At 42.5% G+C, this 70,724-nt stretch overlaps 6 protein-coding genes across 9 annotated transcripts; 3 read left to right on the top strand and 3 right to left on the bottom strand.

Annotated features, from left to right (window-relative positions):
• The first annotated feature begins 8,432 nt into the window (after nt 1-8,432).
• On the top strand, nt 8,433-11,739 carry LOC127781361 (uncharacterized). Its single transcript, XM_052308308.1, has 3 exons — nt 8,433-8,670; nt 8,755-8,951; nt 10,869-11,739. The coding sequence occupies exons 1-3, from the start codon at nt 8,557-8,559 to the stop codon at nt 11,155-11,157; spliced, it is 600 nt and encodes a 199-aa protein (XP_052164268.1). The 5' UTR covers nt 8,433-8,556; the 3' UTR covers nt 11,158-11,739.
• Nucleotides 11,740-12,689: 950 nt separating this feature from the next.
• On the bottom strand, nt 12,690-17,482 carry LOC127782703 (disease resistance protein RPM1-like). 2 transcript variants are annotated; one of them, XR_008019222.1, is made up of 3 exons: nt 16,863-17,482; nt 13,680-16,519; nt 12,690-12,887 (listed from the first exon to the last, which is right to left on the bottom strand). XR_008019222.1 is itself a non-coding variant. In XM_052309971.1 (2 exons), exon 2 carries the CDS (start codon nt 16,507-16,509, stop codon nt 13,741-13,743), a length of 2,769 nt encoding a protein of 922 aa, XP_052165931.1. In that variant the 5' UTR covers nt 16,510-16,519; nt 16,863-17,482; the 3' UTR covers nt 13,180-13,740. The 2 variants fall into 2 exon arrangements, 1 of the variants encoding a protein (XP_052165931.1); XM_052309971.1 differs by lacking the exon at nt 12,690-12,887 and having other exon boundaries at nt 13,180-16,519.
• Nucleotides 17,483-24,325: 6,843 nt separating this feature from the next.
• LOC127781550 (disease resistance protein RPM1-like) lies at nt 24,326-33,145 on the top strand. 3 transcript variants are annotated; one of them, XM_052308516.1, is made up of 5 exons: nt 24,326-24,559; nt 24,821-24,942; nt 26,782-26,875; nt 29,826-32,723; nt 32,817-33,145. In XM_052308516.1, exon 4 carries the CDS (start codon nt 29,904-29,906, stop codon nt 32,688-32,690), a length of 2,787 nt encoding a protein of 928 aa, XP_052164476.1. In that variant the 5' UTR covers nt 24,326-24,559; nt 24,821-24,942; nt 26,782-26,875; nt 29,826-29,903; the 3' UTR covers nt 32,691-32,723; nt 32,817-33,145. The 3 variants fall into 3 exon arrangements, with proteins under 3 accessions (XP_052164476.1, XP_052164477.1, XP_052164475.1); XM_052308517.1 differs by lacking the exon at nt 24,821-24,942; XM_052308515.1 differs by having other exon boundaries at nt 24,326-24,942.
• An 8,488-nt stretch (nt 33,146-41,633) lies between these two features.
• On the top strand, nt 41,634-44,356 carry LOC127782554 (tetraspanin-7-like). Its single transcript, XM_052309814.1, has 2 exons — nt 41,634-42,152; nt 43,718-44,356. Exons 1-2 carry the CDS (start codon nt 41,637-41,639, stop codon nt 44,021-44,023), a joined length of 822 nt encoding a protein of 273 aa, XP_052165774.1. The 5' UTR covers nt 41,634-41,636; the 3' UTR covers nt 44,024-44,356.
• Nucleotides 44,357-46,557: 2,201 nt separating this feature from the next.
• Nucleotides 46,558-48,706, bottom strand: LOC127781344 (transcription factor IBH1-like 1). The gene is made up of 2 exons (XM_052308286.1): nt 47,873-48,706; nt 46,558-46,976 (listed from the first exon to the last, which is right to left on the bottom strand). Exon 1 carries the CDS (start codon nt 48,488-48,490, stop codon nt 47,900-47,902), a length of 591 nt encoding a protein of 196 aa, XP_052164246.1. The 5' UTR covers nt 48,491-48,706; the 3' UTR covers nt 46,558-46,976; nt 47,873-47,899.
• A 17,666-nt stretch (nt 48,707-66,372) lies between these two features.
• On the bottom strand, nt 66,373-69,657 carry LOC127781525 (uncharacterized). Its single transcript, XM_052308488.1, has 5 exons — nt 69,246-69,657; nt 68,415-68,570; nt 67,421-67,516; nt 66,944-67,064; nt 66,373-66,666 (listed from the first exon to the last, which is right to left on the bottom strand). The coding sequence occupies exons 1-5, from the start codon at nt 69,579-69,581 to the stop codon at nt 66,497-66,499; spliced, it is 879 nt and encodes a 292-aa protein (XP_052164448.1). The 5' UTR covers nt 69,582-69,657; the 3' UTR covers nt 66,373-66,496.
• Nucleotides 69,658-70,724: the final 1,067 nt, after the last annotated feature.

The following is a 70,724-nucleotide window of genomic DNA, read 5'->3' as shown; positions in this document are numbered from 1 at the left end:
TTTGAAGCACAACCATGGCGGGAGGTTAAAGTTCGCAATGAGAACTGGCCAAGTGCTGTGAGAACTGCTCATGTCTCCGAAAGGATTCATGCCATCCGTACACAAACATATCCTCATGTTTCTGGGGTCGGCAGCAAAGTCTTTGTGCTTTCGATCGATATTACTCCATTGAATCGAATCCGCAGGGTGTCTTAGCAAACCGTCATTCCTTCTCTCTGTGGCATGCCAACGTACTAACTTTGCTTCATTGGGGTTGGCAAATATTCTCTTGAAACGATCAATGATTGGTAGATACCACACAACCTTCGCCGGACCACCCCACTTTGACTTCTTTCCCTCCCCCGCGCTCTTCTTTCGCTTGTATCGAGAAGCCTTGCAGACAAGACAAGCATCTAAGTCCGCGTATTGCTTGTCGTACAATATGCAATCATTTGGACACGCGTGAATTCTCCGGACCTCTAACCCTATGGGACACAGAACCTGTTTTGCTTCATATGTCGTCTCGGGCAATGTGTTCTCCAGAGGAAGCATGTCCTTCAGTATTCCCAAAAGTTCTATAAAACTCTTGTCTGGCCATCCACTACTAGCCTTCAACTTCATTAGGTCTAATGTTGCTGATAATTTGGTGTGCTTTGGCTTGTGTCCTGCGTATAGAGGAGTCTCCGAGTCACTGACCAACCTGCTGAACTTCATTGAATCTCTCTCGTTCATAGCTGGGTCATCAACGTCACGTAACATGTCTTGCAGCATATCAGGGTCCACATCAACCATTTCACCGCCAAATGGAGATGGGACAAACATGTCATGCTCTTCTTCATCTCCTTCTTCATGATTGTCTGCACCACTTCCATCCGCAGCTGCACCATTAGTACCCAGATCTTGCTCTCCATGCTTCACCCAGCATGTGTATCTCTTCATGAATCCCCAGCGTATCAAGTGAGCGTGTACTTCCTTTTCATCGTCCAACCAAATCTCATTCCTGCAATCGCTACATGGACAACACATGTACTTATCGTTTCTTCTTATCCTATCCTCCACTGCGGCTTTCATAAAACTTAATACGCCATCTCTATACTCCTTGTACTGATGCCTCAAGCCAGTCGTGTACATCCAACTTCGATCCATCGCTGAACAATGAACAAAATATTAGTTAACATCTCATAACATAAGTACTACTAAATTAATAGGAAATTATTAGTACCCTTTTACTTACTTTTATGATTTTCCTGCTTTTGTTTGCAAAAATATTACAAAAATTCGCCCTCTTCAACCTCCCACCAAAATAGTGAACAGTGGGATAACTACAGACAACAGACTGTTGGAGTATATATAGCGTGCAAAGTATATCTCAATCGGGCCAAAAAAAAAAGTCATCTCTAACGGGCGCACACTAATCTCTAACGGGTAGAAATAGAAGCCCGACACCGATAAGTGTCATCGGTGACGAGCATTCAGGCCATCTCAATCGAGCCTTCTTTGGAGCCCATCACCGATGACACTCATCTGTGACGGGCTCAGTATTTGGGCCGATTGAGATAGTGAAGGTCATCTCAATCGCGTCACAGATGAGTGTCATCGGTGACGGGCTATAGGAATATGCACCTGACGAGTACATCTACAACGGCAAAAATTTAGGCCCGATTGAGATGACTTCGTTCTGACGGCCCACGTTGCCCAGGCATGTGATGGGCCGTCACAGATGAGAGGATCTGTACTAGTGACAGTAGATTACAACATCCTAAAAAAGGTTAAAAGAAAAAAGAAAAGGCCTACCTCTTGCATCCTTCCTCCACTCCAACCAATGGATCTACCTTCCTTGTTTCTGTTGTTGGAGCCCTACCGCCGACTTGCCAACTCCTTCAAATACGGTCGCATTCGCTTGCCACCATCCCATCAAACTCTCCTCCATGGAGGGGGCCAGCAGCAAGGAAGAGGAGGATGGAGGCCGGGCTCCCACAACAACGGGGTCAAAACTCTCACCGGAGATTGCGGCGGCGGCAACAAACCTTGTGCTTGAATGTCGGGCAGAAGAAAATGGCGAGAGGGATAGGGGAGGGGCGAATTGAAGGGCGTGATATGTTTGATGGAAATCGACAGAGAGAGAGATGGGAGGAGGACGGTGGGCCTAGCACAAGTGCATCCGATATTTTGTTTGTGATCGAACGTTCTACGCGAAGTGTTTTCGAGATTATTTTGGGCCATTTTATTTCCTTTAGGTCCCTTTAGGTAGTCAAATCATGGAAAAAAATAAAGAGAAAAAAGAAGTGATCTACGATTCGATCGAGGAGTGCATTCATACTCGTTGGCTTCCCCCAATTTTCAATCAAAGGAGTTATAAAAAACTAATAACATGTATACAGTTGCCACCTACCGTCTTAAAAAACATATATATTTTTTTCTCTCTTAAAGTCGATAAGTGGTTTCCTGTTTTGTTAGGAGAAATAGAACCACTAAACATTCATTTTAAAAATAAATGACACTAAAATTTTAATTTGCCATAAATTTGTTAGAACCATTTTCATGTTTCGCAAGTAAGGTTGCACACACAGGTGTGCCGGCCAGTTAGTTTTTTTAGGCAATTTTTGTTGTGTGACATCGCCACCTGGACACGGTAAAGTCTTAAGTTTTACGAAAAGATACACTTAAAACGCGGATATTTATTAGATTTTTTGTTATAGCAGAGAGAAACAGTATAATATAAAAAGAAAATGGATCCACCTTCTTCCTCCCTTCTCTCGGTTCCTTCCAACCTGACAGGTTAACTGTTGTGCATGAGTTTTCATTTGTATGCAGAGTATCACTGATTGAGACGGTGTTTGGATCTAGAGACTAAACTTTAGTCCCTGTCGTATCGGATGTTTGAACATTAATTTGAAATATTAAACATAGACTACTTAATTACAAAACTAATTACGTAAATGAGAGCTAATTCGCGTGATAATTTTTTTAAACCTAATTAATCCATAATTAGCACATGTTTACTGTAGCATCACATATGCTAATTATGGATTAATTAGTCTCAATAGATTCGTCGCGCGAATTAGTCCTGCAGGGTTACGGAATGGATTTTATTAATAGTCTATGTTTAATACTTCTAATTAGTATCCAGACATTCAATATTCGATATGACAAAGACTAAAAATTTTTTTAGTCACATTCAAACAGCCCCTGAATGATGGTACTCCTACCATATGCATGTCTACTTGGAGGCCAGAGAAAGAAATGTCTACTTGACACCTGCACCACGTCTCCTGTATCTCGGCTGCTCAAGGTACTGTTTAGAGAAGCTTCTAGCTATTATATCTTCTTCTAAAAGCTCTATCTCTCCCAAACAGTCTATATTCTCACCCCGATTCTCGGAATCTATACTATAGAATTTAGAAAAATGAACTAGAGACCCAAAGCTGAAAAATCTAGCTTCTTCGGATTGTTAGAAGTTGGCTACCAACTAACTGTTTCTCAGAATTTTAAGCTCCTTAAACAGGGTCAACAGCTCTCCTCCACCGCCGCGCGCAGTCCTACGTGATATAGCAAGCAGAATATTGTGCCACCCATCGCGTGCAGGACACAAAATCCTCCATAGCTTATTTAGAGGAGCTGCTGACAGCTGCAGCTTCTTCCAGAATCAAAAGCTCCCCTGAAACAGTTCAACTTTTTATACGTCCAGATTCTGAAAAGCTATAGTTGTGTAGAATCCAGAAAATAAAATAGAAACCAGAAACAAAGAAACCCAGTTTTTCCAGATTCTCAGAAGCTGGCTACCAACTAGGTATTTCTCATAATCTTATGCTCCCAAACACGCCCACAATCTTTTTAAGGAAAAACACTATAGGGGAAGTCCCCACAGTAAATATATTAAATTGAAAGCAAGAGTACATTACAAACAGCTTAACCAGCAGGAAAGAGTTGATCTCTCGTCTATTCTTAAACGAAAAAAATGAAGGGATAAATCATTCTTGAAGAATGTCATCCTAGAGGGGACAGAGGAGGAACATTATCAGAAATAAGTGCATTTCACTTCTTCCAAATGTTCCAAGGTACATAAAGAACCTACTCTACAAAATGAGATAATCTGAATGTATTTCTTGTTTGCTACAACATATCATCAAAATTCGTGATAGTCTGGGATCTGTATTAAATTTTAGGGAAAATTTAAACCATGCCACATAAATTTTGCAAAATTTGTGATATGCCACCTGACCCACATATCATTGACTCACGTGGGTTCTACATGTCATTGAGATACGGGTGGCATATCTCAAATTTTGCAAAATTAGGGTGGCATGGTTCCAACAAACCCTAAATTTTATCCCTTCTTTTTTTTATCCTTTTATGTCATTCGGAGCTACAAACTAAGAGCGGTAGAAGAACAGGTGTAAAATAGTTTCTCTAGCTCTAGCAGAACATAACACACAAGTAAGATCACTTTGTTCAGGATCACAATGCTTTTTATCGAGCATATCTCGTGTATTTAATTGGGTGATCAATTAAAAGGAGCCAACCAAAAACCTTAACTTTCATACAGTGCACTTACTCTTCCAGACCCATATAAATAAAATTGATGGCATATATATTCCGAGATGATAAGGAACCATTACCCCAAACATAGATCCATGAATCATTGTAATCAGAAAGTTGATTCAAATGGTCATCAGCAGACATTGAAATGAACTCTTGATAAGCTTGCTCTGTAATGGGAAGATCAAAAATTTGTGTTAAGTCCAATGTAGATGTTATGTGAACTGAATCCTTGTGATTCTTTGCAAAGGAATAAGACCAAGGATAAAAAACTGATCTAAGTTTATCATTCAAAAAACCATCCCAGAAAAGGAGCAAGTCATACCATCACCCACTTTACAGATGAGGTGATGGCGCCATAGTCAACAAGTGGGAGTAGGAGCAGTTGTGGTTGGGTTGCAGTCGCCACTGCGTGGCCCTTGACCTCACATGCCCATGGATTGGCAAGTACAAGGACGCGCGCGTGGTGAAGAAGGGAGAATAGAAGGAAGAAAGAAGGATATGATAGTGGGAGCTAGGGGTATTTTTGATATTCTACAATGTTTTCTCTTCTATTCAACTAAAAATAAATATTTTAATATGTGTGGTGTCTAGCGGTAAATATCCATGTTTTAAGAGTATTTTCCTCTAAAACTTAATTTTTATCGTGCTCCATAACTAAAAACATAAATTCACGATGTCCTATAACAAAATTTGCCATTCAAAAATGGTTGGTCCGAACATATGCATGGCAATGACATCCCTGTATGCATTCGGAGCTTAATTTTTCTTCCAGGGATGGTCCAACTGGGGTGGAGGAGGAGAGGGCGGGGAGATTGGAGAGAAGGAGATGTGGGTTCCACTATATTTTTTTATTTTTACACGAACAATAATTTATATGTGCGACCCACGAATTTTTTCGATTATAAGTGCCACATCAACACTACGTAGGTGCCACATCATCCAAAACCACTATTCAAAATGCCTTGGGATATTATTTGCACTGGTTTTGAAAGCCGTGGGATGCGTTATAATAGTTCAGGGGTCATTTTCAGACTCGACAACAAATTGAGAGACCTAATGAACTTATTCCCCTCCACCAAATGAACAAAGATATCATCAAAATGTTCACATGTCGGCCTGCTCACGCATAATTTTGTTTCTTGGGCTGAACGAGCCCACTGCCCACGTATAGCCACGAAGAAAGAGTTATGGTGAATTTCTAACGCTCTCTGCCTTTCTCTCTGTCAAGAAAAATATCTGTGAAATTTCTAACTCGACCGGCTAGTGGAGCCAGGTGTCTGTTATGTCTTCCGTAGATGTAAAGTGATGCCACGGTACTGCCAAAGTGACAATATAACAAAGCAATGTTTCGCATATTGACAATATAACAAAGCAATGTTTCGTATATTCGATCTGTTCATAATTTACTGTCTAATTTACATGTGTAGATTGTATGTGATTAGGTTAGTTTACATATGCAATGTTATAATTTATTTATGAAATAAATTAAATCAATGTGTGCTTATATATTCAACACCAACCACAGCTCTTTCAAATTTGTTCTTATTTTATCCTTATAACCACATTTTCCCTCCCAACCATCCTAAAGCTGCGTTCATTACTTAGGGTTAGAAAAACAGAACGATGGATTAACACATTATTAATCAATCAAGTATTAGCTAAAACCATTAAAAATGGATTGATATGTTTTTTAAAGCAACTTTTCAATAGAAAATATTAAAATAAACGCATCGTTTAAAAGTTTAGAAAGTATGCGCCTGAAAACCAGACATCGCTCACTCTGAACTTTCAATACCGGACGAATTACCCCCTTGACCCAATCCAGGCAGTTTTGTCCTACGTGGCGTATGCGTGGCACTCCAGTCAGTATTTTATTTTTTTAATGGTAGGGCCCACCTGTCATATATACTCTCTCCCCTATTTCTCCTCTTCCCTTTTTTCTCTCTCTCGTGCGTTCTCGCCTTCTCCGTAAGCAAGCCAGCGCGTGGCAGCGGGCGATCGGTTGGGGGCGCGGCTGGGCGACCAGAGGCAGCTGCAGCTGCGAGCATAGGGCTGTGGGTACTGATTATGTTGGTCATCCTCGTCCTTGGGCGGCCGGACGACGATGAGCACCTCGGCGGCGGCCTCGCCGACGCCCTCCGCCGCCAGCTTCCTCCCCTTCTCCACCACCAGCCTCCCCTCCCTATCCACCACCACGTAGATGCCATCCTCGACCACCTCCCTCTGTCCACGGTTCGCCACCACTAGCACCTGCTCCGTCTCCTCTGACCGCCACGGCAGCGTGCGCCTATCGGTCCAAGCCAAGGTCCACGTCCTCCTTGGTCCGCCTTGGCGTGTGGGCGAGCGCCTCGCCACCGTCGCCCTCACGCCCCACCGGGAGCAGCACGGTGTCGACCACCTCCAGCGCGCGCTCCAGCTCCGCCACGGAGTCCTCGGCGTCGATGGCCTCACGCGACTAGCGAAACCGTGCGAAAGTGAGCTCCTCACGTCGCCCAGCCGCGCCCGTCGCCGCCGCCGCCGCCACCGCCGCTCGCCAAGCCGCCCCCTCTGCCGCCGCCGCTGCTCGCCCGAGAGAGAGAAAGGGGGGAAAGGAGAAAGAACAGGGGAGATAGTATATAGGTGGGCCCCACCATTAAAAAAATGTTGATTGGAGTGCCACGCGTACGCCACGTAGGACAAAACCGCCCTCGATTGGGTCGAGGGGGGTAATTCGTCTGGTATTGAAATTAGTTTAGGGTGAACGATGTCTGGTTTTCGGGTTTAGGGGGGTAATTTGGTCGACCGCAATAGTTCAAGAGGGGGGATAATTCGTACTTTTTCCTTGAAAGAACATAGCCTAATTTAACAAGGGTTGGCACTCTTGGGCACAGTCGTGTAAACAAATTGTATGACAAGATCACGACAATCGTCGTTAAAGGCTCCTTTAGAATAAAAGATTTATGGAGAAAATTTTATTGGGTTTAATTTCAATGGGAAGAATTCGTCTAGAACAAAGTAACAGTTTTCTTTAAGACTCCTTTGAAATTCTATTGGAACGTCTCAAATCATAAGAATTTGGACTTCCCACGTGAGGCCAAATCTCTTGGAAAGTTTTCTTCTAAGTCTATCCCTCTACTTTGATAATTTGATTCATCTGTTTTTCCTACTGTCTATCCAAACTATCATTTATTTTCTAATCAATTCATAAGATTTGAGGTATCAACGAATTTGAATCCTATGCTTTTTTTTTATTCTTGCACTTTGAAAATTCTACTGTTCCAAAGGACCTCTAAAATTAACCAGTGTAACGTTGACAAGGTTACGTAAGTGACGCAATTTCACATCCGGGAGAACCAAGAATAAATTGACAAGCTTATCTAATAACTAAGAATAATATAATTCACAAGCTTATCTAATACTCCCTGTTTATATCATATTATAAGTTGTATGACATTTTTTAATCATACTTTATTAAGTTTGACCAAACTCATAGAAAAATTTAGCAACATTTAAAATATCAAATTAGTTTTGTCAAAACTAAAATTTCATACATTTTGATAATATATTTGTTTTCTGCTAAAAATACTACAATGTTTTTTCATAAATTTGGTTAAACTTAAAAAAATTTGAATAGGAAAAAAAGTCAGACTTACGATATGAAACGGAGGGTATATATGCCTCTTTTTTAAGCATCTATCTTTAAGCAATTACACTGTAGATGTGCTAAGAAAGGAACCAATTATGCCAAACCCCAGTAATCCCCACCACCCACTGCAATACTACTACTAGTCAATAACAAAAGAAAAGAAAAGAGGAAGAAAGGACAAGTAAAAGAAAGGGAAAAAGAGAGCACCGCGACGGCTACCCGGAACCGCGGATTTATATCGACCCACCGACGAGTGGGCCCCACTTCCCCCACTCACTCACTCCTCCCTCCCACTCCCCACTTCACTCTCACAGCAACCGAGTACTAGTACAAAGTTCTTCGAATCCCACCGCCGCCGCCGGAGCTCGAGCGCGCCGCCGCCGCCGCCGCCGCCGCCGCAGCATTGCGCGATGGCCGGATTCGCGACCTCGCGCCCCGCATCCCTCGCCCTCGCGGCGCTGCTCGCGTTCCTCAACCTCTTCGCCTTCCTCCTCGCCGTCGGCGCCGAGCGCCGCCGGAGCACGGTACGCGCCCCACGCGCTGTCCTCTCTCTCTCTGTCTCTCTTCCGGTGTGGTGGTGGTGGTCTCTGAATAGCGCGGCGGCGCAGGGGAAGGTGGTGCCGGACGAGTACGACCTGCGGTCCTACTGCCTCTACGACACCGACGCCTCCACCGTCTACGGCGTCGCGGCCTTCTTCGTGCTCCTCCTCGCCCAGGCGCTCGTCACCGCCGCCACCCGCTGCCTCTGCCTCGGCCCCGCGCTCTCCTCCCGCGGCTGCGCCGTCGCCTCCTTCGTCCTCTCATGGTACGCGCGCGCGCGCTAGCTAAACCCTATTTATATTTGGTGATTTTGAGCTGATTCAGTATGTCAGATTCGGTTCAATTTGAGCTTTGTTCGTTGCGATTGCGAGTGCACGCTTTGCGGATTCGAGTGTACGGAAATCTGTGCGGCTTTGAGTTGGTGAGTGAGGCGATAAACCCACCATGGATGCTTAATGCTTTGTAGGAGCAAGATTTGGGGGTAAATCCGTTGGAATGATGACAAATGCATGGGGACACAAGAGTCTTGGATGCTTTCTCTAGTCCTTATTCTTGCTTCAGCAACTGACAGAACTGTTGTTTGGTATCAGATTGAGACAAAGCTCGAAACCGTTGCTGCTTTCGGTAATTTCTTGTGTCAGCACAAGCTTTTAGGGGACAATTTTTACAGCGAGTTTGTGAGGAAATAACTGCATAAATGGGCATTGATTCATTTACTTCGTTGGGCTCTTCATTTGGGACAAGTGTAGTGCAAGAGCAGTTTGCTCTTCTGCCTGGCCTCCATAAACTGAGGGAAAATTTCAGGACCACTGTCATCTGTGACTGTGATGTAGTTAAAATTAGATAATCCTGCTCTGAATCTAACAGGACTAGAGGCTTATCCATTCACACCATTTCATTCCAGGTGATATGTGAATCTATTTTATGGGAAAAATGTGAATTCCACCTGGCTAAATTTAATTGTATGAATAGATTCCCTGTTTGGACCGTTACATTGACAAAGTCATCCAACATTGACCTGCACAAATCAAATTTGTTCTTTCATTCATATTGCGAAGAGCATATTGGCATGGCTTGATCTAACACGGTACAGTATTTCTGAGAAAACTTGTGCTATGACGGCGAAGTAAGTTGTCACCACCACCAAATTGATGTTTAGTCAGCTGATGGGTGTGATTCCTGCTTGGTGCTGATTAATGAGTGCCTTTGTTGAGAAGTTTTTTATTAGCATATTTTGTTACACGGACACCATTCTTCACTAACGGGTTAAAGTATTTAATTGATAGTATTTGGTGACGGTTCCAACAGCTAACCAAAATGTGGAACTGTACAACAGTAGCTTATTGCAATAACAATCTTAGTTGCTCGAGCCATTTTGACTCGTTTGGTAGAACTTATGTTATGGGTTATTTGTGGTAGTCTTTTCAACAAAATCTTAAACCCCCCTGTTTTGTTTTAGTGCTACTGCCTGCTCCTTACAGATTAGTGATTGCTGTTCTTTATTTACTACCAGTTGGGGAATCAGACACCAAGGCAAAGAAAGAAGGGGAATGTTTCTTTGTAGTCGCTATTCTTGCTTCAGAAATACTGCATTCGGGACTAGGATTACTTGCAAATTGGCAGATCCAAAATAGCATTTGGCGATTTGTGACATTCTTTCCTGTGAATTAACCGACTTTGTAAATTGCACTCTTTCAAATTGGGTCAGAAATGGAACGATACACATGGACTTTCTGCTTCCATATGTAGTTTCACCAGGTTTCCATCATACTAGTATAAGCTAATTCTGGTAGTACTAGGCTATAATAAGGTACTCTTACTGTCCATCACCTTGAGAATCAACAACTGCTTTCCCAAACTGTAATTTCAGTGTTTTACTTTTATAAGTTGCTTTTAGCATATGATGTAGCAATGATTTATGTCCATTGTCTGCTACTACTGAACACAGTTGGAAAGCCTATGCTTGATCATTGTAAAGCCATTAGTAACTGATGTAAACTTGGGAGAACACTTATGTTTTTTTTTTTTAGCAAAAGAACGCTTATGTTAGATCAAACATAGTTGTTAAATTCCATTAGGATCCGATTTAGCTGGCATTTCAAGGTTTTCATTGTGATAACCATTGGCATTTAGATCATCTGAAGATCCCTTCTCATAATGTCCTGGCTTTTCTTGTTCGCAGGATAACATTTCTCACCGCAGAAGCCTGCCTAATTGGTGGATCTGTGAGGAATGCGTACCACACCAAGTATCTTGGTTACTACATGAAGCATGACTTGGTCACATGTGCCACGCTTCGCAAGGGAGTCTTTGCAGCAGCTGCTGCCTTGATGCTTATAAATCTCCTGGCATCTCTCATGTACTACTGGAGTTACTCGAGAGCTGCAACAGGTGGGTTCATCAAGCACCAGAACGAAGTTGGCATGAGCATGACGGATTACGGCCTTGACAAGGGTGGCTCTATGCCCTGAGTACTGGAGTAGCATCATGTTGCTCTTTGTTCATCTGGCGGCTATGACGAGTTACGAGATTTCTCAGCTTTCTGTGCCAGAAGGTATGTTCTTGCTGTGCACAGTGATGCAGTGGATGACACACAAATGCGGTTATGATATATAGTGGTAGTTTTATTGTATGTCTCTAAATTATTGCAACGTTAAAACTCTTTAGGTCCTGGTTGTTAATTGTTATATGGCATGTGCCTGCTTGCCATTGGGCATTGGCTATCAGCACTACTTTTAGTGCAAATACAGGTTTAGATTGTTTGTGCTGGACAATTGAGGCCAGTTCTTAACAGGGGTGGTTTACATCAGGAACAACTCAAATGCACCAAAAAAAGGAAAAAAAAATAGTGGCCAACCATTTCCTTTGACAGTTTGACTGAGCCGTACGAAAGATCACTCAGCACTACACTTTAATAGTACATAGCTACAAAAATGTTTCAAATATTAACAAGGAAGCATGCATAATGCATCAGATTTTATCTGGTCATTCTGCCATGCAACCTTTTCTTTTTAAGATGAGTTTACAACGGTGACACATTTTTCAGTGTACACGCTTCATTAGTCTTTTATAATTATAAATTATATTTAGATAAAAATATTTTTATTACAACTACTATTTTCAACTTCTGATATGATTTTTTTTTTTTACATTTGCTGACAACCTGCTTTTTGTATGTTTAACTAGACGCATTTTAAAAGCCATCTATTTGAGAACCGAGGTAGTGTTCGGGGTGTATTTTTCTTTGCCCGATTTATAACAATGGCTAATTCATATTTGAAATAGTCTATGCGCGCTTATGTTGCTGGATTGCGATGAATGAAGAATTTGTTGTTTCTTGTGCGTGATCCTTATGCATGGATTCCATATTGCGGAAAGCAAAACCATTTTGGGTCGATCAATAGAACTGAAACTTTAGAAAATTGGTTTCGTCAACTTTTCAAACATTGAGCAAATTGACTGAATTTAAACAAAATTTGCGAGGTAGAGGGGCGGGCAAAGGGATCAAAGGAACCAACGTTGCAGAAATTTTGAACCGAAATATAGAACGCTTCCATATGATCCATGTCATGGTGATCATCATCTCCGTATAAAAATGAATTTTCAACTTGTGCTTGAGATCTTCGGGACCTTTGAATTTTAGGAATGGAAAAATGAATAAATATGAAAACGTAAGATTCTAATAGGAATATAAGTGTAAAACAGACAATTGCAAAACACATGAATGACCGTCTGATTTGATCACAAGAAAAACATAGGAATTGGACGAGAGATACTCAAAGGAAAATTTGTAAAAGATTGGAGCTCCTACTAAATTTTCTTCAAAATTCCAGAATGTTAAAGGATAGGATATGATTGTTTCAAAAGTTTTCATATGAAATTGTTTCAAAGGTTTTCATATGAAATTTTTCTATACGATTTTAATCCTATAAAATTTTAATGTTTTGTTTTCTCAAAATCAAATGGGCCCAATGGCTTAACGTACTGACCCAACTGATCACTAGAGAAGATTGGCCCCAGTAACTACATTTCGGTAAGTTGGTAATAATGACTATTAATGAAGCACATAAATAGTCAAGGACAAGAACATAAATTGTCATAAAGTATCAGCACCACTTTTTTTTGAGGGAATCACCACCAAACTTTGATCCTGGTTTGTACAGCCTATGTGTGTTGTCTCCGTAGTACCGTGCGGCCATACCTGGTAGGATAGTATTAAACAACATTTTAGGCCATACATTTTAACTTCTTTCTCCAAAACGATTAATATTTAATAATTCTTGTCCTAAGTCTAAAGATGAAAAAAATGTCTACCAGTCCAAAACAATTTTTATATAGTAAATAGCAGAGAAGGATAAAAGTGTTTTTTATTCAAATTTTGAATCGATCAGAATACAAATTTGCCCCGTCGATTATTAACCCTTTTGCTTTAGGGCTCCTTTGGATGGAAGGATTTTTAAAGGAAAAAAATTGAAAGAATTCAATCTGCAGGAATAATTTTCATACGAATTATTTGGTTTATAGGAATATTTCAAAGGAACTTCATAGGATAGGATAAAAAATCCTCCACATTTTAGAGGAATTCTAACATGAGTTCCAACCTCATTTTTTTTAAAAAAAAATCCTTTAAATTTCACTTCCAACTTTTCTCTCTCCCCCTGTTCTCTCTACCAAATCAACAAATAATCTTAAATTTCCTGTATTTTTCTCCGTGATGCATCCAAACACATATGTTTCAAGTAATTCCTATGTTCTCATTTCCAGGAGGAATCAACCAGCCATGACATCTCAATATTGTGTTTTCCTATTTATGTATTTTAATAATCCCGTGTTCCAAAGGAGTCCTTAACATTTGTAAACTTTTTAAAAGCGACTGATGTATGAAAACCAACTACACTCCATAGGATTAATATAATGAAACACTGGTTCAAATTAAATTGAGAAAATTGTTCTCATTTTTAGTTGTGCAACTTGTGTGTCAGACATGCTTTACCTCATGCATATAGTAGGCAGAAGTGGTGGTTAACTGGTTATGGAGCTTTAATTGCCTTGTTTTACCGCAAGTTCATGGCTGATATATGATTTAGTCTTCCCATTCTAGCACTTTCTTGTAAATTTCCCCTGAAATGAGCATGTAAGGTCCAAAAATATACCTCCTTTAAGGATGAGAGAAACTCAATACCATCAGGAACATGGGCAAGTTGTTTGAGACCATCAAGTTTTAGATACTCAAGACTGATCAATGTTCCCTCATCCATGTAAATCTCTCTAACTTCTACCATGTCTTGCAAGGTCATCCCCTTCAACTTTGGGAACAAGGCTGCATGGAACCTTAGTTGATGCCCATTATATGTTCTCCGAAGATGTAAACTTGTTAAATTTGATAGCTTGGAGAGATATGGGATTGGGTCTTCTGTAAGATCGCACCAGCATAAACTCAGTCTGACAAGGGAATTTACATTAGCTGAGAACAATAATGGAGATTTCAGCACTCCTCCTGTCAACTTCCCTGTCAACTGAAGTGTTTGGAGTTCAGGAGGCAATTGCAAAGATTCCAGCCTGAGCAATTCATCTTGATTGCTTGCTTTCACATGTAATCTCAAGAGGTCTTGCATTTTTGATAGTGAAGAACAAAATTCTGAGCAATAGTTACTCCTTACGTCCGAAATGTAAAGGCTCCTTAGTTGGGCCAAATACCCTAGCCTACTGACAAATTTTTTATTTGCCCGAATTTCATCCAAAGTAAGCAATTCCTTCAAATTCCAAAGACCTTCAATTGTTCCCATACCCAAGGAGTTACTGAAACTTGAGTGCTCATTGTACAGTAATTTCCAGACAAGTACATGCCTCAGTTTCTTCAATTTTGCAAACCCCTGTGGAAAACTTGTTACCTGAGTCCTTTCAAGACTTAAGGTCTCTAAATTGTGAAGTCTGGTGATAGTTTTTGGGAGTGACTTCAGGTTAGTATCATTGAGGCACAAATATTTAAGATTGAACAATTCCCCAATCGAATTGCTGATAGCCTCAATGGGCAAGCCTGACAAGTCCAGCACTGCAAGATATTTAGATTTGGGTGGAACAAAACAAGACCATGAACATTGAAGCATGGTTGTGTCAAAAACCAAAAAAGTGTGAAGCCTCGATGAAGCTAGGTTTGATGTGATTTCGCTCTTGCATCGGATCAGCGACACACGACGAGAATCTGACACTACCTGTACAACTCCAGAAGTATCATCATGAAGTGAACTGAAACTCTCTTTTTCAGACATTTTAATGGCTAGTTCACGTACAAGATCATGCATCCGGAAACGTCGAATCCTGCCAAAACTGTTCCTCTCTACCACTTGAAGCATGCTCCGATGGACGAGTTCTATGAGATAACTTTCAGCAACCTCCTCTAAGCTGATTGATCCTCTTTGTTCAACAAATCCTTCTGCAATCCACAATCTGATCAGCTTCTTCCTCCGAAGGAGATGATCTTCCGGGAACATCGCACAGTATAAGAAACAGTTCTGCAAATGATTTGGCAGATGCCTGTAACTTAAATTCAAGATCCACTCCACATGACTTATGTCTGGATTGTTCTGCAACTCCCAAATTATTTGGCTATGGAAACATTTCCAAACTGCCTCTGTTTTATCTCTTAGTGATAGTAAGCTCCCCAATGCAACAATAGCTAATGGCAAACCTTCACATTTATTGACTATCTTTTCACCCCACTTCTGCAATTCCGGGGAGCAAGCATGATTTTCTGTTTTCCAGAATACCTTTCTGCAAAATAAAATCCATGCATCATACTTGCTTAGAGGCTCAAGCTTGATCTTGCAGGCATCTTCAGCAATTGCAGCTACTTCATCGATTCTAGTTGTAATGATTAATCTACTTCCCTTGCCACTATTAAAAAGGGTATCTCTAATTTCCAAAAGAACTGGAGCTCTCCATATATCATCTAATGCAATTATGTAACTCTTGTCCTCCAGAAATCTCTTCAACTCTTCTTTCAATACCTCAATGCCCATCCTTGATGTGTCGTAGTTTACTTCGCTGCTGTCGCCAAGTAGTTGATTCAACATATTTCTGAAGATATCATCCATTTTGCATGACTGTGGTACAGAAATCCATGAAGAGCAATCAAAATGAGATCGCTCTCTCTTGAAGACATTGTAAACAAGACAACTTTTGCCCAAGCCACCCATACCACAAACAGCAACAATGCGCAGAGAACAATGTTCAGAGTACAATAGCTTTGTGAGGGTTTCTCTGTATTCATCAACACCTACAAGCTCATTGTCGTCATAATCTGGTACTTGGCTAGGCCTGAATTGGTACACTCCTTGTTCATCGTCATAGTTTGGTATCTCAGCATCGGGTCTGCAAATCGTTGATTGTACCCAGCGGTCTCTCCTACTTGACTGTTCCTTGAGCTTCAGTTTTACCTTTTCAACCTCAGTAGCAACCCTATCCAATGAAAACAAAGACTCTGGTTTCTTGACAAATTTCTTTAAATTACCCCAGAATCCCTTACCCTGGTGTTCACCAACAACATATATGAACTGATCCACAATATCTTCAATGTCATATGCCAACCTCCTGACTTGGGTTATCCAAGTTTCCAAGACATTATCACGGCAATCCCGAGTTTTAACTTTCTTGAGAAATGCATTTATAATCTCAAGTTCATCCTTCACCAATTCCATGTTAGTCGGAAGTGCTACGACTAGTTCAGATTTTTTTGCAATAATGGGTCTTGACAGGCTTAACATTTCTCCTGCCACAGCTATACTTATCTTCTTTATGGCTAGAAGAATTGCAGTCTCTGCCATTCTCTTGTCACTGTTTTTCAGCAGTAGGTAGTTCAAAATCAGTTCCCTTGTAAGGGTCAATTATATACATAAACGAAGAAAGTTATAATGCAAATGGTCACATGTACATAAACAAAAAAAGAAGTTATAGATTGAATAAATGGGTGACTAAACCTCCACTGAATCTGTTGATGATATTCAAAAATCAGTAAGCAAAGCAATTTCTTTCCACTGAATCATTTCTTTTTTAAAAAAAAAATTATTCTACATAATCTAAGTCTTTCACCAACACATAGTCCATCCATCGACTCCAAAAGGTAAAATTATGCTGCTATCATACATCAAACGCAAGTGCGAATAAGAAAAGAAAATACCTCTACCTCCGTTGCTTGATCAAACTGGCAATCCTGCAAACTTTGGCTGGTTGATTTGGACTTTTGGATCGTTTTTTCCAGCAAGAAGGGAAAAGAGGATCCTTGTAACTTGCCAACTGCCAAGTGCTCATATAGATATGGAATTGCTAATAAGGAATTGCTCTCATCCAGATCCTACGCCAGTTCAGTTACAGTGAAGACAACTCATTGGGAGAATCGCACAAAAAAAATTATATATACTCAATGTTATTCAAAGACATTAAGAAAATGCAAAGGTTACTCAATCCCCCCCTACCCTCTCTTTCTGAAGCAATGCTAGATTACCTACCTCAGTGACGAGATGTATTGTTAGCCTGTGAGGAATATGCTATCAATTTCTCTGGATCAAGTTCTTCGAAAAAAAAAGAAAGAAAAAAAGAAGAGAAACTCTGAAGTCTGAACCAACCTGTCCCTCTTTTCTTCCGCCTTTCCTCTATGGTCGTCGATTTTACGGTGGTAGAGCCTGGGCGGTGCGCGGCGACTATGGTTATGCTGCAGATGCGCGCGGGCGCGGAGGAAGAGCTTTGCATTTGGCCGCCTCCGCCCGTGGTCGCTAGGGCGTGAACTGTCCACTGTGGACAGTGTGGAGGCGGCTACGGGCTACGGCATCGTTAGGTTCTGTTTGGCACGGCTCCAGCTCCAGCTCCACCCCTCCTAGAGCTGGAGCTCAGCCAAACAGTTTCAGCGCCACCAAAACTGGGAATGGAGTTGGGTGAAGCTCTCTCACAAAATGTACTAGAGTTGTGTAGCTGGGTTTAGGCAACTCCACAACTCCACTCCAGACTCAACTTCTGGAACAATATTTAGGAGTTGGAGCTGTACCAAACATGCCCTAGTTTGGGGCAACTGCCGTGTACCTTGGCGGACACGAGTCGCCTTGGTTAGAGGGACTGGAAGGATAAGAATTGGGTGTTTGAGTTCAGAGCATGTCTCTACTCTCTACAGCGTCTGTTTATTCTCTATTTCTTCCTGGCCTTTATATTGGGGCAGCAACGATTTGTTGCTGTGCTGAGGGGTGAGGGTCCTGAGACGAAGGCCGGAAGGGGTGAACTGATCATATATCCGTCAGTCCCGTGCCAACACGTCCTGGGCTTACGATTTTCGGAGTTCGGGTCTACAGCTCAAAATCGAATAAAAACTTATGCGCACCATCAATTTCTCTATTTGCTGACTTTTGATCTTGAGTGCTAATTGCTAAACATGTACTGGAGGCTGTATTTTGTTCACACCAAAATTGGAAGTTTGGTTGAAATTAGAACGATGTGATGGAAAAGTTGGAAGTTTGTGTGTAGGAAAGTTTTGATGTGATGGAAAAGTTAGAAGTTTGAAGAAAAACTTTGGAACTAAACACGGCCGAAGTATTGGTGTAATTTTTAGGGTTTTCCTCGATCAAACAGGGGAGATGTGAAAGAGGATACTCTGAGTCTCTGACTTACTTCCCTTTGATGATATGTTGACTCGCTGGTAAAGGACCCACATATTAGTGACGCAAATTAGAGGGAATGAGTCAAGTCAGAGGATCTCAATCCGGGAGATGTCCCCTCTAAGAGGATAATGCTTTTTTTAAGCAGAATTTAAGATAAAGCTAAGTGTTTGTAAACAATTGCCTCTTCTTGCATGATTGAAGTAATTCTTTATATTACAAAAAAATTGTTTCAGTAATATAATAAAGGGTGAATAGCTAAAGTGGTCCTCCAAGTTTCATCCGAGGCTTAGTTTAGTCCTTGATGTTTCAATCAATTTATATTTGTCCTTCAAGTTTCCATATTAGTTCAAACTTATCCTTGAACCCAGTTAGAAACCACATGGCTAAACATAACCAACAATTCTCTTGATAAATGACACTTATACCCTCTCACTTATATTGTATATCGAGTAGCTCCCCTTCACATTGATTCCATAGAACATTTAATTCGTAGAATTAATCGGCATTCAAGAACTCAAGAGTATCCAAGAACAAGTCGAACACTAAGAACGTCAACACTAACACAAATAACAGGTAGACATTGGGGAGGAAGCCGCTGCCACCGGGGTGGGAGGGGAGGGCACCACCCTTGCTACCGCCTCCCATCCCACTGAATTTGGCGGAGGGGAGGGCGCTGCCACCTCCCCGTGGGAGCCCGCTGCTCCTGCCACCGCCTCCCCTTTCGCTAGATCTAGCAGAGAAGAGGGCGTCGGCCCTACCCGCCGCCTCCCCTCTCGATGGATCTGACAGAGGGGAGGGTGGTACCGCTGCTGTCGGGCCACTGCTAGATCCGGCCGCCGCCGTTGGGATGAGAGAGAGAGAGATGAGCGCGCGCGGGGGAGAGAGAGGGGAGCGCGAGAGTAATTAGAGACCAGGGAGAGACCGAGCCCTCCTCCCGACCTTATCCGCTCGAGATTAAGAATGGTTGGCTTAAGCTTGGCTTGGTTTTTACAGGTGTCAGTAATTTTAAAATAACCGATACTTGTAATATATTACAGGTGACAGTTTTAATTAACTAGTACCTATGATAAATTAAAGATGCCGGTTTTGTAGAGGCGATTTTCAAATTGCCTCTAAAATCTGGACCTCTATAGTCGTGAGACACTTTTTAGAGGCACTTTCTAAATCGCCTAAAATACTTTTTGTCGACGTTTGATGTCGCGATTCCAGTAATTGCATAGTATGGGGATCGTTGGTACTAGGATATATGCGAGATTGTAATAAAAGAGATGGGGACGAGGATTTTTATACAGGTTCGAGCCCCTGAATTGTCAAGTAATAACCCTACTCCTGTTGGCCGAAGCCGGTCGTTGTTCTTATTCACCATAATCACACCAATACAATATTTAGGGTAGCCTATCTATCTGTTGTCGACTTGGCGGTCCGAATTGCTGACTCGTAGTCGACAACAGGGTAGTCTTCCTCCTCGAATCCGTGTCCGGCGAGATCAAAGATAGCGCTATGTCTCTCCTATCAGTATCTGTAGACACCGTAGGGGACTAGCCATGCTTATCTCTGAAGTCGATATCCGGCGTCTTGTCTTGGCGTATGTTGGCTTGTATGTTGATCTATTATTGCGTGTCCCCTCTCCTCCTAGGGGTCTTGTATTTATACCCATAGGTGTCCCTTTGTCCAAGTAGAACTAGGGAAACCAATATGGATACAATCCGAGTAGTCCTTATCGTTTCCATATAGAACTCTATTCATCCTTCCTTATGCGGAACTCCTCCTATATCCGAATATTGTTTCCGTATAAGACATGGTATGTGGTGGGTCCTGCCGAGATTTAGTCAACTACTATTAGGTATGTGGTATCCATAACCCTGACACTTTTACTCTAGAGACACTCTTAGCATATTTTGTTAAGTTTATCTTGTAGAGACATTTTTCCAACACTTTGAAATTTGCCTCATATGTAAAGGCATTTTCTTGAGGCATTTAAGCCTATGTAGAGGCACTTTTCCAAATATTAATATATACTAATATAAGTAACACGAAGCATATATTTGCTAGTAATTATATGAGGTTGAGATGGTTAGCGCATTGAAGATAAAAAAAACTCAAGAGGATTGGTAAGGGATAATATTTTTTATCTTTTTTCACATTGAGTTGCTAGAGTTGTCGCATAATATAATTTCTCTATAAAGTGCCTCTGCTTTGCATAGAGATGTTTTATAAAATGCCTAGTTTGTGGAGACAATTCACAAAAAACACTTATACCACATTCTTCAAAATGTCTATACGACACTGTAAAGGCATTTTAAATATGCCTCTACAATATTAAGAAAACAGAAAAACTAACTCTATTCATCCATCATCCTCATCCGCCTACATCCTTTTCTGCCCGACTCGATCCCCTAATCTCCTTTGTCGCTCTTCTCTTGCACCTACGCTTCGCATCCGCCACCGCTCTTCTCCTTCCTCTCATCTTCTTCCTTTCCTGGCTAGAAGCTTGAAATGGCTTGCGCTCCTTTCTCCTGCTGCACCTACCCTCCTGCTCCATCCCCCCTCACCATCAACGAGTCAAGGAGAAGGCTGCCGACACTAGATCTGGAGATACCTAGGGCCTCCCCGTCATTGGATCAGCCTAAGCCATGCAGTGATGAGGTGATGGATCGCACCGATCCCTGTGGCCTCCACCTCGGTGTCATGCCATCGAGGAGGATGCCGATTGATGCGAATCCTCCTCCCATGCAACTGTTAGTGGTGATGGAGGGGAGACAAATGAAGGTGCTAGATTTGGAGTTTCGATTGACAATCGATGTGGTGTTGCAAACACCGTGCTACTCGTCGACGTTGTGCGCAGGTATGTCGTGCGTGTGGCGTATCACCATGGCTCGGCTGGTACCTACAGGTACCAGGCATGGTACCAATGGTATCATGGTTGATACGTACAGATTGCAGGGCTGGTACATGTGGTATCATGGTTGATACCTACGGGTACCAGATCTGGTACTAGTGGTATCATGGTTGATACCCATAAGTTTCAGGCCTGGTACCTTTGGTATCATGGTTGATACCTATAGGTTTCAGGACTGGTACTTGTGGTATCATGGTTGATACCTTCAAGTAACAGACCTGGTACTAGTGGTATCATGGTTGATACCCACAAGTTTGAGACCTGGTACCTTTGGTATCATGGTTGATATCTACAAGTTTCAGGGCTGGTACTTGTGGTATCATGGTTGATACCTTTAGGTAACAGACCTAGTACTAGTGGTATCATGGTTGATACCCACAAGTTTCAAACCTGGTACGTTTGGTAGCATGGTTGATACCTATAGGTTTTAGACTTGGTATAGGTACCAACCAATATCACATAGGTACCAAGTACAAGGTATAACGTGTGTCGCTGCCGCTTGGGCGGGTGGTGACCTGTCGACCACCAGCGTTTTGTCTCGTCTTCTCCCTTCTATTCCTTTCCATATCTCCATGCCTTTTCTTCTCAATCTGGTGTTGGTACAAGGGTCACCAGGCTGGTACAGCTTGCAGGGACCAACTTTGCCACCTAAGCCACTATTGGTGCCGTGGCTTTCTAGCGCCTCGCGCGTGCTCCTCCGCCAGCTAGGGCGTGAGCGTGTAGGGCGGCGCTGAGTGGTGGACTCGTGAGTGGATAAAGTGGAGGCGGAGCTAACGTCATCAATATAAAGTATCCCGTTTGGACGGGATGCCTAGCAGCCCTCTTAAGACAAATAAAAAAACACGTACGTCACATTTTTTTAAAATATGTCTACAACACTACAAAAGCATTTTAAATATGCCTCTAAGAAAATGTCTGATGCAGCAATGGTAAGGACGGTGTAACGGCGCCGAAGCAAGCTATTGCGGACGATGGGTAATACAATGTGTAGAGCGTATGCTGCTAGAATAAAAAAATATAGAGAAGTCATCAGCAATATACTTAGAAAATGGAAAATCATCACTACATACACACGGAGCTGCATGAAAAAAAAAAACCGATAAGTTATGTGTTCCGGTCATTTCACATTTCTACAATTGGTATTTGGTGCCAACCAACAATATACCAGGACAACAATGAAAGGTCGTGTATGAACATCGATCACCGGCGATGACTCTCGTGGACGACCAGCGGCGGTGAAGCTCGCGGACGACCACCAGCAGTAGCGAAGAAGCAAATTAAGGCCCTGTTTGTTTCAGTTTAAGATTATTGTAATCTAGATTATAGAACTAGATTACTGTAAGCTGTATTATAATAAGCCGACATAGAATAAGCTGCTAGCTGTTTGTTTCTCTGGATTATTATCTGTTTGTTAGTTGCTAGTCACCCAATAATCTAAAATAAGCACCTTTAGAGTGGCTTACCAGATTATAGTAATCTGGCTTATAGATTACAATAATCTATCATAATAAGCTATATGTTTGTTTCAGCTTACTCATAATAATCTAAATTATAATAATCCTAAATTGAATCAAATAGGGCCTAAGAAAGAAAACACACATGCAATGTCAAATTATTTGTTGTATAAATATAGACAATTTGTAGTGTAAAAATAATTTGACTATATTTATGAAAAATATGGTGCCATAAGTTAATATAGAGATAGTCCTATACCAACACAAAGAAAAGGACAATTATTGAAATATACTATTACTACTATTACATCTGCACTATGTTTTCTTTTAATCATGCCATCGCCACTTTGGAGAAGCGCTATCTCAATAAATGTAACTCAAGAATCGTACAATAATTTATATATAATTTATTCTTCACAGAAGTCATGGTGGAAAAATATTCCAACGCATATTATTGTAACGGATAAGGATCAGTACCATTTTTTCTTATGAAGATGGCAGTGGGATGAAAGGGATACATATCTATATATACTTAATAGAAAAAATCTATAAGGCTTCTTGTTTTTTTTATCCATTTGTTTTTTTTTCGTCGCTAGTTTGTTTTGTTGTGCAAGCCTTTTTGTAAGCTTCCCGTTTTTCTTTCCATCGCCGTTTTTTCACGCCGCGGGTCGATTTTGTTATCTGCCCCTTTTTTTTCCTGGCCATTTTTCCGCCAGGCCAGACCCTAGCGCCACGACTACGTCGATCTGCCTTCCCCGATAATGGCAAGCATCCCGGCCATTTTATCACGAGTCTTGTGGATGTGCTCCGATTTTGGGGAAAACGGATAGATGAGATCAAGTTAATAAAAGATCTTAATCAATTTTGCGAGATCGAGAAAGATTCGGCTGTATTTGATCAGGAGGATCGACTTCAGCATCGTAAGGACATAGGACCAATTTTGCGGAGGTTGAAGACCACTGTGCGAGGTGATCCATTTGTGGGCTGGGACGAAAAGAGGCAAGACGAGCTGAGAGAGGTAGCGAATTGTGCTGGAACTAGAAAAAAATGGGTGTTCAATCCAAAATATATAGTGATAAAAACATATTACCCGTTGTAAACTTGTAATACACGGACTTTTTTTTTCTATGTAATAACCATAAACAAGACGAACACATGAAAAACTGTCGACGACGACGACTTCCGTCTTGTGTGGCCCAGACGCTGAGACACCCAGTCCGCCTGTGCAAATGCGTTGCCCGTCCGTGCCCAAACCTAGCTACTCGCAAGTGTCCCCGCCCGCTGGCCCGTGTCCTTCGCCACCGCTCCCGCAGGCAGGAAGAAATGTGCGTGCCGTCCTTGAAGACTAGAGCGCGCGGCCTCCACTGCCTCTCTGTCAATGCCGTCGGTCGCGTCGTGCAACCTCGTCGCGCGCTGCCTCCACTGCCTCTCCTACGCGTGCGCGTGGCCACGACGACCTACAAACAAAGCCAAGCCGATGATGCGACGACCAACTCCGGTCCCGTACGTGTGCTGTGCGGCGTCGTCGCTTCACAGGGATCGGTTACGTCACGCTCCCTCGCGCGTCGAAAGAATGACGAAACCCCAGTTGCCCACCTATAAAAAAAACGGCCTACTCGCCCAGCTGGACATGCCGCCGAGACGACGAGAAATCGTAACCAGAGAGGGCTCGCGTTTCGTTTCCGATCTGCTCGATCTGGCCTGATACGTTTACTTCCTAGCTTCCTCTCCCGCTCTCCCCCACCTCTTCTCCTGGCTACCGTCCATGGTCTCGTCGCCTCGGCCACCTGCATACCCGAAAGCAGCTACTGTCGTCACCGTATCGAGCCCATAGCCCGTTCCGTCGTGTCGTCAACCGATCGACTACCACCCCTCTACGGTGAGTTCCCGTTCTATTCCTTTCCTGATTGACCTTTTCCATGCCACTTTGGTCCTTCTCCAACATTCAATTTGAGGGTGTCTTTAGTTCACGCTAAAATTGAAAGTTTGGTTGAAATTGAAATGATGTGATGGAAAAGTTGAAAGTTTATGTGTGTAGAAAAGTTTTGATGTGATGAAAAATTGAAAGTTTGAAGAAAAAGTTTGGAACCAAACAAGCCTGAGCGCTGCCGGCGCCACCTCTGCTCGCTGTTGCCTGCAGGTCGCAAGCCCCAGACCACCACCGTCCGTTCTAAGTTCTAACATAACCGACGAGGTCGTCTCTGTCCCTGAGTTCTGCTTCTCTCATCCCGAGCCGGCAAGCCCCAACATGTCTGGCAGTTGGTGAGTCCCCCTTCTGTCCCAATGCTCTGTGCTAAACGAGATGAACAAGTCTTTGAATACGACCCACCTCTATCTCTTTCTTCCTCTCTGTGAATTATCCTGACAGGTGACAACTCTACGTACCCGGTAATCTGTAATCAGTTAGGTACTCCCAGTTTCATATCATGATATGTCTACCCTTTTCTAAATTAAACATTTTATAATATGAAACGAAGTGAGTAAGTAACGTTTTATATTTTAAGTCGATTCTACTATTTTTCAAACTTTTAAAGTTCAATCAAGTTCATATAAAAATAAAACAATATTTGTAACACAAAATAAACGTATTATTAAAATATATTCAACGTTACGTTTAATGAAACTAATTTAAGTTGGTAGATGTTGCTAAAAAAATTTCATAAACTTGGTCAAGCAAAAAAAAATAACTAAAAGAGTAATGACTTAAAATATAACCGGAGGGAGCACTAATGATTCACTCAATAAAATAGTAACATCAGAGCTAACAACAACCCAAAACAGATAATTGTTTTTTTACTTTCTTTAAGAAAAAACTGGATCCAATAGTGGCGCAGAGAAGATACCAAATATTGGTGTTAGGATACCAAAATTTGGAATTTCCGGAGCCGGACTTCTCGCTAACAGGAAGGAAATATTGGGTTATAAGTTAATTATAAACTTACAAGAAATAGAGATAAAGAAAAGTAAAGAGTGTTGGCTTCATGCAAAAGCTAAGAGCTAGTTATACACGTGTTTCAAAATGTTTACATTAAATTTACATAATAAGAGACCTCAAAAAAAATAAATTTACATAATAAGAAAAAGCGGTACTTGCTACGTTCTAATAAATACAAAGTAGGAGAATGTTACACAGTTTCCGATATTATATTTTAATCATTATATTTTAAAATATATTATTAACAACTACGAACACTACGCCAGATCCTCACACCTCTGACGGCATATCTCTGACGGGCAAAGAAAACGGTCACTGATGAAGGTCACCTTTGACGGGTCCTACGGGATGCCGTCATCGGTGAGCCATCCGGTCGCGGCCCGTCACAGGTAACTAGTCATCTGTGACGGGCCAGAAGTGGAAACCGTCAAAGGTGATGTAAACCTCACCTATGACGGGTTTCATTTTCAACCCGTCACCTCACCTGTGACGGATCGCAACCCGGATGGCCGTCAGAGGTGAGGTAAGGCCGGCTTCTCCACTACTTCTCTCGATTTTCTCCCAGCGGGGCCCACACCTGGAGGAGATAAGACCGGTTCTCCACTTCTCTCGATTCTTCTCTCCCTCTCCACTCTCTCTCCCTCTCCCTCTCCCTCTCCCTCTCGATTATTCTGTAGCTGGGCGGGAGGGGAGGCACGGTGGCGGCGCCGGTCCGACAGGGGCGGCGACGCCCTCCCCTCCTCCAGATCCGGCAGGAGCAGGAGGGAGGCGCAGGGGCGGCGGTCCGGCAGTGGCGGGAGGGGAGGCGCGGAGGCCCGGCAGTGGCGGGAGGGGAGGCGCGGCGGCCCGGTGGCGGTGGCGCCCTTCCCTCTTCCAGATCTGACAGGGGCTGGAGGGGAGGCGTAGGGGCGGCGGCCCGGTAGTAGCGCGGCGCGAGGGGAGGGCCGAAGGAGGCAAGGTGGAGGCTGGCTTCTCCACCGCGAGCCGTTCTTCTCGAGGGCCAGCCTTCGCCGGGAGATTGCAGGCGCCGGCGGGATCTGGAGCTCGTGGGCGGATCCGAGCCCCAACCACCGGATCTGGCGGCACCGCATCCATCCCCATCCTCCTCCCCCTTCTTTCTCCTCTCCTCCCCCTTCTCTAATTTCTAGATCCGGTGATTCTTGCAGCGGCAGTGGCACGGTGTGGCGGCGAGGTGAAGAGGGGCAGCGGTGCGCGGCGGCAAGGCGGACGTGGAGGAGAGGAGGATGGCCCGACGCAGAGGTACACCCCTCTCCCCCTTCTTCCCTCCTCCCCTTAGAAAAATTTGCTCATGTGTGTGATGGATTTTGTGAATGTGTGATGGATTTGTGCATGTGTGTGATGGATTTGTCCCTTACTGTCATGGGTGATAGATTTGGAATTTGGGAATGTATGTGATATATTTGGAAATGCAGGGAAATTTTGTTATGCAAATTAGGTTGATGGATATATTGTTGATGAGAAATTTAGGTTATATTTTGGCTAATTTGTGATGGATATATTTTGTGCTGCTGCTGATATATAATTTCTAAATATTGGCTAGCAAATCCTAGGGCTAGCCAATATTTAGAAATTATTTTTTTTCTGGATGTACCTCCTCACTGACGGTTCATATTGAAAAAGCCGTCACAGGTAACCATACCAGTGATGGCTTTGCACATACATGCCGTCACAAGTGACACACCTGTGACGGTTTTTACTCTCCGAGCCGTCACAGGTGAGTCATCTGTGACGGGTTGCAAAATGGCATGGGTTAGCGCAGACACTTACCTCTGACGGGCCGTAGAGTTCTAGCCCGTCAGAGGTGACTATCATCAGTGACGGTCCTCCACCCGTCAAAGGTGACTGGACTCACCAGTGAGCACTGATCACTGACCAAACCCAAAGCCGTCAAAGGTGAGGGTTTGGGCCCGTCACAGGTGACCCTGTCCAGTGTAGTGGAAATTAAGATAACATTTTACGAGGTTTATATTTTTTTACACGGTCTTCAGTAACATATTTTGATCCTTCATTTATTTTATACTATGTTAAACAACAATAAAATCAGTATCACATGAAAGTATTTTTGAAATACGAATCTAGTGATACACCGTACATAATACTTGGTGTAGATATTATTTAGTGTAACTATTAGTCAAAAGTTATCGAGTTTGATTTTCTTAAAAATAAGGATGCCCTATAATTTAGGATAGAGAGAGTACCATATAGGATTAGATGTCCATGTGGAAGAAATAAATCAAGAGAGAAATAATTAGTGGGTTACTAAATAGTAGCTAACTGCACGCGAGCTCTAAGAAAATGAGGCCCACCACTGATCCATACTCCCTCTATCCGAAAGTGGTAGACTCATATTTTGGTATTTCCATATAAGTTGGTTATATTTGTAGTTTCCATATATCTAAGACTTAAATTAAAAGATAAATTAAAACTGGTTGACCGGAATCTAAGTAGTCATCTTAATATTCATTGGTTGTATGCATATACTTTTGATATTAATTTGTTACATGCAGCATGAGTTAATGTCTTCTTAGGACAGTCCCAACCCATAACACTGACATGGTTTCCATAAACTCCACATCATCAAGAAACTAGTACTAGACACTACTCTTCCAATACAAACACCACTATTCCATACTTCAATTTAATGCTACTTACCTCACATGATACCTTGGATGCTGTGTAGAAACCATGTCTCATGCAAAACATGGTTTCCTTCTCTTTTCTCATTTATTCACTTGCCACATCATTTTTTTTTGTCCTAGGTGGCAACTTATTTAATGCTATGGACATCATCCTAGTCATTGGGTTGAGAATGCCCTTAGTCTTGGTGATGAAAATGATGTGTCTACTCTCTTGAATGGAGGGAGTAACAATGAATGTGATAGGGCAGTGGGTGTGAAAGAGAGATTTGGTTGAAAATCTATTGGTAAAACATGTTTCTTTATTGTGTCAACATGCAACAATTGTATGTCCTATCTATACGTGTGTTTTTAAATGGCAAATAATACTTCTAGCTAGCTATACGATGGAAATAGTCACGAGAGCACCAACTATTACATAAAAAAAAGAAAATTAAATATTTTTGGTCAACCCAAGAAACAATGATTGGATAGAGAAAGCACAAACAGGGTCAACCTGACCGCAGATTTGTACCTTATCCCCGTGTTTTAAAATTTCTAGTCGGCTATTAACCAAAATTATCCTAGTCGGCTAAGCCGCCAATCCTAGCCCAACAACATTGTAGCATCACCCGCTCCTAGTTGAAGGTCAAACCTTGTAAGCTAATTAGGTAAGAGGAGTATAGCCATATATAGGAGTATATCTAAAGGTGATCCCACCCCAAAAATACCTAGTCAAAACGCTTATGCATTTGAAGAGATGAAAAAAAAACTCTTGAGAAAGAAAAATGAGAAAAAAAAACTTCATTATTGATATAACATGATGTACAATTAAGCAATTGTATATTCCTTATATATTATACATTGTATTGTTATATTTGCATTATTAAAAAGTATATAATAAGTTACACCACTCATATCTAAATTTTTTTGATGCGCCAGTCTAGCTGGTATAAGCCATGACATTGGCCCTGATTTGATCGTTTATAAAATCAAAAGGTTAAGCGTAGAAAAAAAACCCAAATTACTTCTAAAATTAAGGTCTACTTATCAAAATTGTATGTGGTTCGTAAGTGCAACTCTAACAAACAGACATTACACCTTACGATCTAATTGGCACGGACACGCCAATTAAATTGTAGGAAAATTAATTAAATTAAGTGATCGGCCAACCAGTGACGGCCGCACTGTTCACCGACAGAAAACACTATTCATAGTACTTTCAATAAACACTTACCTTTATAATTGTTCATCACATGATTCTACAAATACAAATCATAGTAGACCCACATATCAGTCTCTCAGACAAAAAAAGAGTCAATTTCACAAACTTACATATACTTTGGCCAAATTATTATAATATTACAGATTTAAGTCGATGTATCACAAAACTATAGATTTAGAAACACATTTATCACATAACTACAAATTTAAGATGAAGTATTACAAAACTACATATTCAGGAAAACTACAAGTTTTGCACTAGGTATAAAACTACTACATTTATAACTTGAACATAACAATAATTAACCGGGGGCATCCCACTTACTTATCACATGGAATTAATATTTCAGGTTTCACCGTAAAATAGATTGAGAAAGTAGTGCCGCCAAGGCTAAGTAATTTGCTGCTAAAGAATGTTCTGGGCATAAATGGCTGAGGCCGTGATTCTTTTTGCTGTGAGGAAGATCGGTGTTGCATTGGGAAATGAAGCAACCAGCCAGGCTGTTTCGTATTTCAGGAAGTTTGTCACGCAGCTAACAGAGCTTCAAGGCAGCATGGGCCGCATCAGGAGGGAGCTCCGGTTGATGCATGAGTTTCTCTGTCGAATGGATGTACGCAACCGTAATAACCAGACATATGAAATCTGGGTGGAGGAGGTACGAGTACTTGTACATGGGATCGAAGACATTGTGGACGAATATTTGCATCTTATCGGTCAGAAGCTTGACACTGGATGGAGCACCTATCTGAAGAAAGGAATCAAGGGACCCAATGTCGTGGTATCCCTGAACAGGATAGCTTCATTGGTTAAAGAAGCCGAGGTCAATCTGGTGCACCTGTTTCAGGCCAAGGACCGATGGGTTTTGCTTCCAAGTGACAGTAACGACAACTCAAGCTACATTGTCGAGAGATCTCAGCATTTGGCAGCCACTTCATGTTCCATCAGTGATGAAGATCTTGTGGGGATTGATGATTACAGGAGGGATTTGGAAAAGTGGCTTGAAGATGATGAACCTGCACACCTTGTGATAGCCCTGCTTGGGATGGGAGGGCTTGGCAAAACAGCCCTTGCTGCAAATATCTATAGGAGGGCGAAGGAAAAGTTTGAATGCCATGCCTGGGTATCCATCTCTCAAACATATTCAAGACAAGGTGTTTTGAGAAATTTAATTGGGAAGCTTTTCAAAGATATAGAGGACGTACCAACTGACATTGCCACGATGGACATCACATCCCTTGAAGAGAAACTGCATCTTTTTCTAGTGGAGAAGAAATACTTGATCGTACTAGATGATGTTTGGAGTACAGAAGCATTCACTGACTTGTCTAATGCACTTGTTCATAACGGCACTGGAAGCAGGCTTGTAATTACAACACGAGACAGTGAAGTAGCCGGCCTTGCTTCTAAGAATTATGTCGTTGAACTGAAAACTTTACCAAGTGACAAGGCAATGGAGTTGTTCTGTAAAAAGGCCTTCCGGAGTGATACAGATGACAAATGTCTTGCAAAGCTAAATGATATTTCCGTGGAAATCGTCAGCAAGTGCAAAGGCTTGCCTCTTGCTATTGTCTCTGTTGGTAGTCTCTTGTTTGTGCGTGAGAAAACCACGGAAGAATGGAAACGGATTAATGATCAGCTCAGCTGGGAGATAATCAACAATCCAAGGCTAGATCATGTCAGGAATGTATTACTCTTGAGCTTCATATACCTTCCTTCTTACCTGAAAAGTTGTTTCCTATACTGCAGTTTGTTTCCAGAGGACTATCGTCTTAAAAGAAAGAAACTTGTACGGCTATGGGTGGCAGAAGGGTTCATTGTGGAAAAGGGTGAAAGCACACTAGAGGAAGTGGCAGAAGGCTACCTAAAAGAGTTGGTTCACAGGAACATGCTGCAACTGGTCCAAAAGAACTCATTTGGTAGGATAAGAAGATTCAAAATGCACGATATCGTGCGTGAGCTCGCGGTTGACTTGTGTCGGAGAGAATGTTTTGGCATTACATATGAGGATGGTCATCATGGGAGATCCCTCGAGGAAAATGATGAACGTCGACTGGTAATACAAAAATTCCACGAGGACGTTGGTCAGTCGGTTTTAGGTGTGTACCGGCTCCGCTCTATCATTGTCCTGGATAAGAGCACTCCATCATCCATTATTTTATCCTCTGTGTTGGACAACTCCAGGTACATGTCCGTGCTTGAGCTAAGTGGAGTACCCATCGAGACAGTTCCCAATGCTATTGGTAATCTTTTCAATCTGCACCATTTGGGTCTGCGAGGCTCAAAGGTGAAGTTCCTCCCAGAGTCCATCGAGAAGTTGTCCAATCTGCTGACGCTGGACCTTTCCGGATCAGACATACGGTGTCTGCCAAGAGGGATCGTCAAGCTGAAGAAGCTTAGGCACTTATTTGCCGAGAAACTGCACGATGCAACCTGGAGAAATTTCCGTTGCTGCACTGGTGTGCGCTTCCACAAGGGTCTCGGTAACCTGACGAGCCTTCGGACGCTACAAGGGCTGGAGGCACAGGAGGAGTCCATCAGGCATCTCGGAGAGCTGAGGCAGCTACGAAGCCTCAGAGTATGGAACGTGAAAGGAGCCTACAGTGGACGCCTTTGCACATCTCTTGTTAAGCTACAATTCCTGTCCAACCTGTACATTGTGGCGAGCAACGAAAACGAGGCTCTCCAGCTGGAAGAGATGAACCCGCCGCCTCCCAACCTTCAGAGGCTGTTCTTGCGAGGGCGGCTGGCAGATGATATACTGCAGGAGGAGTCTCCCCTCTTCCATCACGCAGCAAGACGAAACCTGTATGAGCTACGGCTGTATTGGTCCCAATTGGAACAAGACCCCCTGCCATCCCTCTCCCTGCTGTTGAATCTGACAGACCTGAGGCTAACCAACACATACATTGGAGAGAGGCTGGTGTTTCTTTCTGAGTGGTTTCCCAACCTTAGGATACTCTTCTTAAGAGACATGCCTAATCTGAAGTGGCTGGTGGTTCAAAAAGACGCCATGAAGAAACTGCAACGGCTAACACTGGTTAACCTCAAAAACATGAGGGACGTCCCGTTGGGCATTCAGTTCCTCATGCCCCTGAAATATCTAGGCTTTCTGGAAATCACCAAGGAATTCCTTGAGTTATTGCAGTCCTCTTCGATTAAAGATTTTCGGTGGCAGCATTCTCTTCGAGACTCTGAGACCAGTGTTGATATCTAGCTATCTGCTGGTCCGACACTCTTACTAGACAGTGTAAGTTCAACTTGCAGCTACATACTGGTATTCAAGTAGTAACTCCTACCCCATCTTAATTAGCAAACCTTTTGCATCATGTCCTATTGGCAGGAAAATGTTTTCGACAAGGACGGGATATATGGATTATTGGAGCATCATCGATCCTTTTGCACCAAACAATGCTCAATTGAGGCTTGCCGTTTTGGTGTCCGTTTCATGAATAAATGAATGTCAAGTGGTCCTCGTAACCTATTTGTGCTGTCAACATTTTATCTGCTTGTTTCCATTCCTAAAATACTTGTGGACTACGATTCCTGTTTCAGTACTGACTACGGAGTACTAGGCTTTTGTCTACTATACTATTAAGGAGTTCTTTATATTGTTTGGGACAGGGAGTCCTATGTTTATGAGATGTTTTCCCAGGTTTTATTAGTTCTATATATCCCACGAAAATTCTATTTGTTGTTCTGTTTTCAAATAGTCCTATTGGTTTGCAAAAAAATATATGGTTATATAATTGTTAGCCATTTATTTTTAAAGCTTCATAATATCTTAAACTTTTATTGTGGCTTCATATCTGCATTGATAGTTACATCTCTATTTAAGGTGAACTATTCGTTTAAGTTTAGGTTCAAAATTACAGCTAATATCTACAATGGTGAACAAAACATAATACTATTTTCTTTAATCAATGATTAAGTTTCTGGGATGTTAAAGTCCCTTAAAAACTTGATGTGCATAAAAGGCAACAAGGTGTATTTGTAGGTTGCATCAAGACCATAACTAGTCGCGCTTGCAAAAATCAGACTGCATTTTTGCATATGGCTCCTTGAAAGATCCACATGAAAAAAAAATCAATTTTCACAAGCGAACCTCTTAGGAGGCCAGCATGCGAAAAATAAGCCTATTTTTATAGGCAGGCCTCTTAAGTGCCTACATGTAAAAATTGATTTTCACAAAAGGACCTCTCAAAGGCCCACCTACTAGTTTAACCGTCTGCTTTCCCTCTCACCATCTTGAAAAAAATTACAAGCCATCCTTATCTTCTCACTTTCTCTTCTCCTGTTTCGCTCTCTCCCTCATCTCCCCCTTTCGAGCAGCGGGCAGGAGCGGCCGGCAGTGGAAGGCAATGATGCCAACACGCGTGTGACGAGGGCTAGCGGCAAGGACGGGCCGGCGACAAGGGCTGCGAATCCGGCGGCGCAACCCTCAGGAGTGTTTATGGTGACGACGACGGCGGGCAGCGGATCAGGCGGCGCCGCCCTAGGCAACGGTTGCAGCGACAACGATGGCGGGCGGCGGATCTGGCGCCACCACCCTCGGGAGGGGTGGATCTGCCGCCCTAGGGAGTGGCTACGGCAACAACAACGGTGGCTGGTGAGGGCGGTGGATTCAGCCGGCGGGGAGCAGATCCGGTGCCGTCCTTAGGAGGGCCGGATCTGTCGCCCTAGGGAGCGGCTACAGCGATGACTATGACAAATAACGGATCCAGTGGCGACATCCTTGGGAGGGCTGTATCCGCCGCCCAGGAAGCTGTTGCGGCAACGATGACGGTGGGCGGCAATGATGGCGGGCAGCGAGGGCAGCAGATCCTGCGGTGCCACCCTTGGGAGCGGTTGTGGCGACGGCGATGACAGGCGGTGATCCGGCAGTGCCGCCCTTGGGAGTGGCTTCGGCAACAATGGCGGCGGCAGCGAACTCCGGCGACCTTATGTTTCGGTCGGCCACTAGCTTGGGTTTTGGAGTTTTGGTGGTTTTGAATTTTTATTTTGTTCACTGAACTGACTTTTGCATGCGATTGGTATAGGTGACCGCATGCGACAATGAGATTTTTGCATGTGGTTGCATTGGCCGCATGCAAAATTCTGATTTTCGCAGAACTTTGGGCGCAGGTGGGCCACTCGTCCGCATGAAAAAATGACTTTTGGCCGCATGGAAAAGCGATATTTTAGTAGTGAGAAGTCACCTCATATGTCGACACTACGGAGTGTAAGAATCCAATGTTGTGGATAATGAAATGGAAAAAGTCTGAATTATCCCCTGAACTTTCGAGAAAGCACGAATTACCCTCAATAAAAAAAACCGAACATTCTTCACCCTCAACTTTTCGTCCCCCTGACAGACTCTGGAGCGCTTTTGGTCCGACATGGCAGTCTCGTCAGCATAAAAAAATATAAAAAGGTAGGGCCCACATGTGGTGACCGAGAAAATAGGCAGAACTAGCCAGTGTGCCCCACCATTTTTAATTTTTTTAATGCTGACTAGATTGCCACGTGTGTGCCACATAGGACCAAAACCACTCCGGAGTCAGTCGGGGGGTAATTCGTCCGATATGAAAAGTTAAGGGTGAAGAATGTCTGTTCTCAAACTGAGGGGAGTAATTTGTACTATCTCAATAGTTTAGGGGATAATTCAGAGTTTTTCCTAACGAAATACGAATATCATACGGGCGTACGATTAATCGGAATTTGTTGGAAATTTAACATTTTTCAAAGATACGTTAGTTGATAATAGTTTAAAGTCTTTTAGAGAGATAAATATATTTAAATGTATTCCTACTATCCTTGTCTCATAGTCGTCATCAGAAGCAAAGAACCCATGTTTAGAGGAAGTCAGTTCCTTCATTCCTTGTTCCTTTTCGGGGCAAAATTTACTATAGGACACCCAAAAACTATATAACTAGCTATGAGACATCGCAAAAACGCGATTCGGCTATAAAACACTCTAAAAAATGTGTAATTTGCTAGAAGACATTGAAGCCATTATTTTATTATTTTTAGTCAAATGGTGAGAGAAATAATGTGGAAAAGACGAGTATGCCCCTCAAAACACTTCTTGGGCACCGAATCGTGCCTCACCTCCGGAGGAGCAGCCGGGCCTCACCTCACCTCTTCGAGCCGTGGACCGTGAACAACGCCAAGTCGCTGAGACTCGAGATGAATAATCGATCCCAATTCCCTATTCGGCAATTCTTCTTGCATGCATGGGGACGAGTCGACGATGGTACGATGCGACTATGCAGTCCACAACCAGCGCCAACGCTGCAGCCCGCAGGCCACATTCGCACGGCCACGCTGCTGCAGTGGCTAGCACCGACCACATACCAAGAGCCGAGGCAGAGCCATATTGGCAGGGCAAGACGGCTGCCTCCTCTCCTCGTTGGCTTGTTGTCCTCGATTTCTCGTCTTGTCTCCTCAAAGGCTCGACCTAAGTCCTAATAAACTAGACGGTGAGTTCTAATGAAGCTACCAAGTCTCCGATGAATCTACTCGCGTCACGACGTGTTCCTGAGCCTACTTGACTGAAAGCCCCAAGAATTGGAGCTTGGCTACCAGTGAGTTAAGAGATCAATGTTCCCTAGTTCTCCGCGTCCACATGTGTTTCATCGCCGCGTTCAGCCATTTACACTCCACCTTCATCAAGGAGTTCCCATAAAATAAGTTTCCCATTGCCGGGAACAAGTTTTGACGCACTCACTTAGCTGAGATTCCCACCAGAGACCACCGGTCCTCTTCCTCTCTCCTCATGGACTGACACAATGGTGCTCGTGTTCCAGCCAATCTAATAACCTCGGTGCCGGCTGTAGCCACCTGCGAAAGCACTATGATGTGGGCTGCCGCTGCTGTCAAAGTTTGGCTGCAGCGCCGACCCCCTGAACCCATCCCTTTGCTGCTCGGTATGGAGCTGAGCAGGAAGACGATCCAAGAGGAAGAACAGTGCCCAGGGGCACATTCGTACTTTCCACAGTTTTCTTCTCTTCATTTGCAGTAAATATAATATAATAATAAGTCCGGTGTCTAGTAGCTAATTACTTAATTTTTGTGATGTCCTACAACATATATCATTTCTTACCGTGTCCTCTAACAAAGAGCATAAAATTTGAGTGTCCCATAACAAAATTTGCCTACTTTCATTGTGCTGCGCCGTGAAAATTTTGGAAGAGCAAACGTCTAGCCAATAGCAGTAAAGAGCACAGCTAATGGGCTGGAATGCTGGATTATTGTGGGTTGGGCTTTTGTCATCGCACAATTATATGGTTGCACTGCTGGAAAAAGGCTCTTTACTCCCGGTTTACAACCCCTTTAATCCTGGGTTGTAAGGCGGGACATCCAATGATCCCAGTTAAAATAAACAGACCGTTTATAACACCAACCGGGACTACAATACTTAGTCACGTTGGAGTTACAAACTGGGACTAAAGTTTTTTTCCCATTTTTTCCATTGCTAGTTTTTTATTCTTTTTCTTATTGTTTTTTTGCCATCACCCCAAATCCCCACAGATCATGCACAACAAAATCATCCACAATACAGGCTCATCCATAATCCACAAATCATTCATAAAATCATCCACAGATCTAAAAAAATTTACAACAACATCTACAAATCATCATTCACAAAATAAAACAAAAATCCACAGATCCGCTGGCTATGCGCATCCTACCGGCCTCCCGACTTCCACCAGGCCACCGCGCAGCCACCGCCCGGCTGCCACCACGGCCGCTTCCGCCGGCCCGCAGCGGCTGCACAGGTGCGGCTGCGGCCTCGTGCGCTGCCCGCCTGCGTTGGAGGGGAGGGGGAGGGAGCCGCCACCCGCAAGTGAGGGGAAGCCGGGAAGGGGAGGAGATGGGAGGGGGAGGAGAGAAAATGGGAGAGGAAGGGGATCGGAGGAATGGGGAGCATAGGAGAGGGGATGAGATAAGATCGAGACTGGGAGAGGAGGAGGCACGCAGCAGGGAGAGAATAAGATCGAGGCTGAGATAGGAGGCGGCGCACGGCTCGGGGTAGCCACGATTTTTTTATTCTTGGTCCCGGTTGTTATAACCAACCGGGACTAAATATGGATCTTTAGTTACCAACCAGGACTAAAGATCATCTAAGTCCCGTGGTAGTTTTAAACTGGGACAAAAAAAAATATGTTTAGTCCCGGTTAGAATAGGAACCAGGACTAATGTGGTTTTTGACCAACCCAGCAAAGATCAGTTCTCCAGTAGTGTTGGTTAGACGGAGATGGACGATTATTGGTAACTAAGTAATATGCGCCAAACACTACGGTGTAATTTTATTTGTCTTTAATGACATTTAAAATTTTATGCTAGCAAAAGTTATTTTTCTATAATCTATGCAGTTGAGTTTTAATTCAATTAATGTCGTACATCAAATATACTTCACGCAAAATAGAATAATATGACATAGTGTAGGCACAATAACCTCTTTTGATTTCCACCCTAAAAAAGTTTTGGGACAGTAATTTCCACCCGTTTTGGCCCAATTACTGTGCTTCCAAGCAGGCGAATGGTCGGAAGTAATACAATAAAAATCAAACCCTAAAATTTATTAAAACTACCAAGCATCATATCTGCGAATTAAGTAAATTATTGTTCTCATAATCAATTCACAGAGGGAAGGAAACATTGAAAAAAGTGCGGACTAAAAATCAAAATCAAATTAGGAATAAATTCCAACCAAGCACAAACAATTGAATGCGAGCATGGTATGGAAGCAGTATGGTGTGGCGGAGAGTCGGAGAAGCACTGGCGGTGGTAGTGGCGGCACAGGGACAGCGATTACGGCATCACCATCGCTGTTGGCACCGCACTGTGGAGAGTCGAGTTGAGGCACTGCGAGTCCCCCTGATGGTATGGCGGGTTTAATCACACAATATTTCATCTTAATGATGTTGTACAAAACAAGAGAACATTGGTTAGTAACATTCCGATGAGTATTTTCCTATCTTCTAGATTATGTTTTCAAATTAATTTTGATCTTCCGAACCTACATTTGCTCACCAGTCAAGAACGTTTTTATACATGATATTCCTATTGCTCTTCCCTGTGGGTATACTTCTTTCTTTGGCTTGGCAAAAATCGTTGTTATTTTCCTTGACACACCTCTTGACAATGCGACATAAAGCTAACCATGTGAAAAAATGGACCCTGGAAGATAGATCCCAACATTTGGGATGGTTTGTACTTGTGATTTATTAATGGTCATTACCAAACTAAGACGTGTTGGAAATTGTTTCCTCTTAAATTTGAAAGGAAGAGATATATCGTCTGAGGGAGATAAAGGGATTCGTGGGATGAACACCCTTTTGCTAGCATGTTGTCCACCAACAAACTCAGCATCAATTGAATTATCTTGGAATGCTCTTACCATCAGTCTAGTTCCATTGCACAACCCATAATTAGGATCAAGATTGCAAAGAAGAATCACAGGACAATTGATTTTACTTTGATCTCATGTGGTGGGAGACCATTTGGAGTATAGCTGTTGTGGGGGTCATCATCAACAGAGTCAAAGTTGTGATAAACATTAGCTTGCCTCGGAAATCTGTCGATTATATTTTTAGTGGATAGAATGATATGTGTGCTCATATAAGCTGCAAAGTTTGCATTATTTTCATCATAAAGCGAGGGATACACATGATTAATTTATTTATTAAATCCTCGCAATCCCCATAAGCAATCACAATTTCATCAAGCGCGCGCACGTAATCATCTCTGATAGTGTTTTCAGGGCCATTTCCAATCCTAAGGAGATAATCCGAAAACCATGGATCAGATTGAGCCCTCATGTTACGCGACAACCATATCTTTCTAATATTTTCCCATAAATACGATATCCGCAATGTAACAACAGTTATCTGGGCCCTTGTCCCACGTGTCACCACGGGAAAAACCTGTCTGAAATCACCGCCAGACAATAACATTTCCTCCAAATGGCAATGAAAAACCATAATGTCTTGAAGAAACCTATCAAGTTTCTCAAGAGCGCTTGACGCTTTGTCCTTACAGCTATCCCAAATAATTAAGGATACTATGTGAAGCAATTCCGCGGTGCCACTTTGCTTCGTGAAGTTGCACATGCTGTTGTGAGCAATCTTAATAGGAATTTTGAATCTCATGTGTGTAGTACATCCTCCGAGCAATATCGATGCTGCTATACCAGACATCACAGTTGCAATGGCTATTAATCTCTCATATTGCACTCTAGTAAGAAACGCCTCGGAATCTTCATCGGAAAGGTCAGTTTATAACCCATTCTATGTATTTAGAAAAAAATGTTATATAGAGAGGAAGAAGGCTTTATGGAAATCAAAGATGCCCCTCAAAATAATGATATTTCTATGGTCCTTGTTTAAAGGGGTAGTTTTAATCAAGATAATTTAGTGTGAAGTAAATTGAAATGGAAGTAAAAAGGGTTATCTTTGAACGCATGATGAAAGTATCTAACATTTATATTTTTTAGACTCGCTTTGCTACATTTCTTTTGGAGATCTGTTTATATTTCCTTGAGCTAAATCCACCGATGAATATTTCAGATTTGTCTGGGAATTGTCTTGATGGGATTCATTTAAAAATATATATATATTAGTTGGAGGATCTACTTTATACTAGGCTCTATGTCATACTAGGAATGGTGTGGTTTTTATAATGCTCTAATAATTTATATATGCTGGTATTGTTCGAGGCAACCTACTAGCTTCGATTTTTAAGTCCAACTATAACGGTGTGACGAGGACAATGAGCTTATACATCAACCATGCAAGAAATTAGAGACAATGATCATACAAACACTGCTAGAAAATAGATCTTTGCAAACGGACAAAATAGATTTTTTCCAGTCAGCCATCCAGCCCGCCTGCACGTGAAGGCCTGCGAAAATACATGATTTTTACAGGTGGCCATCGGCTCTGCCTGTGAAATCATGATCGTAGGCAGCCTCTATATCTTTGCAGGCAGTGCAACCACCCGCCTGTGAAAATATACTCCATGAAAAAACAAAGAATCCCCCGTCTGGTGGCTCGTCCTCGGAGCCATCGCCGCCACCCGCTCCTTCTTGTCAGAGCCGCAGCCAACACCGCTCCACCTCCTTGGAGCCGCCGCTCATCGAAGCCGCCTCCGCCGCTGCTGGCGCTCGAGCTCCCTCCTCCACCGGATCTGGAGGGAGGGAGGGAGGGGGAGAGGAGGGGGCACCGCCTCCGTCGCTGCCGGCGCCCGAGCTCCCTCCTCGGCCAGATCTGGAGGGACTGAGGGGGAGGAGAGGGGGCGCCGTTGGCGCCCAAGCTCCTTCCGTCGGATCTGGAGGGGGGAGGGGGAGGGGAGGATGCGCAGCCTCCACCACTACCGTCGCCTGAGCTCTCTCTCCCGCCGGATCTGGAGGGAGGGAACGCGGGAGTGGGATGGGAGGCGCCGACTCGGCCGCTACCGGTGCCCGAGCCCCTCTAGCCGCGCCGCCGCCGACGCCCCTCCCCCTCCACCGGATCTGAGAGGGAGAGGAAGGGGAGGGGAGGGAGCCTCCTCTGCCATCGCCGGTTGTGGCTAGCGCCGCCGCCGTTGTCGCTCCTCATCCCCGTCACCGAACTGTGGCTGCAACTCTGCCTCGCGCCTGTGAAAGACGGAGAGGGAGAGAGGGTGGGAAGAGGATAAGGAATGGGTGGTGGTGGAGGAGAGTGCTAGATTTATATGGGAGTACTAGCTCAGATGCTTATTTTTCAGGCGTATCACTTAAGTCATCCGTTCGTAGGCGGGCAACAATGTGACCATGTCCTACGAAAACATTATATACGGATAAAAAATATATTTTCATAGATGGACAACTTAAAAAAAAAGTTAAATGACTTATAATATGAAACGGAGGTAGTACCTGTGAAGTAGTGGACGTTTTGGGGGAGAGAGGTTGGAAGGAGGACTCTGTTTTTAAGGACGTGAAGGATGATCTATAGTTGGGCCGAGAGAATTGGTTTGGGCTCAGCTACGAAATATTGACAGCCCAAAAGGATAATCTCCCCAGCCCATGCCCATGTGACCATGTCCACGCCCACACGCCACACGTGTGAAACCGCAACGTGGTGGGTTGCTTTGCTGCCCAGTTCAACCATTTCCCGCTATAACTACCCCACTCCACCTTCTGTTCTGCACGCACCCACCAATGGCGCCGCGGTGCAGCAACGCCGTCTTCGCGGCCTTCAACGTCGTCACGCTCCTCCTGGGCGCCGCCGTTCTCGCCGCGGGGATCTACTACGGCGCCCCGCACCGCGGCGGCGGCGGCGTCACCGAGTGCGAGCGGTTCCTCCGCGCGCCGGCGCTCGCCCTCGGCGGCGCCATCGTGGCCGTGTCCCTGGCGGGGCTCGCCGGCGCGTGCTGCCACGCGACGCCGCTGCTGTGGGCCTACCTCCTCCTGACGGGCCTCCTCATCCTCGCCGCCGCCTGCTTCGGCGTGTTCGCGCTCGTCGTCACCAACGCCGGCGCCGGGCGGGCCGTGTCCGGGAGAGGGTTCAGGGAGTACCACCTCGGCGACTACTCGACGTGGCTCCGCCGGAGCGTGGAGGACGGCGGCCACTGGGCGAGGATCAGGAGCTGCCTCGTCGACACCGGCGTGTGCCGGAGCTTGAAGAGCAACCAGACGCTCGACGAATTCGTCAACTCCAACCTCTCGCCGCTGCAGGTACCAATACCATTCGAGCTGTTACATATTTCCCCAAATTTACTAAATTTCATTGGCAATATATTATCAAACTTTACTTAGATAACTAATTTGATTATTATTGGTAGCTGAAAGTACTTGATGCTAATTTGTGCACACAATTAATTCTGTATATATTTGCACAAATATTTCTGTAATTAATTAATTCTGAGCTGCATGCATAAATAGTTTTTTTTTAGATAATGACATAGATGTTGTTAGTTGTTACAGAAGACAAATTATAAAAAAAAATGAATTTAGATAACAAATTAAACTAAACTAGTTTTTGAGGCAAAGCTAATGCACACTTCTTTGCCTTATGATATCTAATCCTGTCATCCTCTATGTAGCTTCCATTTGGTAAACTGGAGTACTTCTTTGCAAAAAGTCAATAATATGACCTCTTCACTTGCATTGCTCTCAGATATTTATGACAACTTTGCTTTGTTGACCCCTTCAAGAGATTCATTCATTGGATAATACTCAATTCATTGATTTTAATATCTGTGTCTTTTACACGATTACATCAGGTAGAAAACAACTAGGTGGATCATCACAAATATCAGAGCTGATACCACCGCTGCAATGTATTTTTGCACGGTCCTGATGATCTCACACATCTAAACTAGTGTTGTACTTCTTTTATCCCTGATGCAAAGAAGTTCAGAGTTTTGTACTCTATCTCGTCAGTACCTTTTCAGTTTCTGACCTCACACTACCTAATTAGGTTTGAATTTTGCTCATGGCATTTGCTCCATTTCCTAAGAGTAAATTTAGTCCTGCGTTTCTTTAAAGTCGATAGGACATAGGTTTTGCTGTCCCTTCATCACAAGTTCAGAGAGTCTGATAATACTTGAACTTAGCAAATTATATGCAGTTACGCACCTTTAGATTTGCTTCTTAATAGATCTTCACATATGTACGACAAAATGAAAAGTAAAGATCATATCAATACTTCTATGCACGATAATTACAACAATGAATTCTAAGTATACACATTTTTCTATTGCGTCATGTAATCTGACGTTTAGTAACTATCAGGACTTCATCAAAGTCATGTGCACACAACTAGAATTGATTAATTAATTAAAACAAAGAAACGCAACGATCTCTTGCGTATTCATTAAAGGGCAAGAATTAATAGTCCAGGGCACGCTACCGATCGACGTCATAGCAGTTGATCAACATCAGCAACTCATCTAAAACTATTCAAGTTGAAGTTAACTGGGATAGTGAAGGTAAGAATGAATCAACTGCTCATGCACACCCATTGATTTGGTCTTACAAGTTCACTTTGCAAGTTGCAAGACCTTCTATCCTTGCATGTTTCTTCAGATAACGACGGCGCAGAATGCAATTTGCAACTGATTTAAGAATACACACACTTTGTCACTTTTATTCAGTCTAATGAAGTAATTACCTACTTTGATCTTGAAAGACATCACATCAGCTGTTGTAAAATTTTTAAAGAAGCAATCTTCTTGAAGATATCAAAAGAGTTTTAAGATCACTTCAAAAGTATAAATCTGTTCATCTTGTGTCTGCAGTCTGGATGCTGCAAGCCACCAACAGCATGCAACTTCACATACCAGAACGAGACATACTGGATCAAGCCTCCTACACCCAGCAACTACTCAGACCCTGACTGCAACTCCTGGTCGAATGACCAGTCTGAGCTCTGCTACGGCTGCCAGTCCTGCAAGGCCGGTGTTCTTGGCAACCTGAGGAGCAGCTGGAAGAAGATCGCCTTCGTCAACGCCGCCTTCGTCGCCCTCCTCCTCGTCGTCTACTCCCTCGGCTGCTGCGCGCTCCGGAACAACCGGCGGCACAAGTACTCGCTGGTTGGGAAATGATGAGGGTTTTTGGTTTTTGCTCAGATGAAGGTTTTGTGGCGTGTGTGTTTGTGTTGTGTTGCTTGCTGGTTGGCTACATGAACAACTGTAATATTTCAGGAAAAAGATTTATGCTTCAGTAAATATGCGCTTCCATGTTATGAATGATCGCTAGTTTAGTAAATATGTGTTGGTTGAGTTCTTGATTGAGATTTGAGAATCTCTCAGGAAAATATGGCTGGACCTTTTAATAGTTACTTTTGGGTATGGAACAGTCACAGAATGAGCCGGTCCAGAGTTGAAGCCTCTGCTTTGTCAGCGTGTATAATGCAAAGTATTTCTGAATTCAGATGATTTATGTTCTGAATCTCAAATTTTCACAGTAATTTGATAGTACTGATTGTACATTACACATTAATCAGACATATTGCTTTAATCAGATAGCATAAATGAGATCAAACCATTGCTCACTTGATCCCTAATCACTAGGAAGCTCAAGGCAAATATGATCGTCCGCTTGAGTCTAAGCAGCTGGGTTAACATTGATAAGAAGTTGTGCCAAATTTCCACCACGCGTGCGCCGGCGTTGGACGGTGGCTGAGGCACTAACAGGTCGCCAATGGATCAAAGACATCTGAGGAGCACTTGGGATCCAACCTATTCTAGAATATCTAAAGCTTTGGTCGCTTGTCCAAATGATGGATCTTGATCCTACTACTCCTGATTCAATCATCTGGAAATGGGAGAGTTCGGGCTAATACAGCTCAAAATCGCCTATAAGGCCTTGTTTTTTTGGTCGTGTCACCTTCCTTTCCACCCCAATTTGGAAGTCACTCGCTCCGCCTCGATGCCGCTTCTTCTTGTGGTTGGTCGCAATGAACAGATGCTGGACCGCTGACCGTCTGCGTAGTCGAGGGTTGCCACACCCGGATCGCTGTGTTCTTTGCGATCAGCAGGAGGAAAGCATTGATCACATCTTGGTAGCATGCCCTGAATCGAGACAATTATGGTGGTGGACGCTTCAGGCGATAAGAAGTCCGAACTGCTTATCTGTCAACGAGCCATCCTTCCACAATTGGCTCTGTGAGAGCCGAATGAAGATTGGGGAGCGGCATCGTCGAGGCTTCGACACTGTCGTGACACTGGTGGCTTGGACAATTTGGAAGGAGCGGAACAACCGAATCTTCAATCAACAACAAAGGTCTTGGATCGAAGTGGCGAAAGCAATGGCGGAGGAGGCCATGCTTTGGAAGTCGGCTAATCACGGGATCCCCTCTGTTTGGCCTTTACGAGGTCGTGGTAGCCAAATTTAGCGCGAGATATTCCTATAGTTTTCCATAGCGTCCTGTATCAGTCTCCTGCTTGTTTTCCTTTTATCCTTGTAAATAACTTTTATTTCTCTTAATGAAAAAAAATGCGCTCCTTGCGTATTCCCGAAAAAGAAGTTGTGCAAAATTGTAACTGCAGACATTTGCTTGCTCACTGCTCATGCTTCTCTGAAGACTCCATAGGTGAGAGAGATACTGCTGCCCTTATTTCTAGGATGCAATTGTTTTAATATTTTCTCCATTCCCTGATTAACAGGAAACAGAATATCAACCTTGTAGATATTTCCTGCAGATGATTCAGTAAAATAACACTCTGTTCCAAAAAGAATAAGCATCTCACTACGAATCTAGACGAATGAAAAATAAAAAGACAAAGGGAGTAGATTTGTAAAACCATAAAAGCTCCAACTTTTACACTAGTAAAAAGCATCTACAAGTTGTACCACACCATGTATGTACTGGCATTATTGTAGCTACTACAAGACTATGCATCCCCACTGCAAAGAAGGTTGGGAGTGCTAGGGAACGAACTACTCAAGTTGGGGATTTGCAAGTGAATATTCGTCAGATTGAATCATTGCCACAGCAAACTCGGTACAATTGCAGCTTGCAATAGTGCAGGGGAATCCTAGGTCGTCTCTCGCAGCAACAGTAGCTAGTAAGCTACAACAATTGATGCAGATGTAGAGAGGGGCCAATCTTTTGGTTATTTGGTACACCAAATTTATAGTGCTGATACTGATTATTTTCCTCACTCTTTTTTTTTTTTGGTCTTTCTTACTGATAAGAGTTTAGTACAGGATTATGTTGACAGTTTTATTCTTCATAATTTTGACCTGAACCTGAAAATAAGTAGTATGATAATGGGCTTGTGGAGGATGCCTCCTCTTTCTGTGCTTAGCAAGAATCTCACATGTCTCAGTTTTCATGTAAAGTTGTTCTCATAAAACAAAGGGAACAAGGACAAAGGTACAGATGTAGCACCTTAAATAGCTCATTTTTAATGGGAAAAAAATGCATGGTAACACGAAAACAGGCCATTTATAGGAAAATTTTGTTTTCATTTTTAAAAACAGATATACATTGATGGTCAATTTTTATGAAGAAGAAAGTCATTGTTTTGTCCCAAAGTTCCCTTACATACGGACATGTTTTTATTCATCACGGCCAGTTTGGCCAGAAAAATACAAGCCTGTAATTTTCTGCACATGCCAGACCCACTGAAACTGAACCATCAGAAGATTTCCATTTCATTGAGATTTGGAGACTAAACATACATGCATATGGGCTGATCTGATCTCCCTCCCCAATTAAGAACAAACACTAGGTAATTAATCGACATCAAAACTTCTTTTTCATCAAATGGATTATGGCTTTCTTCATCCTAGCCACTAGGAGGAGATACACCTAAAACCAAGATCCATCTTTGCACTGACATGTACTTGCACAATAGTTACAGTGGTACTACTAGTGGTACTAACTAACTATAGTAAGCTGGCTCCTTGAGCCTTTTGAGCTCTGTTCTCTGCCTATCTCCCATTCATCCAGTGGCCTCTTGATTTCTGTGCATAAGTGTGTTAATTAGAGGTTTCCATTAATTCCTCTCACACATCTCATGCAGGTATGCAGTCTGGCAGCTGCTGTGCCTGTCAAGTGTCAAGAACAGAGAATGTTAACTGCCAGAAGGATATGTAGCTGAATTATCTGTTGAGAGACAATTTTTTTTGCCAAATGCAAAGTAAGAAAGGGAGAACAACCTCTGGAAAAAAATTAAGGAAAGTTCAGAAAGACAAATTGCCGAGGAAGCAATGAGAAAATGAAGGTGTTGTGGCCTTGTGGGATAAAAAGTTCTATTTTTTCAGGGAACAGTATTGCATACTAAGAAGCAAGGACCTCAGCTTGAACTGAACTGAAAAGAAATAGCTAGCACCAAAAATGAAGGAAATGGTAAAAGAGAAACCATATTCAAGCCTCATAAAAAACTATCCATATTTCAAAGGTGACGAAATTTTCAATGAACTCAAATCAGGACGCAATTTTAATTGTTAAACAAAAATCCAAGAAAAATTAAAAAGAACACAAAAATGAAATTAATGAAATCTTGAATTACGAAAAATAATTAATCATGTACCGGAAGGGAAACAAAAAGGAGATCTCTAACAGTCTGGAGTGAAGTAATTGAACAATGACTCATGAGACGTACCATATGCATAAGCCAGATCATTAACATTGGTGCAAAAGAGAGTGATGTACTAATGTCTCAGTCACTGAGAAAGTAGTACCATCATTACTGAGTAGTACCACTCTCAGTTTTTAACACTGAATTTCACAAGACAAAAAAACTCTCAAACCATAATAATCCTAACTAGATCATGCATGTTCCACAGAAGAATGAAGTTATCAACTACCAATACCAAAGTGAAACAAGAAAAATAAAAGTTACAGCACAAACATCTACAAACTTTGGCGTGTACATCCGTGTTGAATATAGAGACCGAGTTTCAATCTATTCTCTTAAAGGAAAACATTTTTACATACATACCAGGATCATATATCAGCATTTGATTTTTCATCCCAGCTGCAGATGCAGCTTCTGCTGCTGCTGCTGCTGGGATCCTTTGCAGAGGCTATGCATGAGCTCGACCTGCGTCTTGAGGCACACGACGTAGTCGAGCGTCTCGCTTAGCAGCGAGAAGCCGCGCAGCGCCTCGCCGCCGGGGACGAGCCGCCGGAGCAGCCGGAGCCGGCCCTTCACCATCCTCCTCGCCGCCAATGCGCCGCCGCCGCCGCTCGCCGCGGCCATTGCCAGGCTCCGCCGCTTCCTCCTCGAGCTGCACGCCACCCTCTGCGACCTCCTCACGATCCTCCTGCTCCTCGCCACGGCGGCGCCGGCGGAGGAGACCGCGCGCTCGTAGACGTCGCCGCCCATGATGCGGCGGAGGAGCGGCTCGTTGCGGCGCTCGGCGGCGTGGCGCGCCACGAGGGCGCGCGCCCAGGGCGCCGCGCGGCCGCGCGCCGACGCCATGGCGACGTCGGAGGACAGCCTGACGGCATCGCGGCGCTCCCGGAGGCCCATGGACTTGGACGTCAGCCCGGCCACCTGCAGGCTCAGCAGCAGCCGCTCCATGAACGCCTTCTTGAACTTTCTTGGAGCATGCATTGCTGCTTCTCACAACCAATTAATCTCACTTACACCTCACTTTCTTGGGTTTCTTGGAAGGAGAAGGAGACGAAGAAGAAGAGGAGAAAGGTGATGGGTTTGTGTAGTTGTAGGAGGAGATGGATGATGGGTTTAAGTAGATATATAAAGAAGAAGAAGGAGAAGGAGAAGAAGAAGCAAGGGAAGAAAAGATGCATGTGGCATTGGGTTTTGCATGTGGTCATCTTACACAGCTGCTATTCATTGCTGTGTGTGCAGGGACTATTGTCTCTGTTTCAACCATCCATTTGGGTTTTTTTTTTCTGGGGGAGTGGGGCCCTGTTGATGTCAAAAAAAAATGGAATTTTTTATGCTTGTTTAGTCTCTAGTAAAAAAGGAGAGAGTATGTTTTGGTGTTTCCTAAATATTCATATGGAATATAGTATATCACTTTGTTTTGGATAAGGGTAATAAAGTTTGGGGAGTTGTTCATTGGTTTTAAGCCAGCTATAAACATATTTTAAAGAGATAAAGGAAGAGAGAGAAAAGCAGCGGGCTACAGATCTGTAGCCAGCTGCAGCATGGACTCCAAGACGTAATGTGTGTATGACAGGTGGGACCATGTATTAATAGTATAGTACTCCCTCCATTTCAAAATGTTTGACGTTGTTGACTTTTTATCACATGTTTGACCGTTCGTCTTATTCAAAAAATTTAAGTAATTATTAATTCTTTTCCTATCATTTGATTCATTGTTAAATATATTTTTATGTAGGCATATAATTTTACATATCTCACAAAAGTTTTTGAATAAGATGAACGGTCAAACATGTGATAAAAAGTCAACGGTGTCAAACATTTCGAAACGGATGGAGTAAGTACATTGGCTATAGATGATTTGGAGCTAGTAGTAGGCTATACTATTAAACTTGCTCTATGTGGTTACAAGTATACACAGCTTATTTAATTGATATGAAGTAGTATGAGTTAATTAATGGTGCTTTGGTCCACCATGAGGTTAATTTGTGTTGTATATATATGTTTGTTTTCTTTCTGAGAAAAGTATAAGAGACTTTTGAAAATATTTAATGTTATGCAGTAGTGTTCCCTTGTTTTGGACAAGTAATATATGTTGACTCGATTTTGAGCGTCAATGATGATTGTTATTTTTAATTCAAATGTGGGTAAAAATGGGTGTACTGCAGAAAGGGAAGAGGAGAAATATCTATTACACAAAGAGGGACCCAGTTTCAAATGCCTTTTTCACTGTGAAAGTAGTTATATAACTTCCAATTGATGGGTTTTATATAGATTATCTATTTATTTTTAAATAAGCTTAGGGGGTAAGAAATGGAAAGTTCTGAAGTATGCAAGATGATTGGGAAAAAAAAAGAAAGGTTGGGAAAAAAGAATGCACTTTTTTGGGGACATGTTATAAGAGGTTGGGAAGAGAGAATGGGATGGAAGGCAGACCATGCACATGCTAGCACATGGTGGACTAGCCCCCACTTGGACCCTAATAACACCTAAATAGTCCTCATTAATGCCAAATATTGTTACAGGAGAAAAAGCTGACATTTCCATTTTCCAAAGAGGACTCCTTAATCAGGTCCTTGATTGCTTATTTTCTGGCTTGATTACAACATCAAGTCTTGAAAAAAGGTAAGGCCAATGGATTCTTTTTATGTTTGATATGAGTTTATCCTGCAACTGATGGAAAGTTGATTATTCTTCCACCCAAAACAAGATTGTGTATTTTACCTACAGATATTATTGTTATCTGTTACCTCCTACTATTGTGATAAATGGCTGAACTTACTCTAAACATTCATAAGAAAAGGTCACTTGAGAATCATGTGTTCCAATTGTAGTGTGGTGTGGAGTCTGACATTCTGAGTTCAGAAAGTCTGTTCTTTAAAAATATCAGTTGTCTGGTCATTAGTTTTTTATTCCCTCATATATCCATGGCCTTTGTTCTTTGAAATCCCTACTTTTGAATTTGAAGCATGAAAATAGTACGACATTATGGTTGATCCAACAACTCTTCTTTTTCTTACATAAACAATTCAGTTCCATGCATTCAGCAAACATGTATCATGAGAGAGACTTTTTCCATAAGATATAACTGAATCTATTCTGCACTTCAATGTCTATAGTAGAAACCATCACATCAGGCTAAACAAAGCTTCAGATAATCAGGTAACACCATTGATTAGTCAAAACTTTGTCCATGTGTCTAAGCAATGCACATGCCTAATCAATGTTTCAAGCATGACTACATGTGGCAATTAGATGGTACAATAAGGCCACACACACACACACACACAGCATATAGTGTTGAGAAATAAGCCAGGAGGAGGACTGAATGGAGGAGCATGCTGCATGCCCTGCATGATTCTTGCACAGGCAGGCAGCTTTGCATGCATGTGTCATGTGTATCCCCATTAGCAAGAGGGGTTTCCTTGACTTTGCATAGTACTTGGTGGCCAGAGAGAGAGAGAGAGAGATAGAGAGCATTTGAGTGCAGTGGCAGTGAGGCAGTAACATGGAAGCATGATATTCTGTAGCTGTGGGGGCAATGCTTGTATGCATGCATCCATGCCCACTAGCTTTCTCTTCCACACACCATTCTCCTCTCTTTGCGCCAAAACTGAAAAAATAGCCAGTCACATGGCATCCACATGGGGATTACTAATTTCATTTTCAAAGTTACATATCATGCAATCAATTTATCTATCTAACCTTATTTATCAGCTTATTTTTACTTTTTATTATGATAACCGAAGAGCTTAAGATAGTACTACAAGGATACGCACAACCAACGCAACATACATTTTAAATTTACGGAACACAATATGAGCTAATCTATTTCATATATTTAATCTGCCCTAGGTGCTACGAGCTCGAGAATTTTCGATCGTCAAGTATTTTGGATAAATTTGTAACTGATTTGATGAAAACTGTACAGGGAAAAACTCTAGCTATTGCCAGAGAGTGCAGCTAAACTAGGTTCAGACCAGAACGTACCTACACAAGATGTGCACTCTAGCTAGCTTCTAATGCACAGTAGTAGCAGCTCAAGTGACAACTATGTGCACTGTTCAACTGTGTTCTAGTTGCAGTTGATCGGACTAAATCCTTTCTTGACAGAGTCAACGTGTTGCGGCCAACACTACATATATATTTGGCTCATTTATTTTGTTATTAAAATAAATAATGTGCTTAATTATTGGCCCGCACATACCTATGGCAGACGAAATTTTTAGCCCCTGTTAAGGCATAGTGTCAAACAAGGCACAATATAATGCTGAATTTAAACACAGTTGCTTTATTCTTTTAGAAACAAATTTTACAATATAAAATGAAATACTAGAATAGAATTATGGCAAGTAAAATACTAGAATAGAATTATGGCAAGGGATAGTGTGATCTGTTTGTCAATTGATAGGAATATGTTGCTACATGTTGTTAAACAGTATCCCACATTTCTGACTACAGTCAAATGATGTGTCCTCCTTCCAAAATAATCCGTTTCATATTATAAGATGTTTTAACTTTTTTTAAGTTAAACTTCTTTAAGAAAAATCGTAGCAATATTTTTGACACCAAAAGAACATAGTTAGATTTAATAAAACTAATTTAGTATTGTAAGAGTAACTATATTTTTCTATATTTTTCTATAAGTTTGGTCGAACTTATGAAAATTTGACTTAAAAAATAGGGTCTTATAATATTAAACTGAGGGACTAAAACAACTTCTTCAATAAATAGTGATGTATTCATTTTGCATTTCTAGAACATTGTGGAATTCCTGTAGAGCCTGCAAGACCATGCAGCTTGAATTATACATCAACAAGAATGTATTAGAAACCACCAAGATATGTTCAGAAACTGCACAAAAGGTCATCTGCCAACTTTATATGCTTTAGTGGTAATCATACCAATGTTAAGAAATAGTAAGCTGGACATCATATATATCACACTGAGCAATACATATTTGTAATTTAGCTGAAATTTGGACGGCATATCAATACAGAAAAGAAGAAACAATATGAAAGATTCAGTAATTAAATACCTTGTGGTTTGCCTACTTTCTGATGAGCCTAGGAGCATGAAAAATTGTAAGGGTTAGTAGTGTGTTCCTTTGCCTTTCAACAAGATATGATTTGATTTCTAGGTCCATTATTTTACCAAAGCAAGTTAACATGCATACTCATGCCAAATCATCATCATTAAATACTTAAGTGTTGTAATTGGCTCCAAAGCTCTAGCTAGTAACATGGTAGAGAGAGAACCATCGATGAATTGTCGATTTCTTCATATTAGAATCAAATCCAACTGCCAACATATGAGGGGATGGCCCCATAATTTCTGAATGGCACACAAGGCAATGCAGCGATAGCTACACACTATGTCACTGGTAGTCAATAGGTTGCTGGGCAAGGACTGGTGTCCTGTGCTTGGTGAGGCTGTCCCCCTGGAACCACATGTTGCTATTCAGGTGCCTTTGGCCATGCAGACACATGGATACACATGGATGGGCTCCTCCTGTCCAGCCAAAGCAATGCATCTCTCCTTTCAAGAATTATTATTAGAGAGATCTGAAGAGGGCTAGAGCAGCACCCCCTCTACCAGGTGGGACCCACACCTTCTGGCCTCACCTTTCCTGCCCAAAATTTAGGATGCAACTTGGGGTGATTTGGTCAAACTAATCAGATACTTTTGAGATTTTTGGTTCTTGGGCTACTACTGCTGCTTACTAGGATTGCATGTAGTGTGTGATGCATGCTTTGCTCCTAGTTAATCTCCACATGCCATTTGTTCCAAAAGGCTAAGATTGCTTTCCTTTCTCTGTAAAGGCTGATCACAACATTGATTAGGACAAAAGGCACAGTTTTTATTTGGAGAATGAGGTACCTAATCAGATGTTCATATTGGCATAGGGCTAGAGAATCATGTGAGGACTTGATGGTTTTTGGTTCCTATATTTATATCAGGATGAGTTAAGAGGTGCTTTTTGAAGAGATTTGACCCGACATCAAAGAAAAAAAAAAGGTGAGATTTGACCCGATCTGTTTACGGCGATTTTTGAGAAGAACATGTGACCCCCCATATGCCACATGATAGAGATGTAAAGGGCTCTAGAGGCTGCCCTACTATGTTCTATCCTTGCCCTTACTTTGGGTGAAATAGAAAAAAGATTTGTCACACTAATCAGATATGTCCACTTGGATTCTTGGGTAGTGGAAACTGCATCCATGCTTTCATTTCATCAGTAAACCTGCAATGCTTCTGATTAGGAAAAAAAGGGAAAAAGGTAAGCTTGGTTTTATCCAAGGTAGCAACTAGCAAGGGGCAATTAAATTGCTTTGTTTAGTGTTCCCATCCCCTAATGCTTGCTCCCCTTGAAACATGGAGATGGGCTTGTCACCTCTGTCTTCTTGCTGTTGTTCTTATCCTGCTACAGATGGTGCTTAGTGGCAAACAAGGATTTGGTGATTAAAAATTTTGATGGCTATGCCAAAAGGTGATGAGTCATCACCTATGTATGTTATGAATAATAGCATGACACTAAATCCAACTTATTCCCTATTATCCCACGCGTGCATCTTTTGATCAGCTGGCAAGGTATGTATGACAAAATATGTCAGTACGACAAAAAGAAAGTACTTAAAAGAAACATAGTTCTACGGTCTGTCGAACAAGGAAAAAGTACGTTTTACCCCCCTCCCCCCCCGAACTATTGCGACAGTATAAATACCTCCCCCCCCCCCCCCCCGAACTACAAAACCAGATATATTACACCTCAAACTATTGATACCGGATGAATTACCCCCACCCCCCCGACTCAATCCCGAGCGGTTTTTCTCCTACGTGGCATACACGTGGTGTCGACGTGGAAACCCAATCAGCAAAAAAGAAAAAGGAAAATATAGGGCCCACCTGTCATTACCTCTCTTCAATCTTCCCCTCCCCCCTTCTCTCTCAGCCTCTCAGGTGCGCGTCGACGGCAGTGGGCGGCGGCAGCGGCGCGCGGACGGGCGGCGAGCGCGGCGGCGAGTGGCGAGTGCGGTGGGGGCGCGGCGGGGCGTGGTTGGGCCAGGGCAGGCGGCGGGCGTGGCAGGGGCATGGCGGGTGTGGTGAAGAGGCGGCCGGTGGCCGGCGGGCGTGACGGCGCCCCGTGCCCCCCCTGTCGCGGCGGAGGGCGGCGAAGTGGAGGGTGGAGGCGGCCGCCCTTCCGCTCCGAGCCCCCGGCGGCCGCCGCCATCACCGCCACCGCGCCCGAGTTCGTCGTCGTCGTCGTCGTCTTCAACCTGGGGCCGTCAGTCTCTCTCTCTCTCACCCCTCTCTCTCGGGCCGTCGGGAGGTCGGCGCGCGGGTCAACATGGCCGTGGCCGCCGCCATTGCCGCCACCGCGCCCGACCTCGCCGTCATCATCTTCAGTGACCTCGGCGCTGGCCGCCCGTCTCGCCCTTCCCACCGCGCCCGCCGAAGCTCAGGGATTACGACAGCGACGACGGCGGAGGAGGCGAGGTCGGCCGCGGAGGAGGCGAGGCGGCGGCGAGGCAGGCAGAAAGGCGGCGGCGGCGATGAGGCGAGCGCGAGGCAGGGCGGAGGGGTGGCGGTGGCGGCGAGGCGAGCGCGGCGGCGGAGGAGGCGAGGCGAGCGCGGCGGCGGAGGAGGCGAGGTGGCAGCGAATGACCTGGAGCCTACCCCGGCCCCACCACGCCCCGCCGCGCCCGCCGCCGCGCTCGCCGCCCGTCCGCGGGCCGCTGCCGCCGCCCACTACCATCGACGCGCACCTGAGAGGCTGAGAGAGAGAAGGGGGGAGGGGAAGACTGAAGAGAGGTAATGACAGGTGGGCCCTATATTTTCCTCTTTTTTTTTTGCTGATTGGGTTTCCACGTCGACGCCACGTGTATACCACGTAGGAGAAAAACCGCTCAGGATTGAGTCGGGGGGGATAATTCATCCGGTATCAATAGTTTGAGGTGTAATATGTCTGGTTTTGTGATTCGAGGGGGTAATTCATACTGTCGCAATAGTTCGGGGGGGGGGGGGTAAAACGTACTTTTTCCGTCGAACAACGATATTATGAAGCAAACAACCATGAAAAAATTTCAAAATTTTTTTGAACTTTGATAATGGTGCCATCTATGGCGGCTCTAACAAATTTTACCTTAATATACAACTTGTATAAAGAATAACAAAAAGAGAAATGTCATTAAGGGTAAAGTGAACCATTTCTAAAGTTTAGGGGGGTAAAATGAGCCCAAAAATAGTTCAAGGGGTTAAGTGCTCCATCAAATTAGTTCAGGGGAGTAAAGTGGATTTTTTTTCTGCAAGAAACATAGTGTAGTTCTATGGTCTATCAATCAACGAAATTATGAAGACCTGGAAACCAAATTAAACAAAAGGTTAGAGAGTAAATTTCTTACACAAAGTTCAGAACTTTAGCTTCTTGCACAAAGTTGCAATACGAAAGCTTCTTTTGAAAAACAAATTTGACCACATTTTTCTCCCAACACCTATGAATGTTGATTGATTCCTCAAAATCCAGACGGCTCTGATGCTGTGCAGCATCAGCAAACATATCCTGCCAGATCAGCCTTAGTGCTCCATTTGTCCGCACCCTTTATGTCACTCACACTTACAGTCATCTGCAGTAGAATTGGTGAGTCACCTTCCTCTTGTTCTTTCCTGTGTTTGTCACACTCCCTGTAGAGAGATAACGGCTTCGCAGAGTACACAAAAATGTCCTATTCCATTCCTTGCATCCACTGTGAATGTGATGCGACTAGGGCTAGCTTTTCTGTGAATTTCTCAGCAGAGAGAAAAAAAATTAATTTTAGCAGAGATAGATGAGAAAAGATCGATGGCCATTGGCCACTGCAGAGGCATCCGAGGAACAAATGCATCTTCATTTTCCCTGTGTTCTGTTTGTCGTTCTTGGCGAGGTGGTGTTTATGATCAGAGATGCCAGCATTTGCTTCGTACTGATCTCTGAGCATCATTGGAAGGTACTGTATAATTCACCAGGGGAAAACACACTGTTGCAAGTACAGCGACAATAGGGTTCCCATCTCGCAACGGTAATCGTCCGATTTACCGGTCTTGGATCCAGGATTTGGTACAGAATTACTGTTGGTGTTGTGTCTGAATGGCACCGGTTTGGAAGCAGGAATTTTGCCTGAAACATGTAGGAAAGAGAGGGGAAAAAAAAGAAGAGAGATTCACAAAAACAGTTGATTGCACCGGTCACATCTTCATCTGCCAAGGCGAGATATAAGCTCTAGATCCAGATTCCAGCATGATCTCTCTCTCTCGTCTTGTTGTTTTCACCACCTTTGTACATGTTCCCTGCGTTGAATTTCAGGCACACCGACCATTTCAAGTACCAAAACATTGCAGCTCTCAATCAGCACATGGATTTCATCTATTGACCATGCAGATCTCAACTTGAAAGTTCCCTTCACCCTTCCAAAAAAACAAAATCCTTAAAACGAAAACAGATCCTCTGCAGTACTGCCCTCACGTCTCGCACGCGGTGTGATAATTAATCCTGCTTAAAATCTGGAGAACCTGTATCTAATTCTGAGCTCCTGAGATATATTTCACCAGATTCTTCTGCTCTGAAGCTGTGGTACACCATTGCCTCTCTGAAAACAATGGCTGTGGTATCTCGTCATGTGTCCATCTGACGCCCCTCCTGAGAAAACGATCATGGAGGGGGGGGGGGGGGGGGGGGGGGCCTGCCATGGACCATTTGCATGAACACGACGTGCCATCATTCCCTCGGAGTCCGTGCCGCGCATGCGAGTCGTCGTCATCGTCGTCTCCTTCTTCTTCTTCTTCTTCTTCGTCCTCCTCCTCCTCTCCTGTACCCATCATCCATCCATCGATGGTGAGAGCCAGCAGCTGGCGAGTGACAGGTTCACCTGTAGTCTGTAGATGGACGTCGACGACGACGGCGGTCCAGCCTTGTCGTCTCTGGCTGTGTGGTAGCAGCCTTCCTTTCCTCATGTTCGGTGTGCGTCAGAAATTTCGTGGCTTGTTTCTGATCAAGCATCTGCAAATTTTTCAGCATGTACACAGTACAGTGCAGCAAAACCTGGTGTTAGTGACTTTGTGCAGTTGAACAGTGCAAGATTATATAGATGCATGTGAGATTATCATATATGTATATATATATTCAGAAACAGCCTTTCTGATGGCTGATGGCTGGTGCTGTTTGGTGGTCACCAAGATGATCAACCATGGTCAACAGGATCTGTTCTGCATTTTTCTTTTCCTTCTTTTTTTGGGGATTATTTTGGTGCCCAGGCCTTATTTTGGTGCATGTCAGTACTGGAAGCAATCCTGGCCGACATATACTGCATAGGAGTAATGGTTGAATAGGGATGTTCTATGAAAATACCTGCGTATTTAGTGTGTATTTAGTTACTTCTTTATTACACAAAGAGAGAGAGAGAAAAGGAAAACATTTATGCCGGTTGGTCTGTGGAGGTATATCTGTTCTTTTTTTGTAAATGCAAGTGGTTATAGCCATGTACTCTAACTGGTTTTAACAATATCAGGTATAAATAGATAGTTTAGATTAAAAACACAGAAAATGCTTAGTTTTCTGTGAACTTCATGTGAAACAGTACCCTACATGGAACCTTTTATCCAAAGATGAGCATGCACAATAGATTCTACAGAGATGATGAATGGATAAAGTACCAAGAGGATTATTTCAAGTTTCTGATTTCAATATATATACTTAAAACGAGGCAGAGATAAAAAAATACAGAAGGCAATAAATAAAAAGGTACTGTACTTACATAAACAAATAATAAACATCAAGATCATTAGAAGCGTACAATATCTAGGGCACATGCGAACATGCGTGCATGTGCCATCACTGTGCACTCAAAAAAAATTCAGGTACGGTACCTTGTACTGCACTCTCTTTACTGCCTTGTTGGATGAGCAGCATCTTCCTTCGTGAAAAACGATGCTCCTGATGGTGATTTTTCAGCTTGGTGGTTTTCCGTTACATCCGTCACTTCACACACAAACTGAAAATTACCAATACTTCAGAGAACTATTGATGAAAACAGATTATATAACCAAGCAACATCCTCTAAACAAGTTCTATCCTCTACACAGTGGACAAATACATGCTACGACTGGAGCTTTTATATCTCTCTTTGGTTAGCTAGTGTTGCAAAAATTTATCCAAAACTTTCTGCTCATGTGCATGCCAAGGCTTGTTCCAAGTTTTAGGGGAAGGCAAGCCCAAGAAAACTCTAGGTTGGCACTATGTCTCGAGTAATTAGCTTCCTTAAGCCATGTCTCTTTTAAACCTTGACGGTGTATATCTGTGTTATATGTAGAGGCCGCTCTCGTCGAACAAATTCTCTTTTGAACCTATGGCATTTTATTTACAAAAACAAACACACTATCGAAGATAGACTCTCGAACGAGGAAAATAAATCCTTGAAAAGAAGAGGCTGAAGATATGGATAAATAAAAACCGCAGGTAAGTTATAAGATTATAGCCCCTAAAATCTTCTACCGAATGGACCCTTCCATCCATGATAGCCATAAATTCTGATTCAACTGAGGGAGGGGTTGGGTTAAAAGGGTTTTTGTGGATATTACTAGCTGACAGTGGGTACAGGGTACAGATGGGCCCCCACTGTCCCAATGATCTGCAGAGAATGGCCCACTCAACAAATTTTACAGTCGAGGAACCCCATCGATCAGGGCATCCATTGATCAATCCTTCCTTCTAGCTCTGCAGTTTCTAACTCTAGTGGTAGTACAACCCTACAGAATATCCCCAGAACACGGCTTTTTCCACCCAGATGTCCCAGAAAGCATGACAAACAGGTAGGTGAAGGCCTGAAGGCTACACCAGTTTCTCTTGGTTTCATCATTAAGAAAACCGAGGAGTAAAATGAGGAATGGAAGGAAGACCTACCTCAGTTTAAAAAGGTCCAGGTGAACTGAAGCTGAACCACTCTTCTCCAGTAACTGGGCTCCAGATTGGATTAAAGAATTGGGAGAATTTTTCTTTCAGGAAGAGAAAAAAAAAAGCATCCAGTGTCTCTGCATTTTTTTTTTCTTTGCTATGAAACTTTTATGGGATACATGTGCACAATTGAGTCTTTAATGGGTCTGGTTCATGTTCAGTAGGATTTACCTGCATAGTTTTAGCCACAAGGACATTGAGAGGTCAATAACAGAAGAGGGGGAGTGAATGGGAAATAGAACCTATTTTGAACAGAAAAAGAATCTACTGTTAGATATGAGATGTGTGGACCTGTCATACATTTGGAACGGACCTGTATCTGCAATGAAACTAAAACGCCTGCATTGGCTGCATCTGGAGCTTTTCCTTCTCACTCTCCTCATAAAACCTGAAGGAGGATCTCTTGATGCTTTCTGGCCTTAGAAAAGGAAATTAATCTCTGTACATTCTTCAAATTCTTAATATACTACGGACGGCGTTCTTTGCCGACCCGGCGAAAAAAAGAAGGAAATTAATACATTGTCATCTGTAACCTCGATTGCATCTTGACACCTATGGCCGCTTACTCATTGCTCTCTGCAGTCTGCACTGAGATTGTCAATAATAATATTGTTGTAAGCTGGGGCTAGACAATTACTGGAACTCTGGAAGTCTTTGACTAGAAAATAACTTCAATGGGCTCAGCATGCAGTAAATTGAATAAGCAATCAGTCTTGACAGAAGTAAAAAGGCACAAGTGCAACTAGCAGAAATATTCTATAAAGAGCTAGCATATTCCAGATAAAATTTTAATCTGAAGTTCTAAACATGAAGTAGTACCAGTGAGCATGTCGCATGCTCCCATAGCTGGTAGCATGTAGTGGACAATCAAATTTCTCTCACATGTAGCACATAACTGAGGATATGGCTCAGGTCACACAAGCAGAAAATGACTTTCTTACTGCTCCTTTTTTGGAGAAAGAAATAAAGGAAGCGATCTTTGCGATGGAGCATAATAAAGCTCCTGGACCAGATGGTTTCCCAGTTGAATTTTACCAAAAATTTTGGGAAGTCATTAAGCATGATCTACTGAATTTATTTAATGAATTCCACTCTGGCAGCCTTCCAATTTTGGTCTAAACTTTGGGGTGATTACTCTTATTCCGAAAGTTGAAGAAGCAAATCGAATCCAACAATATAGACCAATATGCTTGTTAAATGTCAGTTATAAAATATTCACTAAGGTCGCCACAAACCGAATTAGCTCGGTAGCTGACCATTTAGTGAATCCAACACAAACAGCTTTCATGCGTGGGCGAAACATCTTAGATGGAGTCGTCATCATACATGAAACAGTTCATGAACTACAGAGGAAAAAATTGAATGGGGTGATATTCAAAATTGACTTTGAAAAGCCTATGACAAGGTCAAATGGCCCTTCTTGTTACAAACTCTACGGATGAAAGGTTTCTCGCCCAAGTGGATTTCTTGGATCGAATCTTTCATCGTCGGGGGAAGTGTGGCGGTCAAAGTCAATGATGACGTCGGACCTTTTTTCCAGACTAAAAAAGGCCTTCGGCAAGGAGACCCTCTCTCCCCAATCCTATTCAACTTTATTGTTGACATGTTAGCTACCTTGATAAATAGAGCCAAAACACAAGGGCAAGTAGATGGTCTCATTCCGCATTTGATTGATGGGGGACTGTCTATATTACAATATGCCGATGACATAGTTCTTTTTATGAATCATGACCTTGAGAAAGCTCAGAATATGAAGTCGGTGCTTCTAGCCTTTGAGCAATTGTCGGGTCTGAAGATCAATTTTCATAAAAGTGAACTATATTGTTTTGGCGAAGCGCTTGAGTATAGAGATCAGTATGCCCAACTCTTCGGTTGCCAGGTTGGCAATTTTCCTTTTCGATATCTTGGCATTCCGATCCATTGTAGGAAGTTAAGAAATGCGGAATGGAAAGAAGTGGTCGAAAGATTTGAAAAGAAATTAAGTAGCTGGAAAGGAAAACTTCTTTCGTTGGGAGGGCGACTTACACTGATTAACTCAGTACTTAGTAGTCTCCCAATGTATATGATGTCGTTCCTTGCAATACCTAGTGGGGTACTTAAAAAACTTGATTACCTTCGATCTAGGTTCTATTGGCAAGGGGATGGCCATAAGAAAAAATACCGGCTTGCTAAGTGGGACATCATCTGTCGTCCCAAAGATCAGGGGGGCTGGGAATTCATGACCTCGAGGTAAAGAATATAGCGTTACTTAGCAAGTGGCTATTCAAGTTGCTTACCACAGACGGAATGTGGCAACAGTTGATACGTAATAAATATTTGGGATCATAACCTTTATCTCAGGCTTATTGGAAAGCAGGAGACTCACATTTTTTGGCTAGTCTTATGAAGGCCAAACAAGATTTTTTTCGGTTTGGGTCTTTTCGTATTAGGGACGGCTCTCAAATAAGGTTTTTGGAAGATAAGTGGTTGGGTAATGCCTCGTTGAGAGATCAATATCCTTGTCTCTATAACATAGTTAGGCATAAACAATCGACAATATCACAAATCTTTCAAACGAACCCTCCAAGCTTTTCATGGAGATGAGATTTAATTGGAGCAAAATTAGCTGCTTGGAATAATCTATTGCCTCGCATAGCTGATTTGGTGTTGACGCAAGAGCAAGATGAATTTCGCTGGAATCTCACCCCAATGGGGTCTTCTCGGTCAATTCACATTACATAGCTCTTGTTCATACGGGCGTCCCGAATATTAATAGACGTATTTGGAAGATTAAAGTACCGCTAAAAGTAAAAGTTTTCCTTTGGTACTTACGTCGGGGAGTAATTCTAACAAAGGATAACCTAGCTAGGCGAAATTGGAAAGGTAGTAAAAAATGTTGCTTTTGTCATAAGGATGAAACCATTCAATATTTGTTCTTCCAATGTCATCTATCTCGTTTGGTATGGTCCGTTATTCATATGGCCTCTAACTTTCAACCTCCTCGAAATGTTACTCATATGTTTGGGCGTTGGCTTTCATGTGTTCCTAAAGAAATGAGAAATATGCTTTTGATGGGTGCAGCAGCTCTTTGTTGGTCTATTTGGCTAAGCAGAAACGGGGTTATTTTTGATAACAAGTTAGTGTCTTCTCCTTTACAGGTTATTACTCTACTTACCCGGTGGCTGCGTACCTGGGCTATCCTCCACAAACCGGGATTGCGGGATACTATTGCGGTGGTATCTCGACGTTTGGACCAGGTGGCACGGGATGTTTTTACCCAGGAGCATGGGTGGCGATCTAGTCTACGGATTGATAGTCACTAATATCTATGTTTCGTGATGGGGGTTTAGTTTTGTTCTTTTATTGGCTGTGTGCATTTTATGCAGAGGCCGGGGGTGAGCTCAATTGAAATGTATCATCTTGGTGTATTTGACTGAGTCTTAATAAAGCTTTCATTATCTAAAAAAAAACATACACTAGCTGAAGTATAAACTATCACCTAAGAGGAATACTATGAAATAAATCAAACTAGAAGAACAGTGAAAATTCTTTACAACGCTTTAAGCACATCAACTGAGCTCTCTAACAAATAAAATATTAGGCAATAATGCCAACAGCAGCATTCAACTAGAGCAATTTTCATGTGAAATTACAATCCCTGTCAGACTGAAACTTGGACAAATGCAAATTTATTGGTGACCAGTGAGGCTTTATTGATCCCACATGCTCATTCGATCATTTGATATTGACATGAAAAGTGCGTGAGGTTGGGCATAAACCTTGAACTTCATTAATGTATAACAACAAAATGTGATTTGCGCATATGCCCTGAGCTCACCTAATGACGAGAGTCCCCATATCACTTCAGAGTCTTGGTCAATAAGATGGACCAAATTATATCTGCTCTCCGAATAATAAGGCAAACCTGAAATGGCACTGTTATACATGACGCAGTTCATTATGGAGATTGTTTGGACCATGGACCATCTACTTGAGAGCGTTTTTCACATGGTAGTAGAGAAGAAGATATCTATATAGCACTGTTCAATGATTAGCAAGTGCAGGGCACTGGGTTTTTGTCAATTGTCCTCCTCCTTTTACAAAGGCTTGGCCAGAAGATCTGCACAATAGCCACAGTTAGTGCATAGCTCGGTTATTTACTATAGGTTTTCAACCACCTGCCCTCAGAAGGTACAGAATAAAGTATACTGTAATATAATTACTATAGGTTTTCACTAATTGAGAAGTCAAATGGCACACCACATAAATATTCTCAAATCGAACTGCTCCTGATCTAAATAAAAATTGAACTATTCCTCGATTCGATAGAAAATGAAGGGTCAGTATTAATCTATGAGCCACTGTAAGGAGTTATATCAGCTACTTCTCCGTTTTATATTATAAGACTTTTTAGCATTATCCATATTCATATAGATGATAATGAATCTAGCCATATATGTGTATAGATTCATCAACATCTATATGAATTTAGGCAATACTAGAAAGTCTTATAATATGAAACGGAGGGAGTAAAAAATTGGAAACCTCATGTAATCTTCGACCATGAGGAACACAGTGGTATAAGTTATCCATATTGCACTATGGTGTTAGTTAATCCAAAGCTCACTGATATGATACTTGTTCACAACAGCGAGCAGCTGTGAAAGATACCCTTACCCTCTATTGATTCGTGCGGTATCTCGCAACTTCAAATTCCACAGGCGTGGTTGCCTTTGCCCATTCTGTCGAACACCTTGAGGGCGCTCGAAGAGATCGCCTGGCTGCGACGGTGCAACACGCCCCGTACTCGTGTATCCCAAAATAAATCAACCTATAATTGAAACGAATTGATCCATCCAATTCTAAATTGATTTATTTTAGGACGAGGAGGATTCTATTATAATGTAAGTTAAACATGACCATAGTGATTTTGACATATGAATAATAAGTCGTCCAAGTTTTACAAAACCTTTACGCCGTTAACTAATTTTATATACTCATATATCAAAATTTTAAAAAACTTTACTTACGTGACATATAAAAACACTTATAAATTTATAAATTTAAGATGTGATTGTAGTACTTATAAAATTGTAGTAGATCAAAGTAGAAGAAAAAAAACTAATAAGATGGTTCTGTGAAACTTTGTATTTATAATACTTGTAGTTAAGTACCACAGTGATAAAACTCATATGGTTTTACATAACTTAGACTGAAATATTAGGGAAAGTGCAATTTTTAGGATTAAACTGGTAGAGTAGTCACGTGACCTGGAAAATTCCCTAAGGGGTTTTCGGGACCTGGGATTTGAAAATTTTGAGGTGATTTGAAATTTTCAAATTTGGAACGGAAGATTCAAATGAATCTGAAAACTTTTCCTATGAAGTATGATATTTGTAGTACTAACTGGTCTAAAAATTGTCCTACAAAACATCCATTTATGTGCATTCTGCACCTCAAAAGAATAAAATGCTGCAAGGGCCCAAGTCCATTAATTTCCGGGCCATTAAGCCCATTAGATATGGAAATAACTCATCTCCTCTTTGCTCATACTACTATAAAAATAATTATTTTACGAGAGTCCCTTAAGATTACAGGCGGATCATAACCGGTCGTGCTTGCAAAACTCAGCCTGCATTTTGCATACGGCATGTGGGCCTGTTAAGGGGCGTGCCTGCAAAAAGTCCAGCCGACCTCCCTCCACCTTAAAAATCTACTCACTCGCTCATTCTTATCCACTCCTCCCTTATTCGGATGGCGGCGGGCTCGGCTTTCCGACCACGTGGATCCCGCCGCCTCTCCTCCTCTCCCGTGTGTTCTTCGATACCGGTGACCGTAGTTCGCAGAGTGGCGACGTCGGTTGTGGACCTGATGGGGGCGGATCCAGCGGCGAGCGACACTGATGGTAGAAGTGGCAACGACGGGCTTGGTCTCCAACCGTGTGGATCCCACTGCCTCTCCTTCCTCTCTTCCTCGGCTTCATCTCTCGACGGCCGGAAGGGGAGGGGGCGGCGGATCTAGCCAGGTCGGATCCAGTGGCGGCGGCGAGCTCGAACGGCCGATGGGCTTAGGATCCCCGCCGCCGGGCGAAGCAGAGGGGGATGGCGAGCTAGGGTTTCGGGTTTCGATATTTTTTTTTTCATGATTTTTCGTTTCCTCGTGCGGACGACATAAGCACCCGAACGGGAAAAAGGGATTTTCACTATTTTCTCGTGATTTTTCGTTTCCTCATGCGGACGACATGCGCCACCTGCATGGAAAAATCGCTATTTTCACATACATCCAAACAAACGGCTGGCTCAGCCGCATAGAAAAATAAGATTTGACTGCATATAAAAATTTTTTTTGGTAGTGTCAATCCTCTATTGAAGTATTTATATGGCCATAAGATCATAACTGTTATATATCTTTAACAAAACAAAAGTGTATTCGAAGTGATGTAATGTTGTGGACTTTTGATAAGATTAGGCAACATTTAATTGCAAGATGCCATTTGGTGGAAGTGGAACCATTGATACCCTCAGTAAGTTGTATAAGGCATGTCTTATACATCATTTAAGACAAGACATGTTGCAAGTTGTACTTCCTCCGCCAAAAAAAAGGCAACCTAGTACTAGTCCTAGCATGTTACTAGGTTGGTTTTTTTAACGCAGGAAGTATAAGACAATACATCACCAAGGCTTGGAAAATAGCAGTAAATCATGGGTTTCATCCTACTAGATTTAGTAAAACTATTAAAGCTTGCAAATTATTAAGCATTCGAGAAAAAAAAAAGCTTGCGAATTATCATACCTTGGTTCTTTCTTCAGAGCTGTATTCTGATTGCTCATAGGAATATAAAAAAACAACATGTGTTCTGAAATCTGAACAAACTGGATAGCATGCGCAGAACAAGCAAACAATATGGAGGAAAGCGAGACATATCACTATATTTAAAAACTTTTGGCATCAGTCAGTGAGAAAAATACAGTAATTAATATACCCTATAGGAAGAACGTAAATACAAACAAAGGTATTTACACGTATAATCACAAAGCGTCTTTTTTCAGATCGAGCCAAAGAAGCAGCCTTCGGGGCCGGCCAAGAAACCTAGCCTTCCATGCAGGCTCCTCACTCTCATAGACAAATCCACATTTGTTGTACAGCTTCTGTGCTGCCTCATTGTTGATGGCAACATGCACATACAGATCAGTTATACCTGCCAAAGTTTTGCGCAACATGAACATTGGTGAACAAAAAGGGCGTTAATCAGGGAAAAGAAGAGAAATAATAGGTCTGCTAATCAGCTCATGGACTGTTTAAGCTCATCAGAAGTTAGCAGGACCATGTAAAAAAAATTAACTATCAGTTTGTAGAAGGTATTGTTGTGCTGGACATTCTCACAAGTCTGAAGTCTGATTTCCATGCATTTACCAAGTAATGGACCTAATTATAATTATATGATCATCAACATACATGAAAGCAAATTGACTCACCCCATTCACGAGCCAGTTTCTTAGACTTGTCAACGAGGGCATAACCCAATCCATTTCTTTGAAGCTCCTTAGCAACACAAACATTGCTCAGATAAGCCCTTGTATGGCTGGACTCATTTACCTATTTATATATATATGGCAAAACATAATATTATAATTCTTTGAAGAAGTAAGAAAATGATTTTTTAAAAATTAAAAATCAGTATTTTGGATCATATTTTCACCTATACTTCCAAATGCAACTCATGTTTATTTGATAACAAAATGAGAAAATATATAGTAAGTTAAATGCATGTGTCGTCAGAAAGCAAGCATTGCAGATGTTAAGTATAATTAGTTAACTCTGTTTGAAACTATAGAAAATGATAACCGATGAAATAAAAGAAACTAATCTAATTTATGACTTTAATCAAGCTTCATCCTTAATTACATGAAATTTCTAATAGAATACAATTCAAAAGAACTCAATAACCTTACCCCAGGCCTCTTTCCGGTCAGTTCATCTGGTAGCCAAAGACACTGATTAAGGTCTAAACTACCAATTACAACTCTCTCTTCTCCATCTTCCACAAACTGAAAGTGCACAAAAAAATAAGACATCAGATTCAGTGGGCAAACTCTAGTATTTCATGGATTAATTCTGTTAGAGATGAATACCAGATGTAGTGTAAAACTCTAAGAATAACATGTGGGCCAAGAGAGGTGAATATGCAAAAGTTATGATGAATAGTGCAATTTTGATATAAAAGAACATACAACTACCAGCAGACTAATCTGGAAAACAAAAAAGATAACTACTGCCAAACTCCATAGCGTAATTTGGAATTTTTTCTATGCACTCTGCTTGTGATAAAAATGAAACACAGTGAGCCTAGAAACGCCTCTCTCCAAATTTCTTCCTGTTGTAGACTTTAGGCCCTGTGGACCTCGAGCTTTGTACACATGCAGTAATTGTTAATGTGAATAGGACTGGCAATACGCCCATGACTTATATTCCTCACTTAAAGATAAAGTTGATGTTAGGTTGCTTATATATTTTGGGCATACATTTCTAAACAGTGACTTCATCCTATTTATATTTATAATGATGGGGTCGTCCACTGCTCCACTATACCTCTTCTCATTAAGAATGAACAAAGTTCCTAGTCTCTTATCTTCTTAAACCTAGCCTCAGAGCCAGGTCAAACCATTTCAACACCTAGATTAGGGCAAGCTGGCAAGCCATAAAACTTTCATGTTTAAGTATTATTACCTCTGTCCCGTAATATAAGGGATTTTGGCTATGCAATTGTATAGCCAAAATCCCTTATATTATGGGACGGAGGGAGTATATGCAAATGGAATACATGAAAATTCTCGAGGCAATGAATTTAACTTTTTGTCATTCAGAATTAAATATTCTAGTCAGATGAAATGGATTTGGGAAAAAAAAACATTCATTTGATGGCATGATATCTATATAGCATTATACCTTACATGTAGAACAAAGCTCCTCTGCCGACACCAAAGAAGGCAACAGTGGGACTGTTCCATTTATACATGAAACTCTTTGAAAATTGATCATCTTCCCAGAAATTCGATCTTGTAATGCGTCATACTCCCGGTCTGCCAGAGATTTTCTGAGATCCTAATAGAACTTTAAATAAGTAAAACTAAAATTATTATTTAATCGTTTTGATGGTTCGCAGCCAGACCCAGGTAAAACAGGAAAAGATAGGCATGCACTGGGAGTATAGTCGGTATAGAATGAAGATTTATTAAAAAGGTTCAAGAAAACATTATGATTCGTACAATGTGGCATCATTTTGCAACTAGAAGAAGTCCTTTATGCTAACTGTTCAAGACTCGGCCAGAAGGATGATTTCAACAAACAGAAAAACTAAATTATATTTGTATTTAGAAATATATTTGTAACAATCATCACTACATTTGCATCTTTGCAAAAGATAAGTTTTGAATGGCCTACCAAATACGAGAACTGGCTCCATTACCTAATAAATTCATCACTGGGAACCTCAAATTCAGAACTTAATTCCCAAAGGCAAGAAATTCCTTGCTACGGAATTTAGTTAATTACTAGCAAACTAGAACTTAAAGAAAGTTAGAACGCTTGCAAACAGTCATTTCGTCAACCAGACAATCACAAAACTAATCCACACCCAATGTGGGCTAAGGCTAACTAACACATGCGCGGGGGATGAAGGTTGAAAAGTTTTCGCACAAATTCGCGGTCGCCTCGGCCATCACATTCCCAACCTAGCAGATGATCGAGCAGGAAAGGGGATCAAATCAAGTCAATCACCTCGGCCCCGTAGGAGTCGGTGGCGTACTCGTAGAAAGTGCGGATGCGGAGGCGCACGGCGGCGCGGAGCTCGTCGAGCGTCACGAACTCCCGCACGGCCACCGCGCCCGCGCCGCTCCCCTCCAGCACCAGCGCGCCTCCGCCGCCGCCGGTGGTGGTGGTGGCTGCCGCCCCCGCGGCGGCGGCGGCGGAGGCGGCGCGGCACCGGAGGCGCGGCGGATTGATCGGGCGGCGGGAGAGCGGGGCGGCGAGGGTGGGGTGGCGGTGGCGGGCAGGAGGGGATGCGGCGGAGTGGGGAGGTGGCGTGGGCGGCAGCAGCCGCGACGCCGACGCCATGGGGATGGGGGTCGAGGCGGTCGGCGGCGGGTGGTGGTGGTGGTTGGTTGGTTTGGTTTCAACTGGTGGGGATGCGTCTCCGCCACAACTGCCGCTGTTGCTGCCGGCTAAAATACTTAACGAACTCTACCCTACTACTCCCTCCTATCAGAAAGACTTTACGTGTCCAACGTTTGACTGTTCGTCTTATATAAATTATTTTCATAATTAGTATTTTCATTGTTGTTAGATGATAAAATATAAATAATACTTTATGTGTGACTTATCTTTTTAAACTTTTTTAAATAAGATGGACGGTCAAACGTTGGATACGGAAATTCAGGAATTGAGTCTTTTGAGGACGGAGGGAGTATTCCGTAGTTGGTGAGACTTGAGCTGGACGGGAGAGGTGAGCAACCAACTTGGAATAAGGGTTTCTCTTTTTGAAAGAAAAAAAACCAAAAAATGGAAAAACTAACGGATATTTAGAATTATTTTATTTTTGAAATTTTAACACATTTTTACTGAATTTGAATAAATTATAACCAAATTCACAAATATTTGAAAAAATTCAAAAGTTTTGCTCGAAATATTTGCTTGCTAGAGGTGGGGACGAAATTCCTGAAATTTTCGAAATTTCCATCCCTGCCTAGAGTACGATGTGATGTTTTATAGTATAATAAATATGGGATATGACACATTTCATGTTAGATTCATTTATTTTAGAAAAGAAAAGTGCTGATCTTTGACTAGCTCGAATAAGATCTTGTGAGGCTCTGTTCGGCAAATATTGTTGGAAACTAAACCCACTTAAAATGGAATAACTTATTAACGTATCATTAGATTTGAAAATGAATTAGTATGATTTTTTAAAACGACTTTTGTATAAAAAATTTTTGTAAGAAATACAATATTTAGCAATTTGAAAAAACGTGCATGCGAAAAATGAGAAAATAGAAGTTGGGAAAACTTACTGTCGAAGTCAGCCTAAGTTACTTAATCTGTTTTAAATTATAAACCGTTATAGTATTTAAAATTTATATAGGAATACTCATGAAGTACTTATGCCATCAGCTACTCATCGTTCAAATTTATTCTTATTTTGTCTCTAACTACAGTACTACACTCGACACCTAAGTATTTTCTTTTCTCAACCTTACATAT

The sequence above is a fragment of the Oryza glaberrima genome, chromosome 8, assembly GCF_000147395.1.
Source record: "Oryza glaberrima chromosome 8, OglaRS2, whole genome shotgun sequence".
Classification (NCBI taxonomy): domain Eukaryota; kingdom Viridiplantae; phylum Streptophyta; class Magnoliopsida; order Poales; family Poaceae; genus Oryza; species Oryza glaberrima.
This window is presented reverse-complemented; position numbering and strand designations above follow the sequence as displayed.

Excerpts from the sequence above, each read along its gene's own strand:
- LOC127781361 (XM_052308308.1), top strand. The coding sequence starts at position 8,557 with ATGGCCGGATTCGCGACCTCGCGCCCCGCATCCCTCGCCCTCGCGGCG. Across the intron at positions 8,671-8,754 it reads CCGAGCGCCGCCGGAGCACG|GGGAAGGTGGTGCCGGACGA; the intron begins GTACGCGCCCCA and ends GCGGCGGCGCAG. Across the intron at positions 8,952-10,868 it reads GCCTCCTTCGTCCTCTCATG|GATAACATTTCTCACCGCAG; the intron begins GTACGCGCGCGC and ends TCTTGTTCGCAG.
- LOC127782703 (XM_052309971.1), bottom strand. The coding sequence starts at position 16,509 with ATGGCAGAGACTGCAATTCTTCTAGCCATAAAGAAGATAAGTATAGCT.
- LOC127781550 (XM_052308517.1), top strand. The coding sequence starts at position 29,904 with ATGGCTGAGGCCGTGATTCTTTTTGCTGTGAGGAAGATCGGTGTTGCA.
- LOC127782554 (XM_052309814.1), top strand. The coding sequence starts at position 41,637 with ATGGCGCCGCGGTGCAGCAACGCCGTCTTCGCGGCCTTCAACGTCGTC. Across the intron at positions 42,153-43,717 it reads CCAACCTCTCGCCGCTGCAG|TCTGGATGCTGCAAGCCACC; the intron begins GTACCAATACCA and ends TTGTGTCTGCAG.
- LOC127781344 (XM_052308286.1), bottom strand. The coding sequence starts at position 48,490 with ATGCATGCTCCAAGAAAGTTCAAGAAGGCGTTCATGGAGCGGCTGCTG.
- LOC127781525 (XM_052308488.1), bottom strand. The coding sequence starts at position 69,581 with ATGGCGTCGGCGTCGCGGCTGCTGCCGCCCACGCCACCTCCCCACTCC. Across the intron at positions 67,517-68,414 it reads AGCTTTGTTCTACATGTAAG|TTTGTGGAAGATGGAGAAGA; the intron begins GTATAATGCTAT and ends GTGCACTTTCAG. Across the intron at positions 66,667-66,943 it reads GAAACTGGCTCGTGAATGGG|GTATAACTGATCTGTATGTG; the intron begins GTGAGTCAATTT and ends AAACTTTGGCAG.